Source organism: Antechinus flavipes, chromosome 2, assembly GCF_016432865.1.
Source record: "Antechinus flavipes isolate AdamAnt ecotype Samford, QLD, Australia chromosome 2, AdamAnt_v2, whole genome shotgun sequence".
Classification (NCBI taxonomy): domain Eukaryota; kingdom Metazoa; phylum Chordata; class Mammalia; order Dasyuromorphia; family Dasyuridae; genus Antechinus; species Antechinus flavipes.
The window spans coordinates 131,441,637-131,505,725 of record NC_067399.1 but is presented as its reverse complement, the minus strand read 5'-3'; the positions used below and the strand labels follow the sequence as shown (position 1 = coordinate 131,505,725).

The window sequence follows — 64,089 nt, the reverse complement described above, 5'->3', positions numbered from 1 at the left end:
GTCTAGCTCTAACCTTTTTCCTGATCTCTAATCTCAGATCTCCAATTGCCTTTTAGACTTCTTGAACTGGATATTCCATAGACATCTTAAACTCAACTTGTCCAAAAGCGAATTCATTATTTTCCCTTCTAAAACCTCTCCTCTTCCTAACTTCCCTATTACTGTCATGGGCCTTGCCATCCTCCCCGTTACCCAGGCTAACAATCTAGAATCATTCTCAACTTTTCATTCTCTCTCATTTCCCATATCCAACTAATGGCCAAATCCCGCCATTTCTGCCTCCATAACGTCCCTTGGAAAAGGCCGCTTCACTGCCACTCCTCTGCTTCAGGCTCTTACCACTTCATACCTGGACTACTGTAACAGCCTGCTGTGGGTCTGCCTGCCTCAATTCTATCCCCACTCCAATCCATGCTCTACTTAATTATCAAAATGGATCTTCCTAAAACACAGGTCCCACTAGATCATCTCTTCCTTCAGGAAATCCCTGTGACTCCCAATTACTTCCAGGATCAAATATGAAAGCCTCTCTTTAGCTTTCAAAGCCCTTTATACCCTTTCTCCCCTTTATGTACCCTGCAATCCAGAGAACCAGCCTCTTTGCTGTTCCTTTAACAAGACACTCCATCTCCAGACTCCAAGAATTTTTCACTGACTAGAACATTCTCCCTCATTTCCACCCCTTAGTTTCCCAAACTTCCTTCAAGTCTCAGCGAAAGGCTTTCCTGGTCATAATGATCCCCTGCAAAATTATCCCCAAACGATCCAGTATTTAGTTTATTTATACATAGCGTATCACTCTAATTTCTTTTCCCAATTTTTGTTCCATCTCTTATTTTACTTTTATATGGCTGCTTCAGAGGTCTTTTCTGAGTTCTGGGCTTGAGACCTCTTCCTATTTTTCTTTGGGATTTTTGTCCTAGGTGTTTTGACAGTTGTCTTCTGAATTTGTATACTAATTTTCCCTGTCACTATAATGGTTTTCTATGACCAAATTCTTTTTTGTTGTTTTGTTCATCTTTTCTGCCTTTTTCCCTTTATTTTAAATTTGAGCTCTGCTCCTGAGGTAGAAGGGGCACTATCTTAGGCTTCTTGTGCAGGGGCGGTGGTCCCTAGCTGCTTCATTGCAGCATGTGGGGGCTCCTGATGCTGGCAGCTCCATTTTCCTGGCTATGCTGAGTTACGTGTGGGGTTCCAGCACTGCTATCTGCCCTTTTGCTGCCTCACCTATAGAATAGGTGTTTGTCCAGGGTTATGCTGAAGCATGTGCAAATTCTTAGCTGGTCTGTCCATTCTGCTGGCTATCCTGAGGCATATCCTGGTGTTGGCCTGTTCCATCACCTTGGGGATTAGGATCTTCTAGTGGTTTACTGAGCTGGGGCTTGATACCTGGATGGGATGCTTCCTGTCCTGGACTGTGCTTTTCCTGTAATCAAGTGAGACAAACCTTTCCTTCTGACCTTCCCTTCTTGGGTTAAAGGATTGTTTCACCACATTTTGTTGTTGGTTCTGTGGTTCCAGGATTTGTTTTGGGGTGCTATTTTGTAATTGTTTGGAGGTGAATATGGAGAGTTATGGTGATTTACTGCTTACTGTACTCACTATTGTGGCTCCCAGAAGTGGTGATTTGCCAGTTGTAATTTTGATTTTAATGTTGTTTTAGTCAGGTTTAAAAATGAATACTGTGTTGGGTAGCATTTCTTATTGATAATCACCAAAGGATTTCCATTCTACCTACCCCCCAATAGAAGTAAACATTTTTATTTGTCCAGGGCCACACAAGCTAGTATCTGAGGTCAAATTTGAATTTGAATATTCCTGACTCTACCCATGATACAACTTAGTTGTCTTTATATGGAAAACCTATGTAATTTAGGAATTACTAATTAAAAGCATTAGAAAAACTCACCTATGATTCCTTTAGGGCTAGATATTGTTTTGCAGGTTTAGTATTCAGCTAATCACAATATCTTCCTTTATGATCATTCCTTTTAAAATTAATTCCTAACCTATTTGTGTGCATGCATATGAACATAACCATCTTGGTTGCCTCTGTTAATTTCCCACTGGACAACAGTGTATCTAATACTTAAATTTAAATATAATTGGAAAATGTTTTAAAAATAAACATAAGTATAGTACAACACAAATAATGCTAATTTGTGATTTTCTAATTGAATTTGATATCACTGCTACAGGATCACACTTGCTCCTTATACTTAAATATTCTTTGGAGAATCTTTTTTTCTCATCTAACTGAAATCATCTTTAAGTCTGCTAACTGTTCACATATAAATACTTTCTATGAGTTGAAATGCATTAATGCAAATTATCATAATTAGAAAAATGCATTATTTATAATTAAGCTTATTAAAGCCTTTTTAAAAGTGGAGTATGTGGGTATTTTAAAAAGTCTGATGTTTCTTAAGATTCTCTTAAATTGTAAGTTTTATTAAGGATTCTTACAAATTTCAAAACTAAGACCTTTGTTTTCAAATCATGCTGTTAGGCATAATACCACAAAGTTTGGTCTTTATTTTTTTTTTTTAACATTTTAATTCTATACATGTTCTTTATGTTATGTATATATTCTATATCTATTCTTTATATTTTACCTAGGTAGTATAGTGGAGAGAAGGAAGAGGAGTAAAACAGAGTTGGTTCAAATCTGGCCTCTGTGACTCTGGGCTCTCTGTTTACTAAATTGAAGATACATTTAATTCTTGGGGTTGTTGTGAGGATTAGATGTGAGAAGGGGAAAGGGACTAAGTAATTATACAGAGCCTATGATGTGCTAAGAGCTTTACAAATGTATCTCATTCTATATGATCATACATAGAGCTTTTCAAATATTAAAGTGCCATATAAGTGTTAATCACTACTACTATTCTGAAACTTAGTAATTATTTCCCTGTGAGAATCATAACAGCTTTTTTCCATGTTTGGAGAACATGGGTATTCCTTTCACTTCTAAAATCGGCTTCAGAACTACAGGTTCAGAAAGCTAAAAGCCATTTGTTTCTAGGGTTAAAATTGTGAAAGTGGGCAGTGGATCTTGTGTAAGAAGTTGGATTGCTGGAAATTGAAGTTATTAATATGGGTAATTGGATTCTTGAACTATGGTGGTGAGTGATTAACCTAGTAGCTGTTATGTGCTTAAATGAAAGCAGCTGGAAACAGAAGTAGGTGCTGGGCTGAATTCAAGGCAGGCTAATGGCCCAATTATAGGTTGTGGGGTGGGAATGTATGGCTTTGTAGGAGAGGGAAGTAATCCAGTGGTTCTTGGCAGGGCAAAGAGGATAGGGGTGAAGCAGGAGATTGCTTGTTTTCCTTTAAGACAGATCAGATCCCACTTTCTGCTCAAGGTCTTCCTAGTCTTTTTTTTTTTTTTTTTTTTTTACCTTGGGCCAACTGAAGTACCTTTCCCTTGAGATGACCTCTCAACTACCCTGTCATGGCAGACTAACCTCCTTTCCTCTTTTTGATAGGAAACCAGAGCTAATAAACGAGGGGAATAATGTGGATATAATATATTTAGTTTTTAGCCAAGCTTTTGATAGAACTCAAGCTATTCTCATAGTGAAAAGGTAGACTATAAAATATGCAATCAGGTAGATCTAAAATTGGGTAGATGGCTAGCCTCCAGTAGTTTTTAATGGTTCAAGTTCTCCAGAGATCACTGCCTAACTGTATTGTTTGATTTTTATCAGATAAAAATCAGACATGGATTGTATGCTTATTAAATCTGTAGATAATACAAAGCAAAGATGATTGCTAACACTGGATGATTCAGGCAAGAGAGACTACTAGAGCATTAGGCTTAATTGTTAAGACTATACTTGCTTCTGCTACCCTGTCATATACTCTTCAACACTTTGCTATCTGGCTTCTGCCCCTACTATTCCACAGAAAATCCCTACAAGATTATCATTATCTCTCATCAGATATCCTTGAAACTTCTGACAGCTTTCCCCCTCCTTCCCTTGATTTCACCTCCTCTTTTTTTTTGTGCCTAACATATCCCAGATTGTTTCCTAAGATTTTCATAAAGCATATTAAGGTTTCCTAAGTGCATGTCATTATCGTGACAACGACATCAGGTTAGGAAACAAAGGGTGAGAGACCGAGTAACTTTTATGTAGTCACACAGCTAGTATCAGAGGCATGATGGCAATCCAGGGCTTCTCATAAAATTCATTTCAGAATGCTGTCCTCATATTATGTGGTCTTTTCCTACTTGTCTTATTGATCCTCAGGAACCCTATCCTGCTAAGACTCAGCTCCCACATACTTTAAGGAAAGCTTTCCTTCACTCCCATTAATAATCTCTCCCTATTCAAACAGATATTGGGCACTTTGCTCTCTCTCTCTTTTTAATCAAAATTTGTATTTTATGGTTACACCTATCTCAGAATAATGGGAATTCATTAAGAACATTTTATTCCTAGCTATGCCTTGATCACTGTTTTAATCCCAAATCACTATTCCTAGATTTTTCTGGAATGCAACTGTCCTTTTTAAGGACCAATTCAGCTTTTTCTAGAACATTTTCCTTAGATCTCTCCTTTGTCTCTGTTATATTTTACCCCAAAATATCATTTTTTTGTGTGGATGCTTTTATCTTTATTCTGTCATGGGCAGATATTAAGTTGAAATGAAATAATTTTGCCTGACTGGTCTTTTCACTATTTGTTAGTCAAACAACTTGGTCTTTATTAACCCTCGAACCACAATGTCCTCTCTTCCTTATTATTTGCTAAAATACTAACCTTCCCTTCAAGCTCAAATACTAGCACCTGACTGGTCTTTTCACTATTTGTTAGTCAAACAACTTGGTCTTTATTATCCCTAGAACCACAATGTCCTCTCTTCCTTATTATTTGCTAAAATACTAACCTTCCCTTCAAGCTCAAATACTAGCACCTGCCTAATGATCTCTCTTATCATGCACGTATATGTGTATGACTTTACAGCATCCCTAGTTATCTTAATTGGGTTGTATACTTGCCTTGCTTCCCCGCAGGTGCCTTTTGTTTCTCACAAGATCAGTACATAATAGGTATCCAATAAAATACTGAAGTAATTTGATTAAACCAAGCCCATCTCAAAAGCAGGGGCAACTCCCTGGAAGTGAAGGCCCAGGTTGCCCCTCCCATGTCCTAGCATAAATCCTGATGGGGGAAGGTAAGAGGACTGCTTGTGGGATTGAGCAAAAGGAAAGGGGGACTCATCAGATGGGGTGAAGGTAGTCGTATTAGAGAAGAAACGCTCAGACAGGCCTTGGGTCTCTCGGCCCTGGGTCAAGTTGGCCGACCAGCTTTTATTTCCTCTCTGGAGGGGACATTCCTGTGCCCTTGTGTGGGGGCCACAGGGCACACACTTGAAAGGGGTGGACACATCCATCCAGGATGAGACCTGAAGAACTAGACAAGTTCACAAGGGCTCCTCCTGCCCCTGATTTTGCCCCCTTGGCAGCAGGGGTTGGTTTCTGTAACAATTCCCCTGGGAAGGGCAGCTCCTGGCATTACTGGAAGTATCTGCTGGTGCTGGCTCTGGGGAGGGGGGAGCTGCTCCACTGGGGGAGGAGGAAATGGGACATGTCGCCCCATCCCTGTCATCTGCTCTGGAAAAAACAACTCCTATAAGGCGTGACTGGTGTGTCTCCTCCCCTGAACGGGATTCGTGGGTCTTGGGGGCCACTGCTCAATTCTGGTGGCCGGCCCTTTAAATGTCCATCTCAAACTGTGATTCTTCATCTGTGGAGAGAAAAGATAAAGATCAATAAACCAAAGAACAGTTAGATTGAATTGGTATCTTGGGAGTTGGTTATAGGGTCTTCAAGCAAAGGTTACTTTTTTTTTTTTTTAAGATTCATTTTGACATTCCTCTTCTCTCCTCATTCAAATTCATTAGGGAATAGAGGAAGAAAAGGAAAATTTCCCTCATGTCAAGTCAGGAGACAGTGTCTAGAGATTGCCAAGCTGTTGTTCCTTCCCTTAACCCCAAAGGAAGTCCCATCCTACTTTGGACTCTGCTTAACCAAAGGGTCATAATATTTAAAGTTCAGAGACATTAGAAATCACCCGGTCCAGCTTTTCAGTTTATAGAAAAAGGAATAAAAGTTAAGTTTAGGCAACTTGCCCAAAGTCAGAGAGCGATTAAATGTCAGAACCAGGATTCAAATTCAAGAGTGCTGATACCAAATCTCATAACTTTACTACTCTGGTTGTTTCTCTGATTTGGGGGTAGACAAACATTTACCCTTCTCAATTTTCTAGGAAATTCATGATAAAGCAGCTATGGGGAGAGAGGAAGGCTGGAATTACTTACTCTTATCTAGGACATACATATTCTCCTTATCTAGGAAGTTTTAAAGGAGATGAAAGGATGCACTTTGTTCATTTTTTTGCAATGGTCAGGGACCTCTCAGGATGAACTATTGCTCATACCATTAGACTGCTTTTGCTGACTAATTTTTTATCTTCTCTTTTCAGAACCTGGCCCCTGTCCCTACCTTTCCAGTCTTAATACCTTCCCCTCATTCACCCGTCAGCCAGTCCCTGCTTGCCTCCTGGCCATTCCTGACACCTCACTGGGGAACCCTTCAGGCCTCACTCTCTCTTTGGACTTCTCCAGCTTTTTCAAGGCTCTTCTAAAAACTTCCCCTACAAGAAGTCTTCTTTAGGCCCTTTCAATGCTAATGCCTTCCCTCTGCTGATAATCTTCAATTTCCTCCTTACCGACTTTGCTCATATATAACTGTGTTATTTGTGCTGCCTGGTTAGACTGTGATCTGGAGTGAGGAAGAACTAGTTGAAATTCTGCTTCAGACACTTAATTAGCTCTATAGCTCTGGACAAGTTTCTTAAGCGCTGCCTCACTGTCCTCATTTGTAAAAATAATGGCACTTTTATAGTTCTGAAAATCCAGTGATATACTATGACCCTTTAAAAGTGCTATATAAATACCATCACCCTTTCCTTCATTATTAATCTTTCTCTTCCCACTGTTTCCAGATCCTAAGACCAACTTCAGTCTCTACCCCCCCTGCTAGCAGCTGCTCCCATTTACCCATTTTTCTTGCCAACACTGTGGCACTTTGGGCATCCTTCTGCTGAGCCCCTCATGCTGTTAGACTCTAGACTTTTTGGTGGTTCTGGACTCTCAAGTCCAAGTGCCTGGGGCACCGTCAGAATGCAGCAGTCTCCTCAAAGCCCAAACTACTTGCCTTCTAGGCAAGTTCACTGACAGAAGAACTAACCCCTGACAGACTGGGCTGGGAGAGGAGGGTGAATTTGAGAGTGATAAGGCCAGGCAAAAGAAAAAGAGAAATGGGTGGGTTTTTATCTTCTTTCCTGGAAACAGCAATCTTTCTAAATACAGCACTTCAACAATTTCCAACAAGCTGGCTTCTTGTGTGCAATAAGAACAAAACCACCCAAAACCCATCTCCTGTGGCCCTTTGTTTTATCAAAGGGATGGTTCTGGGGCAAGAGAGGGAGACCAAGGCAAAAACAAGGCAAATAAAAATGAAAAGATAGCAACAATGGAGAAACCAAAGGAGGAATCAACTGAAAATAAAACCTATAGGAACAAAGTGCCAACAGGAATGATAATGGAAATTTGAAGGGAGGAACAGTAGATCAATAGACTCAAATGCCTAGAGGCTCCTTAACCCTGAATTCAGGGGCTGAAAAGAAAGAGGCTGGGAAGCAGTGAGGTGGTAAAAATACTACAGGCATTAGGAGATGGTTAAAAACCCGTCTCCCTCCCCCGCCCCCCATTCCTATATGACCCTCAAAGACAGGCACTCTCATAACTTTTGTATAAAGTTCTATTCTGGAGTGCCACAAATCCCAAGGAAGCCACAAGTGTGAGATAAATAACCACTATACCAAAGGGTGTCACTCATTACCCAACAATAAACTTGAGTCATGATAACGATGGTATAGAGGGGCCCATTTTTATCCACTTCTGTTTTAAAAGGGCAGCCCTGCAGAACTTCCTGCTACTCAGGACTTAGAATAATTGCACCATCTTCTCCCCCTGGGCTTCTGGAGTTTCCCCTCTTTTTGTGAAAATGAAGAAACAGGAAATTATTGTGCATTTTCTATAACATCTCTTGGGGTACATCTGACCTCACACATATATCCTTGCAAGTATAAGGTTTATGGGGGCATGAAGGATATGGGAATGTGGAAAAGGCCAATTTGCTCATTTCTTCTACCCCTAACCCTGGAAATTGCCTTAGCTGAAAGTTGGATCCTAGAGATGGATATCTATGGTGCTAGAGTTCATGGTGTGTGACTCCAGGAAATGTACTTTTTCATCTGGACCTCAGCTTTGTGATGTGCAAATGTGAACAGATGTTCTCCAGGGTGCCCGCACAGCTTAGGTAGTCTAAACTTCCCAGGTAATCTCCACTCTACTTACGGCTTCCTGGCTTGTCCTCATGGCTGTTGGGGAGGTGGTTCGGGGTCATTTCAGTAGTAGGTTCATCACCGGGGGGACTGGTGACCCCAGGAATGGTGGGCAGATCCCGGGGAGGTGTTTTGGCCACAGGAGAGTTACGACATTCCATCAGAAATTTTCGGTCATAGATGATCCTGGTACCTGTGACAGAAAGCACAAAAATAGGTCCATCAAGCATCTATATGGATGCTGATTCCAACCAAAGTCTGGGTGGCAAAACTAAGGCTGAGAGGGAGAAACTACAGGGACAGGGAGAAGCCAGAGTTCTGAGGGACAACAGACTTAGACTTAGGGGGCCATGTTCAAATCCTGGCCCTGCTAATTATCGAGCTCAGACAAATGAATCTCCCAAGGATGGAATTTCATCTGTAAAATGAGACAAGATTCAGTCCAATTCAACAAACGAGTGTTATGAAATACTCAGTGAGCACATATGGTGCTATGCCAAGTACTAGACATACCACCATTAAAAACAAAAGTCTGCCCTCAGTGAGCTTACGTTATCCTAGCAGGATACAGCATAGAGTTGGAAGGGGTCCAGAAAGCAACATTTTCTAGAAAACTGGCTGAGAGGCTAAATGGCTTTCCCAAGTTCACATGTATCAAGGGACAGCTTCTTTTTGAGATCAGACTCTGACTCAAATTGAGCTTTTCCCCCATCATCATAACAGTGTCCCTAATGTATTTGGACACAAGTAGCTGGGAAATACCAATTTCAAGATGGAGTTCTAATAACAATGAGGGTTGTATTAGGTGGCACCTCCGAGATCCCTTCCAGCACCAAGTCTATCGCTAGGCCCAGCCTAATGAGCTACAGTCTTTGCCTTTGGTCTATGGCCCCTCCTTTCTAAATGTTTGCCAACATCTACCTTCACATTCTCCCAGGCTGTGGTGGGTAGCTGCTGATTAACAACCATGAAATCTCACCAAAGTGGAAGGCACTCACAGCCTACCTCCTACTGTCCCTTTCATGAGATCCCCAACAAGTTGAGTTTGGTCCACACCTCCACGACATCATGGGGCAGCACATCCCATTTTGGCCTAGACAGGGCATTTTCCCTCATACTTATCGGATACCTGCTAGCCTGTGCCTTGCCTTACCCCCCCAGGACCAAGCGGAATCTCTAATTCCTGTTCCCACGTGACTGATCCTTTGGGCATTTAGAGACCAGGACCACAGACTTTGAGGGCAAAATGCTGTTCTGCTAACATTGCTCAGACAAGACTGTTCTCCACATCCATGTTTATTCCTGCTTTTGTCCTCCAGCTTCAAATTGAGAAAACATGGCACAGGACAGAGCAGAAGACAGGGGTTCACATTCTGATTCTACCTCTCACATGATGTGTGGCAGTACCTGGGTCTGGGTTTCCTACTTTAAAAAATGAAAGGACTTGATTTCTAAGATTCAGAGCAGGCTCTCGCTTCTCAATAAAACTTCCTCTACCATTTTAGCCCACAGAGATATCTAGTATGGCTGAGTTTTAGCAAGTTAACACCACGGATGTCATTTTTTGTATATGAGCCAATTTCATGGGTGGATTACATATCCTTACCTAGAACACAGCTCACTGAACATAGGTTTTTTGTGTTCCACAAGGGGTGGAGCCTAAAAGATCTTTAACATACCCTGTTGACTGATAGGAAAAAACTTGACACTCCCCCTCCCTCAACAACATATCTTTTCTCTTTAGTAGGTGGTCAATTATCTTCTTTTTGTTTTTTCCTAGTAAATTTATTTTTAATACATATTTATGAATCATATTGGGAGAGAAAAATCAGAGCAAAAGGGAAAAACCTGATTTTGCTCGGAAACAAATGTAGATCTTGTAGATCTTTCAGGACTTTATAAAATCAATTGCATCATTTTTTATAGAACAATAATATTCCATTATCTTCATATACCAAAACTTGTTCAGTCATTCCCAATTGATGGACATCTATTCAGTTTCCAATTCTTTGCTACCACAAAAAGAGCTGCTACAAACATTTTTGTACACATGGGCCCTTGTCTCTCCTTTATGATTTCCTCAGGAGATAGACCCAGTAATGGCATTTTTTATAGCCCTTTGGACATAGAGCATTTAAAGCATGGCTTTAATTTCACCATCTGAAAACTGTTCATATCCTTGGTCAATTATATATCACTTTTAGAAATTTGTCTTTGATATGGGCAGAAGCAGCTACACCCAAAGAAAGAACACTGGGAGATGAATATAAACTGCTTGCATTTTTAAAAAAATAACTTTTTGTTGATAGAACTCATGCCAGGGTAATTTTTTACAACATTATCCCTTGCATTCACTTCTGTTCCGATTTTTCCCCTCTCTCCCTCCACCCCCTCCCCCAGATGGCAAGCAGTCCTTTACATGTTGAATAGGTTACAGTATATCCTGGATACAATATATGTTTGCAGAACCGAACAGTTTTCTTGTTGCACAAGGAGAATTGAATTCAGAAGGTATAAATAATCCGGGAAGAAAAACAAAAATGCAAGCAGTTTATATTCATCTCCCAGTGTTCTTTCTTTGGGTGAAGCTGCTTCTGTCCATCCTTGATCAATTGAAACTGAGTTAGATCTCTTTGTCAAAGAAATCCACTTCCATCAGAATACATCCTCATATAGTATTGTTGTTGAGGTATATAATGATCTCCTGGTTCTGCTCATTTCACTCAGCATCAGTTCATGTAAGTCTCGCCAGTCTTCTCTGTATTCATCCTGCTGGTCATTCCTTACAGAACAATAATATTCCATAACATTCATATACCACAATTTACTCAACCATTCTCCAATTGATGGGCATCCATTCATTTTCTGCATTTTTGTTTTTCTTCCCGGGTTATTTATACCTTCTGAATCCAATTCTCCCTGTGCAACAAGAAAACTGTTCGGTTCTGCACACATATATTGTATCCAGGATATACTGTAACTTATTCAACATGTAAAGGATTGCTTGCCATCTGGGGGAGGGGAAAAAAATCGGAACAGAAGTGAATGCAAGGGATAATGCTGTAAAAAATTACCCTGGCATGAGTTCTATCAATAAAAAGTTATTTTTTAAAAATTGTCTTTGAGTTTTATTTTTCTTTTAAATTGAGGCGTAATTAGGTGAGGGAGATAGAAAATAAATGTTTGACAATTCCATTGTGAAATTCCACCACCGAACAATCAGCCATTTGGGTTAAGCACTGCCTTCCCCCTTATACCATAAACACCAGATATACAAAATTATTTCATTTGAGTAAGTTCCGCAAACTGTTATTCCAAAGGTTCTCTGAGGGTGGTACGTAGACCTAGGCACCTGAAGGGATAGCAGCATAGAAAGGAGGGAATAGAAGATGGGGCCCCTCAACAAAGGCAAATGCTACTTATTTTAGCCTTTTGCTCAAGTATGATAGTTTAGAAGTCTGAACTGCTCTGTTCATTTGAGACAGAGATGATAAAAACAAGTTGGGACTTTCTCATCCTTACAAAGTAGTCTGCAGGAGAATCGAGATTAAAATTCAAAATATTTTTTATTAGAATTCTGGAGTCTTTGTGAGGGGGTCCTCAAACTTCTTAAATAGGGGGCCAGTTCACTGTCCCTCAGACTGTTGCCGGGACTATAGTAAAAACAAAAGCTTTGTTTTGTGGGCCTTTTAATAAAGAAACTTCATAGCCCTGGGTGAGGGGGATAATCATCCTCAGCTGCTACATCTGGTTCGCGGGCCATAGTTTGAGGACCCCTGGCTCTAGAGGAAGAACACTGGATTGAAAAGCTGGAGACCTGTGACATCTCCTCAGGTTTGCCACTAAGTAGTTGTGTGATTTTAGGAAAATCATTTTCCTGAGATTGGATTGGTCTGGGATTGGGTGGAGAACTGGAGCATTCAACTAGATGAACCAGCTCCAATCTTCTGTATTCAAAAATCTCTCCGTACTCTAATACTTCCTCTCTCAGCTGTAGCACGCACTTCCTTTTCTAAGATCTGCTAGAGTGAATTCTTCTGCCAATTATCTTTTAAATGAAAGGCACAAATTTTGTATACTTATTCTTTACAAAATGAACTTCAACTTTTTAAGAAAGAAAATTTACATTCTACGTTCTTGAAAAAAAAATGCAGGTTCAGCTAACTTCTGGGAGTACCTCTTAGTCTTAACCCCCAATCTTTGTAAATTTTAGTTAAAAAAAAAAGTACTTTTCCCCCTTAGGATCATAAATTTTTATTTACATGATGTAAAAATAACATACTTTATTAGTAGGATAGATTTTCATAGGATCCTAAGTCTTTATTTAGTTGATGTTAAAAAAACAAATACTTTTTTCATAGATTATAGATTTAAAACCCCTAGAAGGGTTGAGGTCTAAACCTTCTAGCTCAACTTCCCAAAGAAACTGAAGTCAAGAAGCTAAGTCATTTAAGCCTAAAATCAATCAGATACCTAGAGGAAGGGGGAGAAACCCCTTTCCCCTAAAGCAAAGCCTGTACTTCAAAAATGAGAGGAAAAAAATTCCATTTGACAAGACAGAATTCATACCATAAAATACCAGAAGAGGCATTCCCACAGAAATTGAATTTTAGGATATGCCAGCAAGGGAGAGGGTTAAATTTATTAAGCACCTAAAGTCAACTGACTGTGGCAGAGGCTGCAAAGGGAGGGAGAGGGGCACAAAACTACCTTTGAGTGAGCATTCCCATCATGGGGTGAAGGAAGGGCCAGCAGGGAGGGGCCCCAGGCACAGAAATATGACTTGGCCAGATGACAGCAGAATCCCCTATCAGAGGCTCGGGGTTTTATAGCCCAGTCCTGGTACCTGAGGGCCAAAACAGAAAAGGTTCTTCTCATCCTCTGAGTCTTCACCTGCAAAGCGAAGGAGCCGGATTGGGGGGTCATCTCCATCAGAGGCTTTCCAAACCATTTCTTCTCGGTTTTCCATATGATACTGAATTCTGGTGAGTTAGGGGAGATCCCGTATTCTTCAAAGGGCAGCTAAGTGGGCAGAGGATAGGGAGCTGAGCCTGGGTTCAAGAAAACTCGGGTACCTGGGCTCAAATCTGACACTGGGTGACTGGGCAAGCCCCTTCATCTAGTTTCCCTCAGTTTCCTCATCTGTCAAATGAGAAGGAGAAGGGAATGGCCAACCACTCCAGTAATCTCTGCCAAGAAAATATAAGTCACAAGGAATTAGACATGGCTGAAATGGTCAAACATAAAGTATACTCCTGCTGAAATGCTGGCAATGTGGACATCTTGACTATAAAGAGGGAGAGTTTGTGATCAAATGAGGGATAGAGTAAGGCGTCCCAGTAAATGCTTAACAACCAGTTCAAAAAAAAAAAAAGTGCATGCCGCACATTTTAAAGTTTAATATGCATTATTAACACTTTCTTAAGTCTAGACAGTCAACAAAAGCAAGAAACCAAGGCCTGATTTGTAATATTTGCTGATTTCTGAGGTTTAACAATCAACTTTCACTTGTACTAGCTAGCTGGCTCCAGGATGATCAGAAGAGATAAATTAGATCATTCTGATTCCAAGAAATTGATAACCGCCACATGCCTATTTTCAGGGACTCACACTGATGCTTGCCTGGAGAAGCAGAACTCTGGGCATATTCACTCAATAAATAGCAAACACCTACTTACGTGGTAGAGGAGATGCAAGTTTTAGACTAGATTACAGGATCTCTTAACGTTATCTCTAAACTGTAAATCCTGTGATCTGATAAACTAATCAAGTACGGCTCTCTGCTCTCATGGGCTGATAGTTTGATATGGGCTTAATATAGATACAATGCAAGGCCATTAAGTACAAAAAATAGCTCTGTGAGATGCAAGAGGAAAGATCATTATTAGTTCCAAGAAATGGGGAAGGCTTCTTAGAGCAGATCTGAGTTGGGTTTTTTAAGTTTTGTAGGAATTCAATGGGTGAACAGAAGGAAGGAAAGCTATTGGAGACATAGAACACCAGTAAAAACTGAGAAGGAACAGCCAGGAGGAACAATGGATAGAGTTAGTTGTGACTCTAGGTAAGTCACTTAACCTTAATTGCCTCAACAAAAAGAAAAAAAACACAATAGATTGGGGACATATGTTCAGGGAACGAATCTATTGGAGAACAATATGCAATAAGGTTGGAAAGGCAAAATGGTACCAGACTGTGGAGGGCCTCAAATACTAAGTAATAGGTAATCAACAGAAGATAACTGGGAGCTACTTAAGACTTTTGAGCAATGATATTTGTGGAAATACACGTTTAACATGTTGTACATGTTTAACATATCGGATCACTTGCTGACTGGGGGAGAAGGGAGAGAGGGAAGGGAGGGGAAAAAATTAGAACACAGGATTTTGTAAGGGTGAATGTCGAAAATTATTCATGTTTATATTTTGAAAATAAAAAACTTTAATTAAAAAAAGATTTTTGAGGGGTCTGAGAAACTTTAAAAATGTGCTTTGTGATCTATAGCAGAATTTGCTTAAGTTGAAAGAACAGAGCACTTTAGATGTTTTCTAATTAATTTTCCTCACTTGTAAAAAAAAGAGGGAATTAAATGAAATGATCTCTAAGTCAAAGTTTGACAAACTTGGTATTGATTTAGATAGGTATCAACCCCTAATTTTGGGCAGACTAATTTTTTTGCTTCCAAAAAAAGGTGATGTGTATCTAAGTGTGGTTATGTGAAGCCAGAAAGGTAATTTATATCCCTATTGTCTAGCAGTGCTCTGCACATGGTTTTTAATAAATATTTTTTAAATGGGAGCATTCTAGGTGGTGCAGTGGATAGAGTACCAAGCCTAGAGTCAGGGGATTTTAAATTCACCCTCAGACATGTACTAACTGATTGCCTCTAAAATATGTATGTGTATGTATATATGAAATGAATTGTCTTCCTTGGCTTAGAACTTTCCTGGCTTAAGCCCAGGTCTGATTGGTGAGATCCAACAGTCTCACTAAGTGGAAAAGATCCCTAGTATTCCTGACCCAAAAACTCTAAGTTGCTGGAGGAAATGCCAGTAATCATTTCAAAATCTAAAGTATGCTGGCTGTCGAGACTGCTTTTAATGGCTTTCTACATCCATTTTCTCCTATCTCTAATCTATCCTCCACCTAGCTGCAAAAAGAATCTTTCTAGAGCATAGATTCTTCTGTGACACCTCCTGCTTGTACATCTTCCTTTCTGTTTTCCAAAATGACAAAATAACATAATCCACTTAGTAGCCCCCCTCCATATTCTGTTTTGATTCAATAAGCATTTATCAAGTACCTATCATGATGCCAGGCACTAGGTATGGTCTGGGGATATAAGGACAAAAACCAAATATCCCTTGCCCTTAAGTTGCTTACTCCTTTAACACCCATTATGCTTCAGGCACACTAAACTTTTGGTCTCTGATATTCCATTTTAAAACATCATCATCTAAAGATGAAATAAGCTAACCTGAAGTAATGAATTCCCTATCAGGGATACCATGAAGAAGCACCACGATTACTTCTGAGAGGGTTTTTAGAGGCGATTCCTGCCTGGCTCTAAGTGGGAATGATAAGTTATCCAATTCCTGGATTTTATGACATTTTTCGACTTCAAATTAAGCAAAGGAGGGGTCAATGAGGGTCTTGAATGATTTTATCTTTTTTCTGTTTTTCAATTTTTCAAATTATTGCTTTTTATTTTCAAAATATATAAATGGATAATTTTTGACATTCACCCTTACAAAACCCCGTGTTCTAATTTTTTTCCTTCTTTTCCCTTTCTCTCCCAATCAGCAAGTGATCCAATATATGTTTTTTTTTTTAATAACTTTTTATTGATAGAACTCATGCCAGGGTAATTTTTTTTTTTACAACATTATCCCTTGCATTCACTTCTGTTCCGATTTTTCCCCTCCCTCCTTCCACCCCCTCCCACAGATGGCAAGCAATCCTTTACATGTTGAATAGGTTACAGTATATCCTGGATACAATATACGTGTGCAGAACCGAACAGTTTTCTTGTTGCACAAGGAGAATTGAATTCAGAAGGTATAAATAATCCGGGAAGAAAAACAAAAATGCAAGCAGTTTATATTCATCTCCCAGTGTTCTTTCTTTGGGTGTAGCTGCTTCTGCCCATCTTTGAGCAATTGAAACTGAATTAGCGCTCTTTATCAAAGAGATCCACTTCCATCAGAATACATCCTCAAACAGTATCATTGTTGAGGTATATAATGATCTCCTGGTTCTGCTCATTTCACTTAGCATCAGTTCATGTAAGTCTCACCAGTCCTTTTTCTATTCATCCTGCTGGTCATTCCTTACAGAACAATAATATTCCATAACGTTCATATACCACAATTTACTCAACCATTCTCCAATTGATGGGCATCCATTCATTTTCCAGCTTCTAGCCACTACAAACAGGGCTGCCACAAACATTTGATCCAATATATGTTAAATGTGCAATTCCTCTATACATATTTCCACAAGTATCATGAACAGTGTCTATTCTCTCTCTTTTTTTCAAAAAGGTTTGAATGATTTTATCAAAGGGTTCAAAAAAGAAAGTTGACAATAGCTCAGAGAACTTGTTAGGTCACTTAGAGCAATTGTGTAAAACTCAGAAAAGTGCCCGGCAGGTTGCACACTGACTTGGAAAACCACAAGTTAACATTAGTTTCAATATATCTTTATTTATTTTGTCAAATACTTAGCAACTTCAGACCAGGAGTCTGACATCTCTGATCTGAGCCCTGGTGACCAATGTTCTTCCCCCCCCCCTTGTTTTTGGGAAGCAGGAGAGAAGTATCTGGGCGCAAGTTGTTTCCTCACAGCCCTCCCCTTCTTACTGTCCTCACATTCCTGGGCATCCTTTAAGTGCCAGCCACGTCACCACACCCTTTGCCACACCCTCTGGAAGCACTTCCGATGTGACTCTCTGGCACTTTTATTTGCCCTTGCCTGATGCTCTCATGTTGCATCGGACAGAGCCGTGTAAGTTGAGGGCTGGGGAGCCAGTGCGCTAACTTGGAGTCAAAGTGGGACCAAAATCTCCTTTCAAGGCAGTTGAGTGCTCAGGGACAGGAAAGCTGCTTGGCCTCCATGGGGCCTGGACGACCCCCGATTCTGTGGTTTGTCTTGGGGAGAGTTACCAAGGGGCTAGTGAAAAAAGGGAAAATCACTTTTCAGCAGCCGCCAACTCGGGACAAAAACTGCAGGCCAGACATGACATACATGCTCCGTTCCCCTGCTTCCTCTCTATCCTCCTGACAGACAGGAGCAGTCCTTGAGGGTCTGCTGCCTTTCTCCGGACCCCTCACTGGACAACTCAGCAATTTTACTTTTGGCCTCAGTTTCTAGCTCCAAAAACAAGGTCCGGGTGCCTTTTCTCTTAGCAAACACAAGCCCGGCTTGGCCTTCTGATCCTGTTACATCCCTCCCCAGTGCCTAGGATGGTGCCCTTAGGCCTCTGGGGTGGTGGGAGTGTTCATCCAGCTGGTGAATGCTTGCCTCTACAAGGGCAGAACTTGCCTGGGGTTCCGCTGTCCCAAAATACAATTCCCCTGGAGCAAGGCCAAGGGGAGCCTTGGAAGGAATACAGGGTGGAATTCCTAGAACTGCAGCTCCCATTCCAGGGAGAGAGAGAACATTTCAGAACGAGGTCAGGAGAGGTTCACATTTGTGGGCTTAAAGTCACGAGCTGTCCAACCAGACACTCCCAATAAAGTTCCAAGCACATGTTCTGGTCAGTGCAGGGACACGTATAAACCCGAGCGGGAGGCGTGGTCAGGCTAAACCGAAGTGGGAGGCGTGGCCAGGCTAAACCGAAGTGGGAGGCGTGGTCAGGCAGCCCCTCCCTGGGACCCAAGTTGTAGAATAATCAGTTTGTTGATTTCAACTGGCAAAGTTGCGACACTACTTGTGACACCCTCCCCCCTTAGTTTAAAAAACAAAAACAAAATAGTTTTTAATGCTAAGAGACTGGAACTAGGACACTGACCAACATTTTTTAGCTTTCCAGGAAATTAAAAAAAAAAAGGTGGTGTATGGAGTTGAAATGTGAACTTAGGGAAGACAGTTTGGTGATAGAAATAAAACCGTCCAATTCTTGCTCTGTAAAATGAGGCAGGATTAGATTAGGGATCTCCTAAAGTCCTTTCCACCTGATTCTATTTCCCTTTGGGGACAACTGAAATCTGGGTGATTCAACATTTCTTATGTCTTAACATCTCCAGCATGAAGAGGTTCGACAATACCTAGCAATGCTCATTTCTAGATAAATGATAGAGATAGCTAATGTCTTCCCAATGTTACCAAAGCTGTATTTATTAAGAATTCACCTTGTGTTTCGTACTGTGCAATGGGGGGGAGGAGCTAAGGATAAGTGACTATTTTGGTGTAGTACAAAAAAACCAAACACTAGACCTGGAGGCAGAAACACTGGGTTAGAACAGCAGTACTGCTGGTTTTTGGTCTTTGGGCAAATTACGTAAGCCTCAGTTTCATCCTCTCTCAAATGGGGCCAGACAGCATTTTTTTCACTGGGTTATCAAAGGACCCAGTGAATATATAGACAAATCTAACATGTGTGTTGTTTTGCAAACTTTGATATCTCGTTATAAAAAATTCTGGTCTAGGCCCTTTTCTTCTCTTTATCCACTGTGATTTGGCAACCAAGTTCATTCCAATTTTCTCTTTTTTTAATTGAATTTTTAATTTGTGGGATAAAATAAACATTTCTATAAAAATGGATAATTGCACATGAAACTGCAAATCCACTGCACATGACTTGCTATTTCTTTTATATACATCAAAATCATGTAACTTCTTTGCCACCCCTACCCCCATATGGTTACTATGAGACACAAATAAATATATGACACTAATTCATTGTTGGTGTAATTGTAAAATAATGCACTATTTTGGAGAAAAATCTGGAATTATGCCCAGTTATTAAACCACTCTGATCCAGAAATGCCATTACTTGATCTTTTTTCATTCCTACTCCTTTAACAAGCCCTCTGTACAAAGGACTCCCAAATCTATCTTTGGCCCTGACTTTCCTCCCTCTAGAGCATCAAACTCACATCACCAGCAGCCTTCAGCTAACCCATCCCATTAAAAACCAACCTTTCCCGTTTTTCAGCAACACCACCACTTGCTTGCTTTCCATGTCTGTCAATCACTAAATGTCTCCTATGTGCCAGGCCTCATGCTAACCATGTTCACAACCTCGGCAAACCTTGCAGCTTTGTTTCTTATCTCAAACCCAGTCAAAGGCCACATGTTATTAATTGTACACATGCAATACCCTGCATCCACTCTGGCCAGTCTATTCTTACCCATTAGTAGCGATGTGGATTATTGGGGCAGCTAGGTGACGCAGCAGAGACAGTACTAGGCCTGGAGTCAGGAAGACCTGACAAAGTCACTTACCCTGTGTGCCTCAGTTTCCTTATCTGTCAAATGAACTGGAGAAGGAAATGACAAACCCCTACAGCATCGTTGCCAAGAAAACCCCAAATGGGGGCACAAAGAAGGAGACGCAGCTGAGAGCTGAAAACCAAAGGCTAGTGGAAATCTCCTAATAGGTCACCCCATTTCCGTGCCCTCCCATGACTCATTAATCTTCTCCCAGACACCGGGGATTGTCTTCCCAGCTATCTTGTATTTAATCTCTCATGAACTGTGGGCTCTCTGAGAGCAGGCCCTGCTTCATTTTAATCTTTAAGTAAGAGGAAACTGAAGACTGAAGTTTTGGCCAAGAAAATCAAAACCTTAGGAAGCAAGGAGCAATTCTCATTTCTGCCATTAATTAAAAGAAAGGGCTTGAGTGGAGAAAGGCAGGCCAGCAGATAAGAAGATGGTGCTTGAGAACGGATTCTCTAGTCCATGGCTTAAAATATAGCAATGACCTGTTCTTGGCCAGAAATGGACTACATTTAAGAAGAGTTGGTAAACATGTATTTGTCTGGAGTCTTTGCAAAAACAAACAAATAAAGGGGGGGGGGGGAAGGGAGAGACTTTTAAAATGAAACGAGAGGAAAAACTACTTATAATGACAAGGAAGGAATAACAGTAGACATCCATGAGCTCAAATGCCTACAAACATGCATAAATAATGATAACAAGCAAGATGTGTCAAAAATTCCAAAGGAAGGAGACAAAACTGATTTGGTAGGACAAGATTCGTGACTAAAATAATGGTGTAAGAAAGTTCTTACTTTATTTAAAAGGGGAAGAATAAAAAAGGGGGAAGGGCTGTGAAAAATAACAATATATACTATTTTAGATATACTTATGTAAGATCCAGAAAGCAACGGGAGCAAAGCACAATAGAGAATATTTAGATGGAGACAATGAAGGTAGAAACATCATCAACGACACCATAAATAGATTATGCTTACTGGTTACCTGGAAAGGCATAATGGGAAATTTCAATTATTTAAACAAATGTTGAAGTTCTGTCTGCCAAAAGAAAGCATCTCATAATTTTTAATCTTAGTGGTAATTTTGCTCTTCGAGGGGTAAAGAAACAATCAGAGGCACTTCTTTGATTCTTAGCAAAAAAATGTTTGCTGGGATATAAAATGATGGGAAACTTGTGTACAGGTCAACTGACTAGTCATCTCAAAGGCAGAGGAAAGAAAAGGCAGGCAGAGCATAATCCCTACTTTAGATTTAGAGAGCTGAATTTCAAAGGATTCAGTGTAAGGGCTGGTGAGCCACAGTCCATGGAGGTCATAAAAAGTTGGACAAGACTGATTGAATGAAAAATTCTGCCTTGATCAAACCACATCAGAGTACTGTGTTCAATTCTGCTTGTTAAGATATTTTAAGAAAGATATTGAGAAGCTGGGAAGCAATCAGGAGGACAGCTGGAATTCCATTACAAACAATATAAGGATCAATTCAAGAAAGTGATGATGTTTAGCCTGGAGAAAGAGCCAGGGAAAGAATGATAATTATCTTTACTTATCCAAAGGGCTCTCATGTAGAATAGTAGATTTGTGGCTTAACTCCCAATTGAAGAACTAGGATTAACGGGGAGATGTTACAAAAAAGGACACATTTAAGCTTAAAGGACACTATTCCCTTAAAATTTAGCAAACTGAAAATCAGATTGAACTTAAGTCCCAACTAAGATTCTCTCTTCTTCTGGAAGCAGAGTGCTTGCACATTCAGCATGTCACAGAGTCAGTCCCATCATCCCCAAAGCAAAAATTTTTTTCTAAGGAGAACTCTAGACTGAACTTTCCCAATCCATCCCACAACCCAGACTCAGGAATGAGTCTTCTCCCCATGGTCTGTTATTTGCACCTGCATTCACTAATTATGAAATGAAGAGGCCCCATAAAAAGGGGCTCCAGCAGGCGCTGCTGCAACTGGAAGGAAAGAACTCAGGATTTTTTGTTTTTCTATTTTCCTCAGAAAAGCTGTAAAGAGCTCTTGTCTTTTAAGCATTGGCTAATTAATTTCCACACACAAACAGAACTGCATGACCCAACTGTGATATTTCAAACTATGCTGTGCTATGAAAAAACAAGGGAAACTTGGAGATTGCTTACCCCAACCATGGCCTTGACCTTCCTGTTGGTACCTGCCCTTCACTCCTTCTACAACTTCAAAAATCCCTGATTTTATTGTCGTGGTGCCCTTTCCACAAAGAATGGCCCAAACCTTCTATATCAATTGCTGGATACAAAAAATGGTAACACCTGGTAGCCAGCCTTTTGGCCAGCAGTTCCCCAAAGCGTGGATGCTGAGTGATATTTCATCAATAAATTCCCACTGCCCAATGAAACAAGGTCAAATGGAGGACACATTTTGAAAAAATGAAACCCTTAAGAGGGAGCTGGATGGCACCTTGGATAGAGCATCGACAATGTAGTCAGGGGAACCTAAGTTCCAATCCAGCCTCAACACTCAACATTTACTAGTTGTATGACTCTGGGCAAAGTACTTTTCAGTGGGAAAATGGGCTGATAATAGCAGCTACCTCCCAGAGTTATTTTGTGAGAATCTTATGAGATAATTGTAAAGCAGTCAGCACAGTGCCTGACAGAGAGAAAACATTACATAAATAAGACCATCAGAATAGGATGCAGTTAATAATATATTGTCTCCAAAAAAGGCTTTCTTTATAGCTTTGGACACCTTAGTTTTCAATTGTTCCATGAATTTGGATGGAGGAAAAATGATATCTTTTATTTTCCACTAACCTCTAACTGACATTTAGCATTTCTTCCAATTATTAATTTAAAAAAATCTGAGATGGGATCCACAACACATACACATATTAAGAAACCTGGTTCAGGTTAAGAGAAGAGTTAAGGATTGAAACTCTGTCAACCTGGGACTAAATCCTCCAGATACAGGAAGAAGGGGCCACTGGGACTTATTTTTTTTCCTTTTCTTTCATTGAGACTTTCAAAAGGCAGTTTTATATAGAAAAGAAAATGTCCTTTGATCCCAGAAGGCAATGGATAAGAATGCTGGATCTGGAGCCTGGAGGACTTGGATTCAAATCTTGTTTTTAACAATGAACTTATCTGTGACAAAGCTAAATCTCCTCTACAAGTCTCAAGTTTCCCCATCAGTAAAATGGAGAAAAGATTTATAGACTATATCTCACAGGAACAGCTAAAAAGCTGGAGAGGATAGGGTTTACCAAAACTATTAGTGAAATCTGAACACTTAAAATATTATATACCATGGAAAGTGTTGTACAAACCTTCAAGGGCTGCATAAATGTCAGTTTTTGCTATTATAGGTATGCAAATGTCACAGGTAAAGGCTCTAACAAAAGAAATTCTAAATCCAGATCACTTCTGCAACAGGAATGCCAAGATGTTTCTGATCCCCACTCCCCCCGGCCAATCAGGCTCAGTCACTGTCAAGGAAGGATACCAAATCCTTCCTGGGCACTGCTACTGATTGCTTAGTTATTATAAATTAATTTTTCACTTCTCTTCTTCTATTTCCCTTATTTGTAAAAACGTAGTGGGAAGGGGAGAGGGAACAAAGGGAGGAAATTTCTGTTTTTTCCTTGTGTTAGAAATGGCATTCACGGAAGAAAAAACTGATACCCTTAAACCAAAAAGTTTTGTTTCTTTCTTTTCCCTACTCATCAAACCTGCTACTCTCAGCAGAACAAGACCAAATAAATCATCTGTGTCACTATTCTTAGAAAGCTGTCTCAGCTTCCTCCTATTCCCCAGTCCCACAGCACTGAGGAAATTCTCTCCACCAATGCAGATTAGCATTTCGAATCCTGTCACCTGAGGGAAAGACCACATCTGGAATTGTCAATATATTGTTTCCTCACTAGAATATAAGCTCCAGAAGGAACAGAACTTTCTTTTATATTTGCACACTGAGATGGCACACAGCAAGCACTCAGTGTTACTTCATTTATGTATCCATTCAAAATGAGGAATAAATCAAAAAGGTGATTGATCTAGTTCCTCCCTGTAGACCTGACTCGACTTCACACCAAAGGACAGCTCCAGGACAGGGCAGGCCCTCCTTGGAACTTCCATACACTGTCCACATGGCTCTTTAGATTTCTCTGGGCTGGTCTATTTCCATCCCAACCATCTTGCCCACGACAGTGCCTTCCCTCCCTGATTCCCCTTCCACTTATTATATACTATTTTCTCCAATATAAAATCACCAAGTCACATAGACCAAGAAGCTTAGGGGTCATCTACAACTTTCATTTTATAGAATAGGAAACAGATCCAGAGAATTGAAACAGCGTCTTGCTCAGGGTCACACAGGTAGAAACTGGTGGAATGTAGGATTTGAATTTGGGACTCAAGAGTCTAAATTCAGCCCTGCAGTCCCAGTGCTTTTCACAAACTGTTCAACAAAAGCACCAAAACTCCCGCATTTAAATAAGTATTCTTCAGTCAACAAAATAGGAGATCCCACAACCCGAGAAAAGTAAGCTTGAATTCCCAGTAGAATGTAAATGCCTTTAGGGCAACGACCGGTCTGCTTTTGTTCTTAGCACAGTACCTGGCATACAGTAGCAGCTTTAAAAAATCAGTCTTGTGGTTGCTTGAAACTGCTCTTGTTCAAAATGTTCTTGGAACTCTTCTTTGGGAATTAGTTTTCAGAGAGTTCAGGATTAAGAAATGTTTGATGAACTGAATATGAGCCACGCCATAAACAAAAACCAACATATACTATTACTTAGTTCAATGGTAATTATTAACACTCAGAAAAGCCCTTCTCACACATAATCCCCTCTCAGTTTGGTGGAGGAAACATTATTCTAACCAATGTTCTGCCCAGAACCTCAGAGAAGGAAAGTGTTTTGCCAGAATCCAGGTCTTCTAGACTCCAACTTACTTTGATAGGCCCTCTTAATTACCTCATTTATTCATTGGGTATGGTTTGGAATGTCTTTTGAAAATTAAATTCCACTTACCCAAAAGGACAGAGATTGGCTACCAATGTGGTTTCCAAAGAATATGCATATCCCATCCTGTGCAAGTTGCACAAGTTTTCTTGTGGAACATATGAAAAGTTCAAGAGACAAAGTTTCTGGGTAATTAGTTATGCTAGTAATTAGCATAACTCCTGTTGATTAGTAAATAATGATAATTATATTATGAGATGAATGGGCTTATCCTAATAAAGGTCCAGGGAACTGATTACTCAATCAAGAATTTATCTATACCCAGACTAAACTGTGTAGGATAATCTAGACAACAGAAGGAATCCACTTCCATCCAGTCCTTACAGACTAAAACACAAAGGACCGGAATCCACCCATTTGCCTAAACTAGAATTTCTATGCCTTTTGATCAGATCTGAGTTTTTGTTGTAATTCATTATCAACCCTACATCTTAAAGACTAACTAACCAATAGAAGCAGATTTCAGAACGAGAGAATAAAAAAAAGGGAAAAACTTTATTCTTAATTTAATTTGACTATTAGTATAAGAAATCATTATTCCACTTCTCTGAAGTCATCCCAAGTCTACTTCACCCATTTATTTGAACATCTTGGGTGAAACGTAATGAACTATGTATTAGGAATTACCTGAACTTGAACCTTGGCTTGGCCACTTCCTGTGTGAATTTGGGCAAACTGCTTAATTTCCACATATGCCCCTATTTCTTCATCAGTAAAATGAGAGTTGGAAGGGATTTTGGTAATCACTTTTCACTGATGAGGAAGCAGAAGCACAAGTCATGAGATTTATCCATTCAAGGTCATTCAGGTCACCAGATGGTCAAGCTTCCCTTCAGTTCTAAATCTCACCTGCTCCAAAAATCCGTCATTACTCAATAGTCACTCCATTAAACACTAGCCTCTATAAAAAACAGGGGTACATGAAACATGAAGCCCTGACTATGGAGTGAGATGTGAATTCAGATTCCACCCCATGTACTACTTGTGGCCCTATCCCCAGCAAGTCACTGAACTTGTCTGTATTATCCACCTCTCAGGTCTGTCATCTGAATATTACGTACTGTATAATAGTATACATATGTACTGTTTCATCTATAAAGAAGGGATAACAATAATGATCTCTCATGGTGGTTGTGAGGATAAAATGCTTGGCAAATCTTAAATTGCAATAAAAATGCTAGCTTTTATGGCTGTTGTTCAATTGTGTCCAATTCTTCATGAATCCATCTGGAGTTTTCTTGACTAAGTACTGGAGTGGTTTGCCATTTCCTTTTCTAGCTCATTTTGCAGATGAGGAAACTGAGGCAGACAGGGGGTAAGTGGCTTGTCCAGGGTCACACAGCTAGGAAGTGCCCGAAAAAGGATTTGAACTTGGGGAGATGAGTCTTCCTGACTGCAGGCCTGGAATTCTATCCACTATACCACCTTCTTTTGTATTTTCATAAAGAAAAAAAAAATTGATACACTGCATCTTCCTTCCTAGATACTGAGCTCAGTGGGATGAGGAACTTATACCCTTTGCTCAGTATATGCTATCTCCACTTTATTTGTTTATTTTTGCTGAGGCAATTAGGGTTAAGTGATTTGCCCAGGGTCACACAGCTAGGAAGTGTTAAGTGTCTGAGACAAGATTTGAACTCAGGTTCTCCCGACTTCAGGGCTGGGACTCTATACACTGCACCAACTAGCTGCCCCCCACTCCCACTTTAAATGGCAAACAGGGTCCCGAGTGAATTTAGCAGTATTCTAAGTAAACTTGTATCTGTAGAAGGCCTATAGGGTAGAAAATAAGTACCCAAAGTGATATAAGGCAGCGGTTCTAAACCTAATGTGCCAAGGACCCATTTAGCAAATCTGTAAAACCCTCCTTAGAATCATGTTCTTCAATGCACCAACCCATATGGAATTGCAAAAGAAACCAATCATGCTGAAATAGTTATTAAATCGCTTCTGAAATCCCTCATCTCTGCAAAGCACTGCATAGTTGGCCAATGTTGTGATTGCTAGGGAGGCAAGCGTCCACGCTGTGGCTAAGAGAGAACTTTTCGTTTCCTTTGCACTGGCTTACTGGAAGAATATTTCACAAGAATTTTCCTCCCAACTCGGGCGGTGCAGTGAGACACAGTCTCAGTTCTGTGAGGGACAGCCTGGAATGCTGTCTTGTGTTCTGGGCAGGGACAATCCCCCGATTGTCTTCAAAGCAACATCTTGTTCCACAGCCTCTTATTAAGAGACCTCTCCAAAGCAAGCCTCCCAGGCACAGGCTTCAGTTTGTTTAACTGGAGAGATTTTTACCAGGGCAGGAGTTGGCCAGTTCCACATGAATGATTATCCTTAAATAGTCCCCAAACAGTTATGACTTCATCCAGGTTTGAACTGAGTTCACAATAAAAATCTTGCTTACATGACTTTTTGTGGTCAAGAAAAATTTTACATGGTGTCCAACCTTTTGCTGATGAGCCCTGGATTATGCTGCAAATCTTTCTAATCTGGTACAGTCTGCCAGAGTTTACATATAGCTGGCTTGCTCTTCTATAACACAGCATTTCTTATATAGGGGATAAGAAAAGAAGGCTTTAGCGATGATGAACACTGTTGGGTGCAGGATTTGGGAATGCTTACCACTCACTATCTCCACCTAAAAACCTCCCATTTATGGAATTCTTCCCATAAGAACTCTAGAATCTAGGCTGTGTGTCTATTGGGAACTGCACCTTTGATTTCCTTTCAGCATGATCACAAGCAAACAAGCAGCTGTTCCGCAAAGTATGGTGACCATCAGGGGTCTCAGAGCCACAGAATGTTAAACACACCTCCTGTCTATTCCGCCACAAGTATTATCTTTCCACTTTTACAGACGTGATCATTAACATTTAAGTACCTACAAGAAGAATCTGTCAAGGATAAAAGGAGGGCAAAGCTGGTCCCTGCCCTCAATGACCTTACAAGGTAAAGCCAGAAACAGACTCTCCAGGAAAGGGGACCCGTGGAAAAGGAAGATTCCTGACTTGTTCAAAGGCTGTCAGCTGAACAATATTATTATTGGTATAACAAGAGCATTTGTAAGAGCATTTTACAAGATCCTCACAACCACCCTGGGAGGTGCATGCTACGACTACTTCCACTTTACAGATGAGGAACCCGAGGCAGACAGACATTAAATGACTTATTCTGGGTCCCACAACTGGTGTCAAAGGCCAGATGTGAACATGTCTTCCTGATTCTAAGTTTAGCGCTCTATCCAATGTGACATTTAGCTGCTATTATTCTATCAGAGCCAAACTTAAAATATCATATTTAATACAAAATCTACCCTAGCTAAAACTTCCCATGGAATGTCAGGGGAAAAGATCAGGTGACTCGGTTGTGGGGTAATGATCAAAGTGGCTCCAGTCTGCCCAGGGAGCCCCATTAAGGCCACTTCAGGGAGATAGCTCATAACAGCTGCCTTTTTTTTTTTTTTTAAACAGAAATAAATTATCTGCGTTTCCTCTACAGCCCTACTGGTGCTGGAGAAAGAAGCTAGCTATTTTTATTTCACAAACCATTTGGCATTTGCAAATTAAAAAATAAAAGTCATTTCCTCTGGAAATAATTGACTGGAGAATCCCTAACTTACAGGGATTCATTTTCCCTTGCCTCATTTTCTGATATTCCCCAGAAAAATCATAAATCCTTAAGCTGGAAAAGAACTCAGTTCCTCTGGTTCCTTAGAGTAGGTTAGGGAGTGCCAAGCCTGGAGTCAGGAAGGGCTGAATTCAAATCCAACCTCAGCCAAGGTGATCTTGGGCAGTCACTTAAATTCTGCTGACCTCAGGTGGCTCATTTATAAATCAGGGTTATTAACTTCTGAGGGTTGTGATGACCAAGTGAGATAATCTATAAAGTGCTTTGTAAAGATATTTTTATTGTCACTATTATTATCTTTCAACCACTACTTGATAAAGGAAATTCAAGGTTCACCATTTGGTGCTGGTCACACAAGTAGGTGGTCAGGAGGCAAAGCCATGGTTTAAGCCTGGGTCTGGACTCCAAAGCAGTCTCTCTGGTCGGTACCACTTTAGCTCTCCACAAAAAAAACCCAATTCTGCCCTACTCTACAGGGTTTGGGGTTCCCTGTCCCAGCAGAAAACCTGATCCCAGAGAAGGCCCTAAAATATCCCACACAGAGCCCATTTATCACCCCTGTTGGATTCATTACCTACCCCTAGTAAGCTGCTCCTAGTTTTCTGTGGCCAATCAAGTTAGTGACCTGGAATAAGCCCCACGGGCAGGGGGTGACTGGTTTTCTCAACTGCAAAAAAACAGGATTGGACTAGATGTTTGCCCTGCTTCAAATCTTTTTACAGCCTTCTTCTCCCCCCCCCCCCCCCCAAGGAGGAAAGAAATGCAACTTGTTCTTAATTCCATCAAGCTTCCTTAAGGTTAAAAAAGGGCCCTGGGGACAAAGGTATGAACATTTTGTGGGAAAACTGGATGGAGATGACAGAAAGCAACTAACTAGTATGTAGATGTCTTTGCTACTGTCTCAGATCTATTGATTCTGGCAGGTGAAAACTTGCTCTGACTTGGCCTGAGGGCCAATGGACACCCAAGTTAAGATTAGCTTCTGGGGGTCCTTGTTTTCCTATTTTTTAGTTGCTCTGGAAGAACTCTCACTTTCCCATTTCTAAGTGCGGATTTTCAGGATAAAATACAAAGTCTTCTGGTAAGTAGCATTTATAAACTGCTTTAAAATTTTCAACACACTGTACATATGCTAACTCATTTGATTTTCATGAAAAAACAATATAAAAGAAGGGCTGTTTTAATCCCCATTTTTGTTGTTCAATCATATCCAATTCTGTGACCCCATTTGGATTTTTGGGGCAAAGATACTAAAGTAGTTTGCCATTTGCTTCTTTAGCTCATTTGACAGATGATCTGCCTCAGATGAGGAAACTGAGGCAGACAGGGTTAAATGACTTGGTCAGAATTATACAGCTAGTGTCTGAACTCAGGAAGGGTAGTCTTCCTGACTCTAGGCTCCAGCATTCTATTCACTTCATCACACAGCTGCCCTATTCATCTTATAAAAATCCATTTTACAGATAAGAAAGCTGAGACAGAGAAGTTAAGTACTGTCCCTGGATCACATAGCTAATAAATGCTGAGGCAGGACTGGAATTCAGGGCTTCCTGTATTTAAAGTCCTTCCTCCCCAATCCAGCTGCAGGGGTTGCTCTTCCCCCAAGACCCTCCAGCTTTATTTTTTCTTTCTTCATTTCCCTAGAGGTAATCTTTTAAACTCTGTAAATATCTTATTTAGATGCAGCACACTCCACTCTCTGGGGCCTCTCTCCTCTCCATTGCCTGGTACAGAGAAAGCCCTTTAATAAATGTGTTAGCTTAGGGAAGGAAGAGGTTAATTCAGGCCCCCCCACCCCACTCCCCAAGCAAGACATCTACACTGCCCAAAGGAATACAGGAAGAGGAAGTAACTCTTTTTCTGCTAGTTAACATCTAATTGTGTTCAAAGGGCCACGGGGCTGAATTCAAAAGTCTCAGGGATGTCCCTACCATCAGTAACACAGGGCCAGACATTTAGGGAAAAACAAGCATTTATTAAGTGCCTCGGCTGTGCCAGGCACCCAAGCAGAGAAGTATAATACAAACAAGACCTCAAGGTATTTAGATTCTAATAAAGACAACCTACAGCGAGCAGAAAGGCTGGAAAGAACAGCTAATCCAGCGTTGTCATTTAAAAATGAGGAAATAAAAGTTCTTCAGGAAGGAGGGTCAACACAAGTCACTGAGAAGTGTGACAAAGAGAACATCCTTTTCAGAACTAGGTGCAAGGAGATTTATCTAGTCTGCCTTCACCTGTTATTGAGGTCTTGGGGCAAGAAGGGGTTCCAATCTAGCTGGGTGATCACAGGTAAATCCTTTTTCACTGAATTCCACAGTTGGAAGTGATCTAAAGGCCAATATAGTCGGAATCTCTGAGCTTCAGGCCTATCATCTGTAAAATGGGGATAATAGTAAAAAGAGAACTACTTTGTATGTGCTAAAAGGCCATTCTCTCCATGAAATCTGGATAAGACAGATGGATTTTTCATCTGACCATAGGGAAGTCCCTTTTAACCACCCTCGGCCTCAATTCTCCCACTTGTAAAAATAAAGAGGCTGGATTAGGTCATTTCTAAGATTTCTTCCCTGCTGCAACATTTCAGGATTCTGTGTTCAGGGTCAGGCAAGTTGGTGTAAAAGACTCAAGTCGACGGGACTGGCGGCAGCTGCAAGTCTCCGCCTGAGAAAATAAACATGTGGCCTCAGAAGGACGGGCCAGCAGATAATACCCCAGCCAGCCTTCACTAGCCCCTCCCCACCCCCACCCCATCTCAGCCCCAGTTTCTTCTAGACTCAGGCCAGTTTTCTGAATCAAGACCCTTTGCCCCACCTTTTAAGCAAGGCCAGTGCTGGGATTCTGGGACTTGGGTTTTGTCTCCTCCCCCCTCCCCTCCCCACACACACCAAGGAGTGGAGAGCGTGGCAAGGGGCAGAGAGATTAGAGGGGAGCGGTGAGCCTGGGTGAGCAGTTTCATCATGCAAGCCCGAGCGCAGGTTTCATCAGCTCCTCCAGGCACAACTCCCCGCGGCTTCATGGGAATGCTGTGTACCAGAGGAAAACCCAGAGCCGGCCCCCACCCCTGCTTCCCCACCATGTGCCAAGCCCAACTTCCTCCTAGGCCACTCAGGATTTTTACTGGCAAGTCAAACAGACGCTCCCCTTGGGCCGCCTCCCCAGACCTTCCCCCGTGCTCAACGGGGCGAACCTACTAGTTTTTTAAAACTGCCGTGGCGCTGGACAAAGACCAAATAGCCCTAGGTTCTGGGGAAGCGGTTCGGCGCAGCCTCCCTCTCCCCCCAGACAGCAGGAATACAGGGATTCCTTTCACCCACCCCCTAAAATCCCTGGGGAGGGCAATTTCGGGATTGCGAAAAAAGGAATAAATATGGGTGCAGCGGCTCCCTGCTCTGCCCTCAATGTTCCCTCGGGATGTCTGTGCCCAGGCTCCGCGGGCACAGCGCCTAGAGGGTCACGCCAGCGGCACAGTTCCCCAGCATGGCAATGCGCAGCGAGGGGTGAGGGGCGAGAATGGCGCTAGGATTCGAGTTAGCGGAAGAGTTCTTTGTCTCTACTGTCCATCGGGAGCTGGGAAGCGGCGGCGGTGGCAGCAGGCGGGACGTGGGGTTTGCAAACCCCGAGCAAAGGTTTCTCGGCACGCACCAGGTGCCGACCCCTCCCAGATCTCCCGAACACACGCCTTCCAGCTGTCTCCTCCAGGATCCCGGGCGCTCCACGTGCCGTCGGACTGCCTTCCACTGGTCCCTTTCTCAGCTTGTCGGGTTACCCCCCTACACTCCAGTCCCTAGCGTGCCTCGACTCCCCTCGGGCGGGTGTCCTTTAATCTTGCGGGTCCCCTCCACTCCTTCCCAGGGTCCCCAGTCCCCGGACGCCCCCCACGATACCTCCGGGGGTGGTGCTGAAGAGCGTGCCTCCCGGAGTGGTGCTGTAATCCCCAGGTGGCAGCTGCGAACCGTCGCTGAGCACCACTCGACGAGTGGCCGGGATGGCCCGGCTCGGGGTATGGCCGCAGCTCCCGCCCGCAGACATGGTCTCGGCCTCGCTGCAACCGCGGACCCCGGGTGCAGCGGGACCGCTTCGCGCCCACGCCCCGTTCCGCCCCCAGACCGCCCCTTCCGCCGCGGCGACTCGGCAGCCCCTCGGGACTTGTAGTCCTCACACCCCCCCCCCATTCGCGAACCCCTAGATGGCCAGGCTGTCCAGGGCTATGGAGGCCTAGAGATGCCCACGCTACGCCTCCAGGACTGCAGAATCAAGCTTGGAGGCCCATGCCGACAAAGAGGAGGCTGCCAGCCTGAAGCTGTCCCCGACGTGGGCTCCGCATGCACAGCAAAGCTCTCGCCTCCGCAGCTCGGTGCAACCCCGGCGTGGACGGCAACTACTGGCACAGGTTCTCCCTCGCACTCTAGACTTTTTTCCCACGTCGGGGAAGAAATCGCTTCTCCCCACTTAAATTCCCTCTTTTTGAAAGCGCGTGTTCATCGCCTCCAGGGCTAAGCTCTCGAGCGTAGACGGGACTCCCAGAGGCTTCCCAGACACTTTAGAACGCCACCCAGCGGACTGCATTTCCCAAAATGCTTTGGGCCAAGAGCTCCTATTTTATCGGAGTAGCGCTGGAAATCTCTGTGGACTACATCTCCCAGAAGGCTGTGAGCTTAGTAACACCACCCTTCTGCTCTCTGATTGGTTGGGCTTGCTTACAGCGCCTTCAGTTAAACAAACAAACAAAAAAGTGGGTGAAGGGGGAGAAGGGTAGTACGTGTGGTGGGTAAAATTTCTGGGGGGTTTCGTTATCAGAGAATATTCAGAACTTGCTTGGGTCGGGGTCGAAGAGATGACCTCTGAGATTTCTTCCAACTCTAGCTTCTGTGATTGTGAATACAGAAACTAGTTAATCTGTCTCAAAGGGCACACTCTGCAACACTAACTTCCTGATGCTGGGCAAATCGCTTTAATTCTGTATGCCTTAGTTTTCTCATCTATAAAATGGGGATAATAATAGCTCTTACCTCTCGGGCTTGCTGTAAGTATCAAATAAGTATTTAAAGTGCTATATAAATGCTACTTATTACTATCGCGTCCATTTTACAGATGAGGAAACCGAGGTTAAGAGCAGTTAAGTGATTTGGTCAGGATCATACAACTAGTATTATTTTCTTTTTTTTTTTAATTTTTATTTAATAATTACTTTATATTGACACTCGTTTCTGTTCCGATTTTTTTTTCCCTCCCTCCCTCCACCCCCTCCCCTAGAAGGCAAGCAGTCCTTTATATGATACAACTAGTATTTCAAGAAGAATTTGAATTCAGGCCTTGCATTCTCTTGACTGCAAGGCCTAGTTTAGTTTGCATTAGTGGTAAAGGAAGTTTTTGCCATCCAGGGAGTGGGGAGGAAAAGGGCTCAATCCTTGGCTTGGCTTATCAAGCCAAAAAGGCACGAAACTTGAAGAAATTGTTTGGATCACGTAGAGCTGAGGAAAAATGTAAAAATACTCACTCATCAACGCTTTATATTTTGACAGTTTTAACTCTCAGCCTTCTAGGAGAACATCATAATAGATAAAAGTTGCTAAATTGTGTTTTGAATTTCTGTCTTAAGAGTTTTTTGTGTTTAGCATTTTGTGTGTGTGTGTGTGTGTAAGAAATAGCTATTGTATCCAATTCCTGACTCATTCATTTGTTCCAGTATGCGCTGAATATCTATTTCCCCCTTTGGGGATATTCTAGACATGAGTCAGACCCAAACTTTTACATATTCTTCTCAGACTGTCAAGGTGAAAGTGTAGAAACCAAAAAGAACAAGGAAAAAAACCTGACTTTTTTTTTTGAAGTGGTCAGGTTCCATTAGGACTGAACCTGGTATGTGGATCCAGAAAAGAGGGCCCCCTTAGTGGCTAGGAGAAGGTGTAATTCCCCAGGCCCTTGCTGTGGTTTTAACTGTTACACTGATATAGCAGCTCAGCCTTCTCAAAAACTTCTGGTGACTCATTGTTTTGCTGCTTAGGACCCAGAAGAACAAGTTTAATCCCTCTTTCAAATGACAGCCCTACAAACACTTGATAACACTGTCATCTCAATTCTGTCTTTTCTTTCCTAGGTTAAGTATCCCTAATACCTTTAAACAGATCCTCTTGGGGTTGATAGTAGCTTTCTCTGGTTTCTCTCCAATATGTTAATATCCTTTCTCAAATGTGGTTATCAGAACTGAACACAATGCCCAGATTTCATCTGACTGAGGCAGAGTATTAGAAAGGCAACACAATGTGCGTTGGCTTTGAAGTTAGGAAAACCTGGCTTCAAGTACCACTCTCAGTCTGCTCCAGAGTTTTGTTTCGCTCAGTAAATAATAGATTTTATATCTATGACATTTTATACTTGACAAAGTGTTTTACATGTGTACGGATGGCAATCTATTGGCTCCATCTGTCTATTCCACTGAAAGTAAATAACATGACATACTCTACCTTGATATTTGTCAGGTGAGAATACATCTGTTGAATCAAAGACATTCAATTGGGTGAGAAAAGTCCTTTATTAACTTGCAAGAAATGAAGTAAGGCTACAGAAAAAGTATATTGGGGTTGATTGAAGAGTTTGTCATATTCTATGGGCTGAGATAGAAATAGCAGGCTAGTTTGCAAATGGGCATTCCAGTGGCAGGCCGGCCTAGTGTCATAAATAGTCTAAGCCAAGTCCCATCCCTAAAAGCTGATAACATTTGGCTAATATATATCAATTGATAATCATTAGGGAGAGCACAATAATGGGGGAGTGGGAGCAAAAGTATTAGAAAACTCCCAACTCCTAAGGATGTTACCTAAGAATCCTAAGGAAAAGTAGCGAGCTGACTTTTGCATCCCCAACCTCAGGTACAAATATGGATTGGGATAGTGATGCAGGACCTATACTATACAAACATATATCTCATTTGATTCTTTACAACAATCCTAAGGGCAGGTGGTCTTATTCCAATTTTACAGATATGGTAAACTAAGGACCTAGAGAGGTTAAGTAGTGAGGTCACATAGCTGACTGTATGTCAGTTTACCACTTTGAATCTCAGTTTTACTACTTGCAAGATGAGAGATTTGCATGAAATGATCTCTTGAGTCCCTTCCAGTTCTAAAAGTCTAAGATTCTCTGAAGTAGCAGATGATTCACTTCTGTGCTTCCCACCTCTCCTCCTGCCATCAGGCCTACTTAGGCTAGGAAGGGTTGAATCCCTGAGGAATAGTTCAACTAAAAATGCTTTTTTAATTACTGGGGGTGGTGGGTTGAATTTAATGAAGATTTAAAAATGTTTATTATGTACAACACACTGTGTTCAGCAGAGGGGATACAAAACTTAAAATCAATCAACCGAAATTAAGTATCTACTGTGTTCTAGACATTTAAAAATGCCATAGTCCTCTCCATCAAGGAATCCACATTCTACAACATAAGGTTTCCTGTCTCCCAGTCAGAGTGATAGTGTCAAGGGATTAGGAAGGAAGGAGGTTATCTGAATGAGGGCCTAGAGAGATGGTTGGGAGTATACATACCAGACAGGTTTGGCTGATATTTATTCTCAAGCATTAAGCAATAACCTAGCAAGGGAAGAGAATAGATAGCAGGTATAACTGATTTCAGTCTCCTTTTCTACCAAGGGTGTCCTTTTCTACAAAGGGGAATGGAATCCCTTAATTTCTTGCTTGAGAACCTTCTAGATTATTTTAAGACACAGATGCTGAGACATACATAGGGCTAAAGGAAAACAGATTGTGTAATTTTAAGATCTATAGAAAAAGAAAAGAGGAAGAACGCAGTAACTTTTATTTTTACACCAAAGCATTTATTAACTGCCTAACATGAGTTCTAATATACTTTTATTAGAATGAGGGGTATTTTGATGGTGAAGAGGGAGCTAATGATACAAAAAGAAGGAAGAGAAAAAAGGCCCTAGGAAAACACCTAAAAGTGCACAGAAGAAACCAAAGAGGGATTTTGAGGGGAACATGGTGAACAAGGCAATACCTTTATCCAAAGGGTCTCAAATATTTCATTCAGTGAGGTAGAGGAATGCCCCCATTATAATGAGAACAATTTGTTTCATTGGCCACTAAGGCTGAAGCAGGTGCAGTGAAGTGCTTAGAGCTTCGTTATACAAGTCCTGTGGCCACAGGCAAGTGATGAAGCAGCAGGTGCAAGGACACTAGGAGCTGTAATCACAGCCCTGTGTACAGGTGGTCCAGATTGTTTTCTCACTGGATTGAAGCAGCAATGGGATTCTATAGTCCCTTGGGTGTCTGAGCTACCTTTGTGAAAGACCTCACTCGTTTACCTCTGGCATGAAGAATGGGATAGAAAAGGCACCTTGGAAATTGTCTGCTTCCAACATGATTACTGTAGAAACATGTTTAGCATGATTGCACATGTATAACCTTTATCAGATTGCATGCTGTCTTGTGGAGGGAAGATGGAAGAAAAGGAGAAAAATTTGGATTTCAAAAATCTTATAAAAATGAATGTTGAAAAATATCTTAACATGTAAGTAGGAAAATAAAATACTATTAACTAAAAAAAAAAAAAAAAGAAAGGAAAATAAATTGTCTACTCCATTCAACCCTGGCAAGTGAGAATTCCACACTGGTTGAAACGCAAAAAAAATATACAAAGACTTTTGTAAAGATGATCACACATTACTGGACAACATGAAATCCATTAGGCCGAAAGATGAGCAGCTTTTGTTGTGAAAGAATTCAGCAGGTATCTTATCCAAAAAGCAGCTCTGAGTAAAACCTGAGTGGCCAGCTTATTATTAAATGTGGATACACAATTTTTTTTTTTTTGGAGTGACCATAGTGAAGAAGCTGGCATAGGTTTTATAATCAAAACTAATTTAGACAACATGCTTGTATTTAGTAAAATACAGATTCATGATAATGTGATTTCTACTTGTGCAAGAAAGTGCCATGATATCCTCATCAGTATATAGGCTCTCCATATATAGGACTGCTTGCCATCCTGGGGGGGGGGAGGAGGGAGGGAGGGGGAAAAAACGAAACATAAGTGATTGCAAGGGATAATGTCGTGTAGAAATTATCCTGGCATGGATTCTGTCAATGCGAAGTTATTATTAAATAAAATAAAATTTATTATAAAAAAAAAAAATCAGTATATAGGCTCTCACCATGACAAATCCTGATAAGGTCAAAGAAAAAATTTGTAAAGACATAGATCCTTATCAATATGCTGAAAGTGGATGAACTTGTAATTATTTTAAAAATTCATATAAATATATATCATATATAAGATATAAACTTATATAAAATGTTTTAAATTTAAAAATTAAAAAAAAATTTTAATGCAGAAAAGATACAGACTATCAAACATTATAGGAAATCCTTGGAAGGAATGGAGTCAGAAACAGCAGCAGCAACAGTCACTTAATACTGAAGACCTATGCGCTTCATGATTTTATCACCAACTCTGAATTTCATTTTTCTAAATGCAATGAAATTCTGTGGATGTATCCTTGAAACAAATATTCGCATTTAATAGATTATATCATTGTAAGGAGAAGAGACAGACCATATGTAAGAGTGAATGTGTGGTGTGGAGTGCTGGCCTAATCACAGATTTATTCTATCCAAGCTAAATATAAACAGTGGTCCCAAGGTAAGAGCATCTAATGTCTATAGAGTACTGTACTTTTCTAAGTAGAAAGCTAATTTGGAGGAAAAGGTGAGCCAACACATGATTGGCAACAGTGGAGCAGAAAAGGAATGGGCAGCTTTCAGAGGTTTGATAAAAGGCACTGCATTTACACATCAGAATCAAAATACTGGTAAACATCAAGACTGGTTTGTCAAAATGATGGGGAAATTCAGAAGCTACAAAACAAAAAAACGAGAATTCCATAGGATATTCTGTCCAACAGGATAGTTCACCCATCTCTAGGAAGGCAGAATTTAACTCCATGTCAAGTAAAACATAAGTGAAGCTTAGGGAGCTGCAAAATTCTTGGCTCTGTAAGAAGGCAGATAAAATTCTGTTTTCTGCTGATGGTAACATTCCAAAGTGCTTTTATGATTGATTCCCTGAAGGCAATTACCCAGAGCTGATGATGATATGGACATGATCCTAGAGGGTTGAACACTTTTTGGTGTTCTCAACAGACATCATCAATCAATACTGAAACCATTGGCCAGTATTTATTATATTTAAGTCAATCTTCTCTAACCAAATTTCCAACTGAAGAAGAGGTTTTGAATGCCATTTGGCTCCTCTTATGTGGCAAAGCCCCTGGTGCTGATTCTATTCCATCTAAGATTTAGAAGGCAGGGGATCCACTTCTCAGATAAAAGATGACTGAAAATTTCTGGTTTATGTGGCAAAAGAAGGTTATTCTCCTGGAGTTCTCTTTGTCTGTCTTTATAAAGGTAAAGGAGATAGATTGTCCTGTGCAATAATAGGAAAGTCTCTCTTTTTAGTCATTGCTGGTAAGATTCTTGCTGGAGTTCTCTTTAACAGGCTGAGGAACAGTTAATATGGTGTTTGTAGTCTGACAACTTCAGGAAAAATGCTGGCAGAAATGTACCAACCTCTGTTGTCCACCTGACCAAGGCCTTTGATACTGGAGTTGTGAGGGCTTATGGGAAATTAAGGCAAAATTTGGTTATCCAGAGAAGTTCATCAATTTTACATGTCAATTTCATGACAACCTGCTTGTCCAGGTTCTGGATAATGGACAACAAATGTTCTTGTGCTTTCCTGGTCATCAGTGGAGTAAAACAGGGCTGTGTGCTTGCTCCTATGCTTCTTAGCATTATGCTTTCTTCAGTATTGTCAGATAACTTCCAGAGATGGAAATGGCATCAAGATCACTTGAAATGGCTATGAGTCAAGACTAAAATAGGGGAAGAATTGATGTATGACTTTTTGTCCACAGATTGTGTACTCAATACAGTCCAAAGCTGAGAAGCAGCAAAATATGGTCAATTCTCTGTTGCTTATGCTAGTTTGGGCTTATAATTAACACCAAGAAAACTGGGATTCTCCATCAACCAGCACCATTCGTGGAAACATCAGTTACAGCAAATGGAGAAAGAGTGAATGCTGTGCACAAGTCCACTAATCTTGGCAGTAGACTTTCCAGGGATGCCCACATAGGTGATAAAATTGATACATGCATTGCCAGAGCTAGCTCAGTGTTTAGGAAGTTCCAAAGGGAAATATGGGAGAGAAGAGATATCAGGCTACCTGCCAAGCTGAAGGTCTACAGAGCCCTTGGGCTAACCTCATTATTGTGAATTAATGAAACTTGGGCAGTATAGCAGCCCCGGTATAAGGAGAATGACCGCTTCCATTAGAATTGTCTTAGGGAGATTCTGAAGATCACAGGGGCAAGATAAAGTACCAGACACAAAGGTCCTTTCTTGAGCTAACTGCCAAACATTCAGACCTGTGGCAGAGAGCATAGCTCCCCAATGGGCTGGTCATTTTTTGAATGCCAAACATTGTTTGCCTAAAAGACTATTTTATTTACTCTAAATCACTGTTGACCAGAGAAATGCAAATTAAGACAACTCTGAGATACCATTACATACTTCTCAGACTGACTAAGATGACAGGAAAAGATAATGGCCAGTGTTGGAGGGGATGTGGGAAAACTGGGACACTGATATATGGGTGGAGTTGGGGATGGATCCAACCAGTTGGATCTGGAGAGAGGTTTGGAATTATGTCCAAAGGGCTATCAGACTGTGCATACCTTTGATCTAGCAGTGTTTCTACTGGGCTTACATCCCAAAGAGATCTTAAAAAAGGGAAAATGATCTGTATGTGCAAAAATGTTTGTGGCAGCCCTCTTTGTAGTGTCTAGAAGCTGGAAACTGAGTGGATGCCCATCAATTGGAGAATGGCTGGGTAAATTGTGGTATATGAATATTATGGAATATTATTGTTCTTAAGAAATGACCGATAGGATGATTTCAGAAAGTTCTGAAGAGACTTACATGAACTGATGCTGAGTGAAATGAGCAGGACCAGGAGATCATTATACACAGCAACAAGATTATACATTGATCAGCTCTGATGGAAGTGGCTCTTTTCATCAATGAGATGATTCAGGCCAGTTCCAATAATCTTGTGATGCTATCTAACCCAGAGATTAGCTGTGGGAACTGAGTGAAGTTCACAACATAATATTTTCACTCTTTTTATTGTTTGCTTGCATTTTGTTTTCTTTCTCATCTTTTTCCTTTTTGATCTGATTTTTCTTGTGCAGTATGATAATTGTATAAATATGTATGCCTCTATGGGATTTAACTTTTTTTTTTTTTTGCTGCTGAGGCAGTTGGGGTTAAGTGATTTGCCCAGGGTCACACAGCTAGGAAGTGTTAAGTGTCTTGAAGTCACATTTGAGGTCAGGTCCTCTTGACTTCAGGGCTGGTGCTCCATCCACTGCCCCACGTAGCTGCTCCCAGAAAGAAGCACTTCCAAAGCTGAATCACAACTTTCAAGAACTTCAGCCTAGCTCTCAATGGCTAGAAAACAATAGAAATGGGGAAGTTATAATAGGGTCTGCAGTTTAGACCTCATAGAAAGTAGAATTAAAATAGAAAAAAGATTAGTTGAATGCAACTTGAGTCCCAGAGCATATTGGTGAGGGATTCTTTTCTCATTGCTACAAATCAGTGCCTTGAGGGACAGGAAGGAATTTAAAAGAAGAGAGAGGAAATGTTAAAAGAAACCAAAAAAAAAAAAAAATCACTTTACGTTTTTTTTTTTTCCTCATTTAAAAGCCACCTTTTCTCCTTCTTACCTCCCCCACCTCCAATTGGAGAAATTAAAAAAAAAAATCCCTTTCACAAATATGTTTTAGTATTGGGTGAAAGAGCTCTACAGGATGATGAAATCACAAGTCCTTGAGTATTTCTGCAAAGTTTGCAAAGAAATTTATATGTCTCATCTCATCTGATCTTTGTAAAATCTTGAAAGCAAAGTCTTATAGGCAAAAATATCTCAGTTTTACTAATCAGCAAAAAAAACTCTAGAGAGGTTAAGTGATCCCATGATCACACAGTTAGTCAGAGGGAGGGGCAAGATTCAAGTCCAGGTTTCTCCTGTCTTTCAGGTCAGCCGGCTTTCCATCTCACTGTCCTATCAGTGAAGAAAGAATGTAAGGTTTCAGATATGGGGAGAACACTTAGAAGATCATGTCACAGCCCAGACTTGAGGTGCTAAGGTCCTGCATTACGGTGATGTTCCTCTGAAAAGACAAAAAGGGAGAGATATTGGAGAAATTGACTCTAGTCTACCACCCAGCTTCTTAAACTGTGGGTTATGACCCCATAAGGGGTCAAGCAACTGAATGGGAGGGCATTAGAAAACTATGATTTATTATCAGTAAATGTTAGATTTTTATACCTATTTTTATGTGGGGTCATGTATAAATTTCTTGGTGAAAAGGGATCATGAGTGGAAAAAATTTAAGAAGCCTTGATCTGAAAGATGGGTGAGGAGAGGAAAGATTAGGGGAGAAGATGGGAGCATGTTGAAGATGAGGAACCTTCAGGAGAAAGGAATGAGATGCTGGTGCTTAATCGAAATCCTCATCCTATTTTGGATTTTTATTTTAAAATGTGGGTTAGGAATTGTGTTAAATGTTACAATATTTGCTGTGCATTTTGAGCTTGGAAAGGTTCTATCTACTACTCTTTGGGATAAAATAACTGATCCTCAGAGAATGGAAATTATTTACCCAGTATTTCTAGAATCCAGCTTTTCTGCCTTGAACTTCAGTGCACTTTTCATTAGACAGTCTGATTTCTCAATATAAAAAAGCCCAAATGACTTGTTCAAGGCTTGCCAATAGCCAAGTCCTGACTAGTGAGTGATGTGATATAATAGAGGCAGTGTTGAAACCTGAGGCAAGAGACCGGGTCTGGCTCCTAAAAGCTTTGTCAGTCAGTCAACCAACATTTATGAAGTGTTCTCCATGTGCCAGACACCGTGCCAGAATCCGAGGATACAAAGACAGGCAAAAACCCAAACCAAAAAAACCTTTGAACCTCAGTGTTTTCATCTCTAAAATGGTCATTTAATCCTTGCACTTTGGCCCCCATAAACTTAACCTCTACAGAAACATGAACTTTTAGTGTTAAAATCCAGCCTTCCACCACCAGGCCAGTGATTCAGAGCCTGAAACTCCACTTTTTCTATTTCAGGAGACAAATCTGACATTTACCAAGCCCTGGTTCTGTCCTGGACCCTGTAGACGTCATTCCTCATTGTTTCCCTTCAAGTTTATACAAGAAAAAAAGAATTAGGTAAGTTTGAAAGGGAGGAAGAACATGGGAAGCAGGGATGAGAACTGCAATGGTTGGAATTCATTTCTAGGAAGAAGCTTGAGGATGGGAAATGCCCGGGGATCCCAAATCCCTCTCCTGTCTCGGGATCACTTTTCCCCATGAGTTTGTTTATGGAACAGGAGTTCCCCCTACCGGCAGTCCCTGCAGCCCGCCTCACCCCCTTTTTCTCTTTAAAAGGTTCATCCTGTTATTCTTTGCCAAGTGGGCCCTCCCTTTCCAGTCCCTGGGATTTCATTTGTTTGACTGTTATTTATATAAATGAAATGAGTCTTTAGTAAGCGTATCGCCCAGATAAAACCAGAGTGCTTGTTAAAACCATTGCACATTGTCTTGGGGAAGATCTGGTTCTAATTCTTTTTAAAGGTTTTTGCAGTCACGCCTACGGCATTTAGCTTTCTCGGCCAGAGACTTAGAAAAATTGTTTACCAGGCCGATGGCAGATGATTTGTATTAGGGTGTATTTTTGTTTGTTTGTTTGTTTGTTTGTTTTTGCTTCTTTAATTATTTAATTATGTAATAATTTATTTTTTCTCCTTACTCCCAGTGGCTCAGTCCCCTCCTTACCTGTCCTATTTCTGGCTCTCATAAAACTCTCTTTCTGATTCCTAGCCTGGGAACGTGCAGTATGTGTGAGGGCACACAGTAAGGGGCGGAGGGATGGATGTGGTCTGCTATCTCCCTGAATCTTCCCGTTCCTTCTTCCTACCACTTGGTGCCATGGATGGAATGTTGCATGTGGACTGAGAATGACCTGGGTTTAAATTCCACTGCAAAACCTACAATCCTGTGTGACCTAGAAGAGGTCACAACCTTTCTGAGCTTCAGTTTCCCCAATCTGTAAAATGAAGATAATCATAGCACTCGCCTTCCAGGATTGTGGCAAGGATTAAATGAGATGAGATTTATAAAGAGTTTAGGCAAATAGCAGGTAAATTAATACTTTTTTCTTTTTTAGTAATTTTATTTATTTTATTCTGAACTTTAAAGAATAAAACAAGCATTTCCATAACATGGTAGAAGAGGGGGAAAAAAGATTGTACATAAATCTGTAAACCTATTGTGTACAACTTGCTATTCCTTTTAAATATATAATAAAATTAGCATGTAATTTTTCCCCTCCTTTCATTCTTCACCTTGCCCTAGAGATGGCTACCATTAGATACAAATATGTATATGTATATATGTATATACTTATGTGTGTATACACACACACACATATAATGAAAACTCAGGCCAGCTTGTCTTCTCTCTCAGGCCAAAATTTCTTAATCCACTCTGAGACCATCTCCCCAACTCTCTCCTGATTTTATTTTTCATGCATTCTTCCCAACTCTTTCATGGTTTCTCCTCTCTTTTGTTTTTAAAAATTGCCCTTTCTGGGAAGCAATAAACTAGGAAAACATTTTTACATTCAAAGGTTCTGATAAAAGCCTCATTTCTAAAATATATAGAGAATTGGCTCAAATTTATAAGAATTCAAGCCAAATGGTTAAAGGATATGAACAATTTTCAGATGAAGAAATTAAAACCATTTCTAATCATATGAAAAGGTACTCTAAATCACTATCGATCAGTGAAATAAATGCAAAATAAGGCAACTTTGAGATACCCCTACATACCTCTCAGATTGTCCAGGATGACAGGAAAAGATAATGATGAATGTTGGAAGGGATGTAGGGAAACTGGGACACTGATACAACAATGGTTGGTGGAATTGTGAATGGATCTAACCATTCTGGAGAGCAATTTGGAACTATGACCAAAGGACTATCAAAGTGCATACCCTTTTTATCCAGCTTTGTTTCTACTGGGCTTATATCCCAAAGAGATCTTAAAGGAGGGAAAAGGACCCACATGTGCAAAAATGTTTGTGGCAGCCCTTTTTGTAATGGCAAGGAACTAGAAACTGAGTGGATGTCGATCAGTCAGAGAATGGCTGAATAAATTATAGTATATGAATATTATGGAATATTATTGTTCTGTAAGAAACAACTATCAGGATGATTTTTGAGAGCCCTGGAGAGACTTACATGAACTGATGCTGAAAGAAGTGAGCAGAACCAGGAGATCATTAAATACGGCAACAATAAGACTATACAACAATCAATTCTGATGGACGTGGCTTTCTTCAACAATGAGATAATTCAAACCAGTTCCAATGATTTTATGATGAAGAGAGCCACCTACACCCAGGGAGAGGACTGTGGAAATTGAGGGTGGACCACAACATAGCATCTTCACTCTTTTTGTTGTTGTTTAATTGCATTTTATTTTCTTTTTCATTTTTTTCTTTTTGATTTGAGTTTTCTTGTGCAGCAAAACAATTGTATAAATATATATGCATATATTGGATTTAACATATATTTTTACCATGTTTAATATATGTTGGATTACTTACTATCTAGGGGAGGAGGTGGAGGAAAGAAAGGGAAAATTGGAACACAAGGTTTTGCAAATGTTTATGTTGAAAAATTATCCATACATAGCTTTTGAAAATTAAAATCTTTGAAGAGAGCCATTTATACCCAGACAGAGGACTATGGGACCTCATACCCATGGACCACATGGACCACAACATAGCATTTTCACTCTTTCTTCTTGCATTTTTGTTTTCCTTCTCAGGTTTTTTTTCTTTTTAGAGCTGATTTTTCATGTTTAGCAAGATAACTATATAGATGTGTATACATATATTGGATTTAACATGTAATTGAACATATTTAACATGTATTGGACTACCTGCCATCTAGGGAAAAGGATGGGGAGAAGGAAGGGAAAAGTTGGAAGAAAAGGTTTTGCAAGGGTCAATGTTGAAAAAATTATCCATGCATACATTTTGTAAATAAAAAGATTAATAATAATATAATAAAGAAAATTAAAAAGCTTTAATAAAAATAATTGCCCTTTCCCAAAGTATGGCACAAAATCATATTTGAATTTTGTTCATGACCTAATTTACTTGTCAATAAAGATATCTTTCGGCAAGGAGAATATCTTGTAAATTTGTCACAATATTTGTGCCTCTTCTTTGGGAAAAATTGTTCTCCTGAACCTTTCCATTATATGTATGTAAAATCATTCTATACACATTTCTATTTATCACTTTTTTCTCTGGATGCAGATAGCATCTTCCTTTATATGTCTTTGTATTTAATTTGGATATTTACAATAGTCAATAACACAACAGCCAAAATGATTTATTCATTAAAAGTTGTTCTTAAAACTATATTGAAGTTACTGTATCCAACTTTCTCTTGGTTCTGTTCATTTCACTCCTCATTATTTCATGCAAATTTTTCCATGTTTTTCTTTTTTTTTCTAGAAAGATATTTTTTCAAATACAAAGATGGTTTTCAACATTCACCTTTGTAAAACCTTCCCTTCCTTCCTCTTCTATCTCCTAGACAGCATACAATCCAATATAGGTTAAATATGTACAATTCTTCTATACATATTTCCATATTTGTCATGCTGCACAAGAAAAATCACATCAAAAAGGAAAAAAGAAAACACAAGAAAAAAACAAGCAAATAAGCAACAACAACAAAAAAGGTGAAAATACTATGTTGTGATCTACATTTAGTTCTCATAGTTCTCTCTCTGTATACAAATGGCTCTCTCCATCACAAGTCTATTAGAATTGACTCCAACCAGTTCATTGTACAAAAGAGCCAAGTCCATCAGAATTGATCATCACATAATTTTCTTGTTGCTGTGTACATTGTTCTTTTGGTTTTACTCATGTCACTCAGCATCAGTTCATGTAAGTCTCCCTAGGTCTCTCTGAAATCATCCTTCTGAGTGTTTCTTATAGAATGATAATATTCCATAACATTCATAGCCATCCTTTATTCATCCATTTTCCCAACTGATGGGCATCCGCTCGATTTCCAGTTTCTTGCCACTACAAAAAGGGCTGCTACAAACATTTTTGCACGTGGGTCCTTTCCCCCTTTTTTTTTTAACGATCTCTTTGGGATACAGATCCCATAAAGACACTGCTGGACAAAGGGTATGTACAGTTTGATAGTCCTTTGGGCATAGTTCCAAATTTCTCTCAAGAATGATTGGATCAGTTCACAATTCCACCAACAATGCATCAGTGTCCCAGTTTTCCCATATCCTCTCCAACATTCATTATTATCTTTTCCTGTCATCTTAGCCAAACTGAGAGGTGTGTAGTGGTACCTCAGAGTTGTCTTAATTTACATTTCTCTGTTCAATAGTAATTTACAGTATTTTTTATATGACTAGAAATGGTTTTAATTTCTTCATCTGAAAATTGTCTATTTGTATTCTTTAACTATCAGATGGGGAAGGGCTTGTATTTTTTCCATTTTGGGGGGCAATTGGGGTTAAGTGACTTGCTCAGGGTCACACAGTTAGGTATTCTTATAAATTTGAGTCAGTTCCCTATATATTTTAGAAATCAGGCCTTTATCAGAAGTGGATGTAAAAATTTTCCCCCAACTTTCTGCTTTCCTGTTAATTTTGGCTGCATTAGTTTTGTTTGTAGAAAATCTTTTTAATTTAACATAATCAAAAGTATCCATTTTGCATTTTATAATTTTCTCTAGTTCTTCTTTGGCCATAAATCCCTCCCTCTTCACAGATCTGAGAGATAGACTACCCCTTTTCTCCTAATATGCTTATAGTATCATTCGTTATGTTTAAATCATGAACTGATTTCGACTTTACCTTGATATATATCATGATATACCTTGATATAGCGTTATATATGTGTTGGTCAATGCCTAGTTTCTGCCATACTGTTTTCCAGTTTTCCCTGGCAATTTTTGTCAAATAGTTAGTTCTTATCCCAGAAACTGGAGGTTTTGGATTTATCAATTGTCTGTTCATATGCTTTGACTACCTATCAAATAGGGAATGTAAGTAGATCTATTAAAAAAAAAAAAGAAATTGAACAAGCCATAAATGAGCTTCCTAAGGAAAAAAGCAGCAGAACTTTATAAGTAAATTTTATTAAATATTTAAAGATAACTAGTTTCAATATTAAATAAATTATTTGAAATAATAGACAAAGAAGACATCCTACCAAACTTTTTAAAGAAACAAACATGATATTGATACCTAAACCAGGAAGAATAAAAACAGAGAAAGAAAATTATAGACCACTTTCATTAAGGAATATGGATGCAAAAGTTCTAAATAAAATATTAATTAAAAGATGATCACATCTGATTTTTCCTATGCAGCAAGAAAATTGTATAAATATGTTTATACATATTGGATTTAACATTTATTTTTAACATGTTTGGCATTTATTGGATTGTTTGTCATCTAGAGGAGAGGGTGGGAAGGAGGAAGAGAAAATCTGAAACACAAGGCTATGCAAGGGTCAATATTGTCAAATTATCCATGCATATGTCATATGTTTTGAAAATAAAAAGCTTTAAAAATAAAAAAGATTATCACAATATATTATAAAGATAATACATTATGATCAAATGGAAATTTATACCAGGAATGGAAGGATGGTTTAACATAAGGTAAACTATTAACATAGTCGATTATTTCTATAATAAAAGTTTAAAAAATGATTTTATTGATAGATGCAGAAAAAAACTTTTGATAGAAGGCAAATTATAATTGCTTTTTTCTTTCTCTTCTCCAGGGAAGCTGATGATGTCACTACACCTACTAATCATATGACTAGTTTCCTCAGGCAATCCTCCAAAACTTTAAATTTCAGGACAGTTGTGCTCTTTATTGGAAAAATTTTCTCCACCCAGAAATTCCCTATGCCCATAAAATCACTTAACTAGTCAATAAGTATTTATTAAAGTACTACTATGTGTCAAACATTGTGCAAACATACTGGGAATTCAAAGACAAAAATTAAACTACTACATTCTATCAAAAGAGGCAACATATACATGTGTAAGTATATATATATATATTTTTTTTTTAAAAAAAACTTGATTCCCCCTCTTTTAAAAAAAAATTTATTGTAAAGAATGGATTTTTGGGAGGTGGAAGAATAAAAGATTCCTTGGGAAATGGGATCAATTAAAATTTATTTAAAACAGAAAAAAAAAGAAAAATACAAAGTAATTTTTTTATTGGGAGGGACACTAGTAGTTAGGAATTTCAAGAAAGTCCTCACATAGGAAGTGACCTTTGGAAAAAAACAACAGTGATTCCAAGAGGCAAAGATGATGAGAAAATGTGTTGAGGTCAGTGGAGAGCTGGTGAGAATTTGAATTTGACTGGTGGCTATGTAAGTGAAGGAAAGAAACAGATGCAAGAAATGTGGATGTAGAACATAAAGATAAAATTTGGCAACTGTTTGGCTGGGTAGGAGTAGGGAGGGTAAACAGTTAAGATTACTCCAGAGCTGGATGACTAGAAGAATAATACCCTTGACAGAAACAGGGAAGTTCAGAAGAAGAGAAAGATAATTGGTTATTTTAGGCATGAGTTTGAGAAATCGATGGGACACACCATTCAAAATTTCCAACAAGCAGTTGTTCGTCTGGAACTTAAGAAAGAGACTAAGGCTAGACATATAGATTGGGAGTCATAGATGACATCACTGAGAACATCTGAGTATAGAGAAAGAAGAAAACAGGACCCAGGACAGAAACTTGGATTTATACCCACAGTTAGTGGGCAAGATATGGGTGGTGAGAAGTGATTAGAAATGTAAAAGGAGAAACAAGAGAGGAGAAATTATACAGGAACAAAAAGGATGGTCAACAGTATTAAATACACTTGGGAGGTCAAGAAGGATGAGGAATGAGAAAAGACAACTTGGCAACTGTGGAATAGTTTCAGTTGAATGATATAGCCAGAATTCCAATGGTCTTGTGATGGAGAGAGCCATCTGCAACCAGAAGGAGGACTGTGGGGACCAAGTGTGGATCACAACATAGGATTTTCACATTTTTTATTGTTGTTTGCTTGCATTTTGTTTTCTTTCTCATTTTTCTCTTTGTGATCTGATTTTTTTTTTGCAGCATAATTGTGGAAATATGTACAGAAGAATTGTACATATTTAACCTATATTGGATTTTATATGATGATCAATTCTGATGGATGTGACTCTTATTAATAATGGGGTGATTCAGAGCAGTTCCAATGATCTTGTGATGGAGACATCTGCACCTAGAGAGAGGATATGTGGGAACTGACTGTGATCCACAACATAGTATTTTCCCTCTTTTTGTTGTTATTTGCTTGCATTTTGTTTTCTTTCTCATTTTTTTTTTCCTTTTGGAACTGATTTTTCTTGTGTACCATATTTGTGGAAATATGTATAGAGAAATTGCACATGTTTAACATATATTGGATTAGTTGCCAACTGAGGGAGGAGGAAGAAAGAGAAGAGAAAAATTAGAACACAGGGATTTATAGGGGTGAATGTAAAAAATTATCATGTATATATTTTGAAAATAAAAAGCTATAATAAAAAAAATATTGGATTGTTTGAAGCCTAGGGGAGGAGTGGAGGAAGGGAGGGAGAAAAAAATTTGGAACACAAGGTTTTGCAAGGGTGAATATTGGAGATCATCTATGAATGTGTTTTGAAAATAAAAAGCTTTAATAAAAAATAATATGGCCAGAAATCATATTATAATGAGTTGAGGATTGAATGAGAGTAGGTGTAGGCTACAAGGTATAAATAGCTTTATCTAGGAGTTTGCTTATAAAAGGAAAGAGAAATATAGCAAAGATGCTTGAAGGGATGGAAGAACCAAATGAAGATGTTTGGAGGAGGGGAGAGAGAGAGAAAGACTGTAGCACTCCCTGGAATGAGCTGGTAGAGAGGAGAGATTGAAAATTAGGGAGAGAATGTGATGATTGTGGGGCAAAATCTGCTGGAAGAGATGGGAGATATAGAGGGGCAGTTCTTGGGAAAAGAGCCACCTCTTTATCAGAGAGAAAGGAGAATGATGAGAAGGGTTTTGAAATGTAGAATAGGGAGCAAAAGGGAGCTTTCAAGAAATGACCAAGTGGAGATGGCTTCTGCTGAGAGTCAATAATTTTAAATAATTTTAAAAATCACATTACCTAAAATAAAGTGGATTAAATGAGATGATAATGTGTGTAAAGAGCTTTGTAAAACTTATCATTGTTTATAAATGTCAATTATTACTATTCCCTATGTTACAGAAGTCTGGTTTTGTGTAGGGGAAAGAATCCTGTACCTACAGCCAAAAGCTCCGAGTTTGTGCCTTAATGCTTCTACTTTCTAGATATGTAACCCTGAACAAAACTTTTCATCTTTCTGAGCTCTGTTTTCTTCTTCTACAAAGTGGAGATACTACTAATGTTCCTTCCTTGTGAGGAAAGCACCCAGTAAACCATAAAATACAAAATAATTTTATTTTTTGGGAAGAAGGCACTAATTGTTGAGAAGATGAGGAAAGTTCTTAAGGAGAAGGTGGTGTTTGGATTGTGAGATGTGAATTGAAGTCTATACAGTAAAAGAAGGGCCCTGGATGCCATTCAGCAAGAGTCTGGGAAACTTTTTTTCTTTACTGGGTTTTAATTAGAGCAGTGCTCAGGCCCTTCCCCACCCTTCCCCCTCTTAGCACCTCAATGAGAGTGAGTTTTCAGTGTGATCAATCATGGGGCTCCTCTTTCCTTAAGAAACTGGCCAGCTGGAAAGATTTATAAGAACTGATGCTGAGCGAAGCAAGCAGAACCAGGAATACTTTGTACACAATAACGGCAAGAATGTGCGATGATCAAGTATGAAAGGCTTGGTTCTTCTCAGTGGCTCAGTGATCCAAAGCAATCCTAATAGACTTTGCATAGAAAATGCCATCTAATCCAGAAAAAGAACTATGGAGATTAAATACAAATCAACACATGTTATGTTCACTTCTTTTTTCTGTCTATTTTTCTTTCTTGTGGTTTTCCCCTTTTGTTCTGATTTTTCTCTCCCAACATGATTCATAAAACAATGTGTATTAAAATAAATATTTTTTAAAGAAAGAAATTGGCCAGCTCTGCTGTATGTTGGCAGCAAATATTTTCCCCTTTTGCTTCATTGGCTCTGAGCTCCTCCCCTTTCCCTTGCCACAACTACCTTATTCTACTCTGTCCCCAGGAATTTCATGACCTGAATTTACCCTCATTCCCCAGTGGAAAGTTGTTAGATCCTGGCTGAAAGTTGGAAAGGGGACACAATAGAATCTTAGGGGAATCTTCTGATTTGGGACTCATACATGAGTTTCATTTGACTCATACCTGCCCTAGTGCTACAACCAGTAGCAATGAATGTATGTCATCCCAAGAGAGGCTGAAAGGATTAAATGTTCTATTTTTTCAGTCATAACCTTTCGATTCAGCAATGGTATGATAGAAAGATCATGGGATATGATGCAAGAAACCTGAACTCTAGTCCTAGTTCTTCTGATAACCAGTTGCATGACTGTAGCCAAATTCTTCCCCTTCTTTGAGCATGTTTTCTCCTCTGTACAATAAAGAAGTTTGGCTACAACAGTGACTTCCAAACTTCTTTCTATTTTTTTTAATTATTAAAGTTTTTTTTATTTTCAAAATACATGCATAGATAATTTTCAACAATCACCCTTGCAAAACCTTGTGCTCCAATTTTTTTCTCCCTTCTTTCCCCTCTCCCTCCCTTAGACAGCAAGCAAGTCAATATATGTTAAATATGTGCAATTCTTCTAAACATATTTCTACAAATATCATAACTGCACAAGAAAAATCAGATCAAAAATGAAAAAAAAAGAGAGAAAACAAAATGCAAGCAAACAACAACAACAAAAAAATGAAAATACTATGTTGTGGTCCGCATTCAGTGTTGACGAATTCAACTATACCCTATCAGGTACCTTGGAATCCCTACCTTGTTTTGCTATTGCCAATCATATTATGACAGATTCTAATCTTGGATTAACTGTACTTTCTTCTTCATCTACTCAGATGCTGCAGAATGTTGTTGAAGGAATTTGTGAAATAAATCAGATGGAGTTGACTGCCAATTTGTGCTATCCAATCTCATCTGGATCCTGTAAGGCAATCCTTTTTTCTTCCTTGTGAGGTCCAGCAGACAGTACCTCTGAAGGGCAGTTTGGAGGTGAAGTATTTTTCATGCAATCAATCAATCATTCATTTAACATTTATTCAGCACTTATTATGTGCCATGCACTGTGCTAAGTACTAGGGACAGAAGAGTAGATGGAATTGATTTTCCTTAACCACATCTGAGACTTAAGCTATAATCTTCTCTTAAGATTTCTTCTTCAATTTTCTCTTTTCTTTTTTTACTTGCTTTTGGGGGCGAGGGTGGATGAAAAAAAACCAAATGCCTTCCCAATGAGTAACTCTCTGCTAGGAAATAATGAAATGAATTTATGACAGTTTTAATTTAGATTTTTTTTTTACAGACTTAATTTTTTGAAAAGTTAGAAAGCTTAAAGATATAGATTATTTTTAAAAATTCATAAGTCTCTGGGCCTTCATGTGATTCTTACTATTGCCAAGACAGAAATGAGATTTCCCAGAAAGTCGAATTTGTTGTAATCAATTAGTTACAGATTTTCACCTCCCATTCTCATCTTGTTCTCTACAGTGAAAATATAAAATTAAATTTTCTGTTATTTTCCTAGAAAACATCCAAAAAATACAAATAAATACATAGCAAAAATATAAAAATAAATAGGATAAAATGAAATTATCTGATTTTTTCTAGAAAACCATTTAAAATACAGATAAACAATAAGCAAATTTAAAATCATAAAGGAACACTTAAGAATGAATCGTACTGCTCATTGCATGCAGAAATAAAATCAGAAGGAAGGAAAAAAAGTGAGTAAATTCATTATTGTTCTAGTGGGTTCTCCAAGTAGACATAATTCAGTCATTCCCTGTGACAGTGAATCTTTTTGATGTAATGTGTGTGTGTAGTGTGTGTGTTTACCCATATTTATGTCCATATAGATCTGTCTAGAGGTGACTTTCAGAGCTGCAAGAACAGATATTTCCAGTGTCTCTTCTCCACGATTCTCTCTGAAGGGGGTATTGATTCCTGTTAATGAAGTATGAAGTTGGGGCCAGAGGCCTGAAATTCTGCTCTCCTCAAACAGAGTGGGTACTGTGTAGCTTTATATCTCTTTCCGTAAAAATTATTAGTCTAAGGAATTTATTTTTTAGTTTAGATAAACTCCTGATCACTGTTTCTTAGCGAGGAAGGAGAACCCTAGATTCTATATTCAAAGATTGAACTTTTCCCCACCATAATGGACACATGTAACAAATAGCAAATAAACCCATTAATCTAAATAGGTAGCAGATGAATCAGAAATCAGGGAAAATATAGATAGGAGAATGCTGTTGATATTGTTTGTTTTGAAAGAGAACCAGTGTTCTGTACTCAATGGGAATTGAATTTAAGTGAGACATGGGGAAGCTAGTTGGTGCAGTGGATAGAGCACCAGGCCTGAAGTCAGGAGGACCCTAGTTCAAATTTGATCTCAGACACTTAACACTTCCTGGCTGTGTGACCTTGGGCAAGTCACTTAACCCCAATTGCTTCAGGGGAAAAAAAGAGTTTAAGTGAGACAGTTAAAAAAATATAATATATAATAAAATATGTAATATATCAATATAATATATAATGGTATATATAATATAATATGTAATAAAAATCTGTATCTATATATAAATAACAGTTATAGAAATAACAGCCTCTTTCTTCCAGAATCATAAAAGTCCAGCTGCAAGACAACAGTCAGGTGACCGGTGATGGCCCAGGATGCAGTGGATCGCTGACACGGTTAATGTCTGACCCAGTTCTAAACACTCCAGGTCTCGCTCCAGCTGCCTTCAGGGATGCTGGAACAAACTGTTCCCACCTGCCCATTTCTCTGGGGAAAGTCTTCCCCTGCTTGGGGTAGACATCCCCTTAACAGCCACCTGGACTGGTCCATTTGCTGAGACAGTTCTACATGGCCGAGGCACATGCTTCTCTTGGTTCTCCCTCCTGCTAGCCTGACCATTCCTCAGGCTCCTTCCTTGAAACATCATCTTGTTCCTGCCTCCTATGTCCTGACTCCTCTTTTCTTTCTCTCAGTTGCTCCCTATTACCTAAAGAAGAAAAAAACTAAAAAAAAAAAATAGTGAGATAATTAAGTAAAACTAATAATTCAGTGACCTTGTTTGAAAGTACATGCAACCTTCTACATGTTGTGTCACATTTCATTTCTCCATTTTAAAAAAGTAACAGAAATCTCTTTGTTCTCCCTCCCTCCTTCATCTCATTGACATAAAAAAGGAAGAACAGCATTTTTGGGTAATAAAATCAAGTAAAACAGACTCCTTTAATAGTCATATAAACACACATGTATACACAAAATATTTATGTCTACATAGCTATCTATCTAAATGTAGATATATACATACTATATATATCCATATCCATAGATATATGATATTCTGTATATCTTTATCCATAGAAAGATATACTTTATAGATAACTAAATATCTGCAAATAGAGATAAATATCTATATCTATCTATCTAAATCTACCTCTCTATATCCCTATTATTGTTTAGTTGTTTCAGTCATACCTGAGTCTTTGTGATCTATTTGGAGTTTTCTCAACAAAGATACTAGAGTGGTGTGCTTTTTTTTTCTCCAATTCATGTGACAGATGAGGAAACTGAGGCAAACTGGGTTAAGTGACATGACCAAAGTCACACAGCTAATAAGTATCTGAGGTCAAATTTAAACTCAGATCCTCCTGATTCCAGAGCCAGCACTCTATCCACTGTGCTATTTAGCTATGTTCTTTCCCTCCTTCCTCTTCCTCCTTCTCTCCTCTCTCTCTCTTCTTCTCCCTTTCTCTTTCTCTTTCCTCCTCCCCTCCCTCCCTCCATCCTTCTCTCTCTTTCTCCTCCCCTGCACAATCTTTCAATCTATCTGACTCAGCTTCTATCTCTATGTCTGTCTGTCTTTCATTTTATATTCCATATCCATCACCTCTGTAATGAAGAGTATGTTTTATCATTTGTCCTCCAGAATCATGAATAATCGTTGTATTGATCATGGGCCTTAGAACTTTCAAAGGTATTTGTTTTACAATGTTGTTACTATTGTATAAAAAATTGTTCTCCTGGTTCTGCTTATTTCCTGTTTCACTAGTTTATAAAAGCCTTCAAATTAGAAAAATTTCAATATTGATGTCATAGTACCAACTAACTGTTCTGATTCTGCTTACTTCACTACATATGCGTACATCTTTCCATACATTTTTGTAATAATTATAACAATATTAGCTAATATTCTTACAGCACTCACCATATGCCAGGCACTTTTCTAAGTACCTTTGCAAAACACAGGGGAGGTAGGTGCTATAATTATCCCCATTTTACAGATGAGAAAACTGTAAAGAGAATTTATAAGTGATTTGCCCAAGGTCACATAGTGTCTGAGGCCTAATTTTAACTCAGGTCTTCCTAATTCCAAGCCAGGAGTTCTAGCCACATTGCCTTTCCCCCATTTTGTTTAGCACAATAATATTTCATGATATTAATACAGGAGTCTTCAAACTATGGCTTGTGGGCCAGATGCAGCAGCTGAGGACCATTATCCCCCTCACCCAGGGCTATGAAGTTTCTTTATTTAAAGGCCCACAAAACAGTTTTTGTTTTTACTATAGTCCCGGCAACAGTCTGAGGGACAGTGAACTGGCCCCCTATTTAAAAAATTTGAGAACCCCTGTTAATACATTACAACTTATAAACTATTCTTCAACTGACAGGCATCTCTCTTTAGTTTTTAGTTTAGTTTAGGTGTTTTTTTTTTTTTTTGTACCATTGAGAAAGGACAGTTAGGTGATGAAGTCGACAGAGACTCATCTTCCTGAGTTCAGATCTGGCCTCAGATACTTACTAACTTGTGATCCTGGGCAAGTCATTTAATCCTATTTGCCTCAGTTTCTCCATTTGAAAAATGAGCTGAAGAAGCAAATGACAAACGACTTTGCCAAGAAAAACCCAAATGGAGTCATGAAGTGAAAAACTATTTGAACAACTGTCATGAAAAAGAGCTGCTATACTTTTTTTACATAATTTTTTTGGGGTACAGACGTATAGCTGGATCAAAGGGCATGTATTTTAGTAATTTTTAAAATGTATAATTCCAAATTGTTTTCGAGAATGGTTGTACCCATTCTGAGATTAAGCAATAGTGCATCAGTGTGCCTGTTTTCCCACATCCCCTGCAACATTTATCATTTTCCTTTTTTTTTGTTATCCTTGGCACTCTACTGAGTGTGAGGTAGAATCTTAGAATTCCTTTAAATTGCATTCTCTATTTAGTAATGATTTGGAGCATTTTTTTCCACATGGCTATAGATAGCCTTGGTTTCTTCCCTTGAGAAAATTTTCTTCATATCCTTAGACCATTTAACAATTAAAGAATGAGTTTTTTTTAAATTAATTTTAATCAGTTCTTTAGATATCTTGGTATTCAGACCTTTGCCTACAGGATAAAACAGCGAATTGTCAGGCTTTCATTTAAAGTCCTCCACAGTATGATCACTCTGCTTTATTTCATAATATGCTACCTCTTCCAGTTGAATTGCTTTATTGGCTATCCCCCATACATGACATTCCATCCCCCACTTTCCTGTGTCTGCAGTATAATCCCATCATCTCTGCCTTATAGAATCCCAAACTTCCTTCAAGACATAGCTCGTGCCACCTGCAAATGCAACTTTTTTCACCTTCCCCATTGTTAGCATCCTTCTTTTTCTGATATTAGTATTTATTACTTTGTATACCCTATGTATAAAATATGTGTTGTTGGTTATGAATATTCGTAAGAATTGTTTAAATGCATCTCACAAAAAGATGTGGATAGATTTCTGAAATCTTGCCTGGTCCCTCTAAGGGAGACTGTAATTCCTGACTTAAGTGGAGCTGGAGATGGCCCACTATATTGACTGCTCTGTTCTCCTCGGAGAGGAGACACCAAACTAGAATTATATCCATCTGCTTCCCTAAGTTTACTAAAGACATTATTTTTAGATTCAAAAGCAACAAAGCTATTAGCTTTTCTGGTCCCTATCCTTTATAAGATACTTCAAACTTGCACCCTTAGGCTTAATTCCTACTCACCATATGCTAATTACACAAAAGACGATTGCAAAGAGTGAATAGTAATCTGCTTCTCCTAGCAGGTAGTAAACGGGAATTGGAGAAATTTTATAGCTTGAAGTATATCAGAAAAAATACACATGAAAAATGAACTCTTTAGATGGGAGTGAAATATCTCAGCTGGCCCACAAGAAAGGCTCTGATCTCACTCAAGGGGAAATTCTCCAAGGTCTCTAGGGAAGGAAGCTGGAAATCAGGGACTTGTTGAGGTGCCAGATTCCCATACATATTTGCCACTTCCAAATCCTTTCTCCCCTTCCCTACCCCTCCTCCCTGTTGTCAGTCTGGAAGAGAGTTTGGAATTGCACGTATCCTTTCTCATAAAAGGAATGAAAACTGTTTCTCTTCTCTGTAGTTCTGGAACCAATTTTACCCCTCATATAATCATGTATTGTGAAGTTATCTATATTAATTAGGAAAGTCCTGGGTTACATTTGTATTTATTTATTTGTGTACATGTTTAATTTCCCCCAATAGAAGGTAAATTCTATTGAGGTCAGGGACTGTTTTATTTTATTTTATTTTTTGTAGAATTGTGTAGTAGATAAAAGAGTAGTTTTGGAGCAAGGAAAGAGTATTTCAAATTCTACTTCTTGGCAAGTCACATGACTTCTCAGTATCCTGGGAACATTTTTTACTCTCTTTTTTATTTGGCCAATTGAACTTTTAAATGAGTTGTTTTGTTCAGTGGATTTTCCCCCCTCATTTTCACCAATTCTTTTTTTTTTCTCTTTTTCCATTTTACCAATTCTGTTTTTCAAGTTGTTTTATTTTTATTCAATTAATTACTTAGTTAATTAATTGATTAATTTTATTTAGCCAAATCTATTTTTTTAAAGAAGTGGTTTTCTTCAGATACTTTCTGTGTTTTCCATTTCCAAAGCTCTAATTTCCTTTCCCCATTTTTCTCCTCTTTTTAAAGAATCTTTTTGAATTCTTCCAAGAGAGCCTTTTGAGTTGGAGACCAACTCATATCACTCTTTGAGGCTTCATCTGGAGAGGTTTTGCCTTTTAAAAACAATTATTTATTATTTTTTTAAAATTATTTTTATTTTTGATGTTTTAAAGCCTTTAATGTCCTCAGGATTTGAGATCTCTTTTCCCCTGTCTCCACAATATCTTTCTATGGTCAGAGCTCTTTTTGTTCTTTTGCTCATTTTTAAAGGTTGAAGTCTGCTCTTAGAGCAAAGGGAACATTTTCCCAAGCATCCTCTACAGGCAATAGGGGCTTCACAGTGCTCTGGGGTCAGTACTGCTGGATTCTTTCCCTGGGTAACTTTTTAAAACTTTAAGTTAAAGATGAGTTGTAGATTTGCATTGGTGAAGCCAGATATGATTGGGTATGCCTGAAATCTTTGCTTCTGGGAGTGTTAAAACCAGTGCATCCCTTCATTCCAGTACTTCTGAGCTACAGTGGGCTAAGGCAATCAGGTGTCCAAACCAAATATGGCCCCAATCCAGTGAACCCCAAGGGGACGGATGTTTGGGGAGGTTATCAGGCTGCCTACAGAGCAGCAGAACTGGCTCAAAGCTTTTGGTAGCAAGATCAGGCCCATGAGTGGCTGCTGCATTTTTAGCCAGGGTAGATAGGGAGATCTATAAGAAAGAAAGAAAAAAAGAAAGAAAGAAAGAAAGAAAGAAAGAAAGAAAGAAAGAAAGAAGAAAGAAAGAAAGAGAAAGAAAGAAAGAAAGAAAGAAAGAAAGAAAGAAAGAAGAGAGAGAGAGAGAGAAAGAAAGAAAGAAAGAGAGAGAGAAGAAAGAAAGAAAGAAAGAAGAAAGAAAGAAGAGAGAGAGAGAGAGAAGAGAGAGAGAAAGAAAGAAAGAGAGAGAGAAGAAAGAAAGAAAGAGAGAAAGAAGGAAAGAAAAAGAAAGAGAGAGAGAAAGAAGGAAAGAGAGAGAAAGAAGGAAAGAAAAGAAAGAGAGAGAGAGAGAGAAAGAAGGAAAGAGAGAGAGAAAGAAGGAAAGAAAAAGAAAGAAAGAAAGAGAGAGAGAAGGAAAGAAAAAGAAAGCGAGAGAGAAAGAAGGAAAGAAAAAGAAAGAAAGAGAGAGAAAGAAGGAAAGAAAAAGAAAGAAAGAAAGATAAAGAAGGAAAGAAAAAGAAAAAAAGAGAAACAGAAAGAAGGAAAGAAAAAGAAAGAAAGAGAGAGAAAGAAGGAAAGAAAAAAAGAAAGAAAGAAGGAAAGAAAAAGAAAGAAAGAGAGAAAGAAGGAAAGAAAAGAAAGAGAGAAAGACAAAAAGAAAGAAAGAGAGAGAGAAAGAAGGAAAGAAAAAGAAAGAAAGAGAGAGAGAAAGAAAGACAAAAAGAAAGAAAGAGAGAGAGAAAGAAGGAAGAAAGAAAGAAAGAGAGAGAAAGAAAGAAAGAAGGAAAGAAAGAAAGAAGGAAGGGAGAGAGAGAGGGAGAGAAGGAGGAAGGAAGGAAGAAAAGAAGGAAAGAAAGAAAGGAAGAAAGAAAGGAAGGAAAGAAGAAAGGAAGGGAAGAAGGAAGGAAGGAAGAGAGGGAGGGAGGGAGAAAAAAGGGATGGAGGGAAGGAAGAAGGAAGGAAGAAAGAAAGGAAGGAAGGAAGGAAAGAGAAAGGAAGGAAGGAAGAAAGAAAGGAAATAAAATAAAAGAAAATTTTTTAAAGAAAACTTTTGCATCGGTGAAGGGAATTCCTAAAGTAGGAATTCCTAGGCCTATGAAATCACATATTTAGGTTAATCAATCAATCCAAATATCTGGATGGAACATTTTATTGTTGTTTAGTCATTGTCAGTCATGTCTGACTCTTTCTGATCCCATCTGGGTTTTTCTAGGCAAATATATCAGAATAGTTGTCATTTCCTTCTCTGACACATTTTATAGATGAGGAAACTGAGGCAAATGACTGAAAGGTCATACAGCTGGAAAGTGTCTGAGATCAGATTTGAACTGAGGAGGGTGAGTTTTCCTGACTCCAGTCCTGGTACTTTAACCACTGAGCCACTTAATGCATCACCTGGAATATTGCAGGAGCTTAAATAAATGTGTACTGAATTGAATTTAATGAATTTAGTGATGCTTTTAAGTGAATTTGTATTTTATCAATCATAGCAGAAGCTATACAAAATTTGAAAAATAGTGATATGTATAGGTGTGACATTTATTCTGACTACAGGAAATATGTTTGCTAATTTATAGCGAGTCATGCTGGATATTTTGTTTGAAATATGTATGAAAATAAGTATTCTTGCTGAGCATAAGGATTTAAAGATTCTCTGCAATAACACTGACCCCCTTTCCCTCCTCGGATGTAAAGGTTGAGAACCACTACAGAAGGTCCCTTCTAGTCCTTATACTCTATGATTCATATAGAACTTCTGTGACTTTATGGGGAAAAGAGAGGTTCAAATCAAGATAAGTGAGGGATGCCATGTGGGACAAAGGGAAGGCACTCAAGTCAGATACAGCTCTTCATGAGTTATCCCAAGTTCTGAGGGAAAGAGCATCAGAGGACAAGGGTTTCCTCACTTTGCCTCTTTTATCAGCTGAGGCACAGAACAGTCATTTGGGGCCTGGGAGGCTATTAGAAACCCAAGGGAGATATATTTCCCAGAGACCTTTCACCAACTTCTTTGGCCCAGGTCCCTTGCCCTCTCCTCCATAAACTATCACAGAGAAGGGGCTATAGTGAGAGAGAAAAGATGCTCTAGTAGATAAAAGCCATAAATTCCAAAGTTTTTCCTGGTTTCTCTTTGGTTTTTCTCTCTCCCTGGACCCCCTACCCACCCTCCAGTCCTCTTGGAAATCTCATCATCATTGATTAATGTGTGAGTACAACATTTTACTTGGCTGACTTTTTCTTCTAGGCACTCACACACTAAAAGAAATCAAGTAAAGTCAATAAATATTTAATAAGCATCTACAATGTGCCAGACACTGCATAGCATTGGAGAAGAAGAAAGAGGAGGGGAGCAGGTCATAGCTCAAGAATAAATGTAATACAGACTTCCGGCCAAGATGGCGGAGAGGAAATACACTTCTGTGTAATCTCCGTGTTTTTCTCTCACTATTCATTTCATTTCATGCCTCTGAATTAATGCTCGACTGAAAAAAAAACCATACAATTACTTACCAAGAGAAACCATCCTTGAGACTCGTCAAGAAAGGTCTGTTTTTGCGCGAGGGCGGGACGGTATTTGGAAGCAGTCTGCGGGTAGCAGCAGCTGCAACCAGAGCACAGATAGCAGCTCAGAACCGGGTGGAGCGGAGAGGGGGTAGGACCGCAGCCGTCTCTGCGGTGAGAGCTTTGCTATAGGAGCAAGTCAGCAGCCCAGCAGAGAAGCTAAAAACACCGGGGGTGAAGAATACAATCCCAAACAGCTGGAGTTTCTAGGGACCTGGCCACCCCTCCCCCACAGTGTCTTAGCCCGCTCGGATCTCAGAGCGCTCGGATCTCAGTGCGCAGGCGCCATAGCACAGTAGGACCTGTGCCTCACGAATACCCTGCCCCTCCCCCAAAGAAAGCAGCCTCCATTCAAGGGTTTTTTTTCCTTCTGTTTCTTTGATAGTTTGTCTTTGATAAATAGACAGAATGAGCAAGAAACTGAAAAAGAATTTAACCCTGGACAGCTTTTATACAGATAAAGAGCAGACTCCAAACCCTGAGGAGACTAAAAACAAACAGTCCCCAGGTGAATCCCCGAAGGAGGAGACCTTATATCCCTCAGCACAGATGAATCTCATGGAGGAAATTAAAAAGGCTCTCACAAGGGAGCTAGAAGAAAAATGGGAAAAGGAGAGGGAGGCTCTGCAAAAGGAGAGGGAGGCTTGGCAAAAGAGCCTGGAGAAGTCAGTTAAAGAGAGAGTGGATAAAGAAACCAAATCCTTGAAAAATAGGATTAGTGAACTGGAAACAGAAAACAGCTCTCTAAAAAACAAAATTGGCGAAATGGAAAAAAATTCCACAGAACAAAAGAACTCAATTGGACAATTAGAAAAAGATCTTAAAAAAGTGAGTGAAGAAAATACCTCACTGAAAATCAGGGTCGAACAATTGGAATTGAATGACTCGAGGAGACAAGAAGAATCAGTCAAGCAAATCCAAAAAAATCAAACAATGGAAAAGGATGTGAAATACCTTCTGGGGAAGACAACAGACCTGGAAAACAGATCCAGGAGAGACAACCTGAGAATCATCGGACTTCCAGAAAAGTATGATGAAAAAAAAAGCCTGAACACTATCTTCCAGGAAATTATCAAAGAGAACTGCCCAGAAGTCATAGAAACAGAAGGTAAAATAGACATTGAAAGAATTCATCGATCCCCTACTGAAAGGGATCCTAAAATCAAAACACCAAGGAATATAGTGGCCAAATGCCAGAACCCTCAGGCAAAGGAAAAAATACTGCAAGCGGCTAGAAAAACCCAATTCAAGTATCAAGGAGCCACAATAAGGATCACCCAGGATCTGGCAGCATCCACATTAAAGGATCGAAGGGCCTGGAATATGATATTCCGAAAGGCTAAGGAACTTGGTATGCAACCAAAAATAACTTACCCAGCGAGATTGAGCATCTTTTTCCAGGGAAGAAGATGGTCATTCAACGAAATAAGCGAATTTCATCTATTTCTGATGAAAAAGCCAGAACTTAACAAAAAATTGATCTACAAGCACAGAACTCAAGAGAAATCTAAAAAGGTAAAGATTAATCTTGGGAACTATATTTCGGCTGTAAAGATGTATAAAAAATACATGTATACCTTGTTCTAGAAACTAGTTGAGGAAAGGACATTGTACTAGAAAAAAGGGAAAGTGGGGGTACTACATTTCATGAAGAGGCAAAGAAAACCTAGTATATCTGAGAGAAAGAATGGAGAGGAATGAAAATAGTGAGTATTTTACTGCTTTCAGAATTGGCAGTAAGAGAAGAATTTTAGACATATTCAATCTATGGTGAAACTTCTCCCACCTCATTGAAAAGTGAGAAGGGAAAAGTGAAAAAGGAAGGAATAAGCTAAGTGGAAGGGAATACGGGAACTGGGAGGGAAAGGGGTAAGTTGGGGGGGGGGAACTCTAAGGGGAGGGGAGGGATACTGAAAAAGGGAGGGCTGTGAGAAGCAAGGGGAGCTCACAAGC

General features: G+C 39.4%; 1 protein-coding gene and 1 long non-coding RNA gene across 2 annotated transcripts; both read right to left on the bottom strand.

The window, feature by feature from the left end:
• Window positions 1-5,280: 5,280 nt before the first annotated feature.
• EIF4EBP1 (eukaryotic translation initiation factor 4E binding protein 1) lies at window positions 5,281-32,552 on the bottom strand. The gene is made up of 3 exons (XM_051975517.1): window positions 32,370-32,552; window positions 8,434-8,613; window positions 5,281-5,756 (listed from the first exon to the last, which is right to left on the bottom strand). The coding sequence occupies exons 1-3, from the start codon at window positions 32,512-32,514 to the stop codon at window positions 5,725-5,727; spliced, it is 357 nt and encodes a 118-aa protein (XP_051831477.1). The 5' UTR covers window positions 32,515-32,552; the 3' UTR covers window positions 5,281-5,724.
• Window positions 30,440-32,363, bottom strand: LOC127548229 (uncharacterized). Its single transcript, XR_007950336.1, has 2 exons — window positions 31,297-32,363; window positions 30,440-31,146 (listed from the first exon to the last, which is right to left on the bottom strand). It is a non-coding gene; the product is annotated as an uncharacterized LOC127548229 (long non-coding RNA).
• Window positions 32,553-64,089: the final 31,537 nt, after the last annotated feature.

Excerpts from the sequence above, each read along its gene's own strand:
- EIF4EBP1 (XM_051975517.1), bottom strand. The coding sequence starts at position 32,514 with ATGTCTGCGGGCGGGAGCTGCGGCCATACCCCGAGCCGGGCCATCCCG. Across the intron at positions 8,614-32,369 it reads CTTCAGCACCACCCCCGGAG|GTACCAGGATCATCTATGAC; the intron begins GTATCGTGGGGG and ends TTTCTGTCACAG. Across the intron at positions 5,757-8,433 it reads TGAGGACAAGCCAGGAAGCC|ATGAAGAATCACAGTTTGAG; the intron begins GTAAGTAGAGTG and ends TTCTCTCCACAG.